Source organism: Cavia porcellus, unplaced genomic scaffold (genome assembly GCF_034190915.1).
Source record: "Cavia porcellus strain 051 isolate PalLab524CR breed Dunkin Hartley unplaced genomic scaffold, mCavPor4.1 scaffold_10, whole genome shotgun sequence".
NCBI lineage: Eukaryota > Metazoa > Chordata > Mammalia > Rodentia > Caviidae > Cavia > Cavia porcellus.
In genome coordinates, this window is record NW_026947493.1 from 75725256 (window position 1) to 75797344 (window position 72089).

Below are 72089 nucleotides of genomic sequence, written 5' to 3' on the forward strand. Positions count from 1 at the left end.
CCTTTTAAATAAAATATTTTTTTAAAAAAAAGAATAACATGACTCTTCAGGAGTTAAATAACTAGGGCACCATAAGGTAAGCAGGTATTTTCCATGCTGGTGATTGCATAATAGTAGAAAGACTGAACCTGTTCTCGAAAGAAGGAATTCTACATTTGGACAGCACTTTCACTTGACTCTGGGCTTCTGGCTGGCTCTTCTACCGTGAAGATTTCGGCATTGTACCTTCACAACTATGTAAACCAGTTCCTTAAACCTTAACTCTTTACTACCTTCCCAGCATTCTCTGTCTCTCTGTATCTTTCTGTCTCTGTCTGTCTCTCTTTCTCTCTCCAAATTATTGACATATAACAAGCTTAACTATTGTGCTACATATTTCTGAGATCTGTAGGACATTTTGTAAAGAAGAGAAACAGTGAACACCATGCTGCTTTTAAATATATAAAACGTATTTTCAAAATATTGGATATTTAAAACACAGATTCTGAATTAAAACTACTATACATTAACAAGCAGAATTAAATATCCATGTAAGGCTGTCACAAAACTATGAATTAAATTTAAAAATCGATGGTAAATAAGCATGTAATACTATACTACAAGCAACATTTTAGATCTTGTCTGAGAGGATTATTTGTGTGTAACACTCTGATGGGAGGTGAAATTGTCCCCTCTAATTTACTAGTAAAAATCTGAAGCAAGAAATTAATCACTTCTAAATGAGTATACGATACCCAGATTTTATGTTAGTATTCTGATGCAAAATAATAAAAAAGGAAGAAGGAAAAGTGGCTTAACCTGGGGTACAAAGCAAAAATGGGGCAAATAAACAATATTAGACAAATTGTGGCTATTGGAAGCCATGAGGTGAGATGTACTCAAGGGTACTTTTGCAAACTCTTGCTAGTCTAAAACAGTTTAAACATAAAGAGTAGAAGTAACGATGATGTCCAAATAGCTTTGATTGTTCTTTTCATGTATTTGCAAAAAATCAAGCCAATTTTAGTGGAACATAAATATGTTCCATAAGATTACTCAAATATGTGATTTTTAGTCTTTCCAAAAATAATAAAATAATTAAAAAAGAAGCCAAATAATAAAAAGGAACTAGAAAATAAAATATGAACCGTTCACAAAGGCAAATTTTAAAATACAATATTTCTTTTAAACAACTTTCTAAGACATGGGAAAATATATGTGCTTGTCATATAAAGATTCCATTTATAAAGTTTTATATTATTAAAATAAAAATGATTTAAAACATCAAAGTACACTTTTTTTTTTTTTTTTTATACCGGGGATCAAACTCACAACCTAAAACTTGCCAGGCAAGTGTTTATGATACTGAGCTAAATCCCTGGCTCATGCATCTTAATTTGAAATTTGTTGATAATAGTAAGTGTCGGGCGCAGGCGCTCAACACACCCCGCCCGGGACGATAAGACCTCGTCAGCTTCCGCAATGCGTTATGTCCCTCTCTAAATTAGCCAACCCAGGCGCACCTCGTGCTCACTCCGTATTCACCCCTGATTGGCCACAGCTGGATATATTAGCCAGAGCCTGCTTCCCATTCCCACCCTGCTTCCTCGTGGCAGCCTGTGATTGGTCACGGCCAAATATATAAACCAGAGCCTGCGTAAATAAAGCGGCAGTTCCTGTTACCACCTGAAGCGTCTCCTGTCTCATTGGGGGGCTGCGCCGGTCAAGTAAGTGTTCAAGCACCCACTAAACTTCCAACATCAAGAATTGTTCAAAGTATTTATGGAGCAGTCACAAAACAAAGCTATGTAGACATTAAATGAAGAGGATAATATACTTTTGTTGACATGAAGAGTATTCAGAAAACTAAGCAAAATATTTGCAGTAGTTTTGAACATGATATATGTCAATGTGCTGTGTATATTTTAATTAGAAGTACATTTAAATACAGATCTGTCATCTAAATTATAAATGTTTCTCATGGCGTAGAGTGAAGGATATCTTTCTTTAATTGCACATTCTTGCTTGCATTTAATAAGCACTTTACACTAAGATATATAATTTAAAAAGTAGAGTGTACAATTATGAATTCACTTGAGCGATCCCAGTAAAGAAATGAAAACGCAATTTTGTCGTGTACTTTAAATTGCAGAGAGATAAAAGATAATAAACAAATATTACAATTGAACTATTGTATAAAACCATATTTTAATCCTTGACAAAGAAAATGGGAAGGAAGAAAGGAGGGAATAAAAGACACTTTTCAAATATAATTATTACCATAATACATACAGCAATATAAAATTTAAATGGGCATCTTCAGACTCTCCACAGAGGTATAATATTAGATCTCAGTTGCTGTACTTCTATGTGATTTAAGATACCCAGATTTCTCATGGCATCTTCCCATGCAGAGGAAATGAAATAGAAGCATCTGTTTGAGAGGAAGATAGCTATACCACATAGTATTTATTAAAATATCATAGTAGACACATTTATATTGTGATTTAGTGAGTTGAAGGTATATAAATAGAGAGTTTAAATAATTTTGAATACCTTGGTAAAGAGTTTTAAGGAAGGAAGAAATAAATGCTTTTGATAAAATATATAAAAACCTTAAATATACAGACTGTATTAGTTATCCTGGAAATAATTTGTAGTGCAGTATATCCTTCATTAAATCATTAAATAATATAAAAATATATCTTTATATTTGAAAATGTCACCTAATATAAGTAAAATGGCTTTTAAAACTAAGTCGCCTCCATATGCCCTTCACGGAGCTGCGTAACATTTTTATTTGACTTTTATGTCAATCTGCTCAACCTCAAGCTGTCACTATCACAGCTGCATGTGTATTTTAGTGGATCTTGCAGAAAGCGACATGCAGAAAGCAGTATACATTTAAGGCACAGAAATGTTCCAAGTAAATGTTGAATTATGTTTAAGCCAATCCCTATGTGACAGTTATGTAGCACATTTTCTACTGCCAACGAACTTTGCTTTTCTTAGCAGTTAGTTCCTCGCGCAGGGCTATTCCTCCAACGCGCCTTAAACTACTCTCCATAAACTCTTGCCTTAGCAGCACACACACTGTGCTCCACAAAACTGAAGTGCAGAAGAGAAAAAAGAATGGAGAAAGCTCACCTCAGAGTAGGCATAGGAGCATGTTTAATAAAATTAGAGCACACTGACACAAAAATGAGAGGGGCCTTGGTGACAATATTCCACATGCAATGATTTAAAGGAAAAGGCTGAGGTCTTGCATATTTAAAGAAATTTTACTTGTAAGGCAGGTAAATAAAATTCATGCAACATTTAATGATTCTGGTGCAATTGTGCTTTAATTCAAGAAATTGTTGTCTGGGTTATGCCTGTGATGTAAGAGTTTTACTTTTTTTTCCATCAGATTCAGTATTTTTGCTTTTATATATAGGCCTTTGATTCACTCTGAATGTATTTTAGCACAGAATGGGAAATAAGGATCAAGATTCATTCTTCCATGGATGGGGACCAGCTTTCCAAGGACCATTTATTTCTTTAATAAAGTCTTTATTTCAGTATATAATGATTAGACCCTTTGCTAAAAAATCACCTCGTCCAAGGTCCATAGGGTTATTTCATCTTCCATTCTATTCTGTTGGTGAATATCTGTTTCATGTCTGTGCCATGCTGTTTTTACTTCTGTGACATTACAATATAACCTGAATTCTGGAATCATCATGCTGCAAGCCTTGGTCTTGTTGACCAGGATTGCTTTAGCTATTCTGAATCTCTTCCTTCTCCAAATAAATTTTAGAACTACTGATATCTCATTCTATGAAAAAAGCCATTGGTATTTTTATTTTGGTTATATTAAATTTATATATACATATATATATGTATATATATAATATTTGTAATCTATTTTGATGCTGTTGGCTTTGCTTACTCAAGATTAGGCAAGATATTTTCATTTTCTGATATTCTCTTCAGTTTTTTTTATAGCAATGTAATTTTCATTATAGAGGTCTGTCACTTCCTTGGTCAAGTTAATTCCAATGAACAGTAATATTTTGAGGGTATTTTGAGTGTGATTGTTTTACCAATTTCTTTCTTAGTGGTTAACTTTTGGTGTATAGAAATACTATTGTTCTGTGCATTTATTTCATGCTCTGACACTTTGCTGAACTCAGTAGTTTTAAGAACATTTAGATGAAGACTGTTGCTGCTTATACCACTTTTTTATTTATTTTTTCTTGCCTAATTGTCCTGGGTAAATTTTTGAGTATTATATTTAGTAAAAGTGGTAAAAGTGAAAACTTTCTCTTGTTCTTGATTTTAGTGAAAATGTATTCAGGTAGGATTCTGGGAGGGCTGATTGAACTTTTTTTGTGTCATTTAGTATAATGCTAGCAGTGGATTTGTCAAAGATGTTGGTTAAGTTTTCATACTCCACAAATGAGTCTAATACACTTGTGGGATTGGACATTACTACATCCAATAGCACCCAATTATTTCTTGATGCATTCTGATTATTTTTGATCCATTTGTCTTAAAGTAAGTTGGCGAAGGGTGATGACTTCCTCCTATTCTTTCTATATATAAGAGAATATAAACATACACACAGGGAAATATACAAACTTTATTATTGTATATGTTATATATTCATGCTGTGGTATTTTATATAAATGTTTTCCAAGTAAAAAGCAATATTAAAACGTAATCAGCTCTTTGCATATCTAGGAAAGACAGCCCAATAGATACTGACAGCTGTCAAGTGACTCAATGCTAACATTGTGGTAAGCGTCTCATTTGTCATAGAAACTATTTAACAGTGTGTTGTCAATGAGCTGATTCATATCTTTCATGATTTTTCACAATGTACTTGAGTAAATCCTACCAGATTACAAATTAATGTGTTATATTTTAGTTTTCTTCTCATTAGCCTCTGGATATATTGTGAAATATTTTGATATTTCTCAAAACAGCATCAAGTAAATATATTAATATTCTGGTCATGGTCTTCTTCAAGTTAAGCATATTTTTAAACTTCTCTTGAAGAAATTTTGTGTTTTTTTCAACTTCTTATTCTATGTATTCCTTAGGTTTGAATTAATCGATTCACTTATAATTATCTACTAATGACTCATTATTTTTATGCTGTACATTGTTCTTTTCCTGGTGTGTCTTATGTCAGTTGTGACACACCAAAGCTCAATTTTAGTGAAAAATTTCAAAAATAATAGGCTGAGATTCTAACAAACAAAATCTTTTTGCTTTGTTTGGTACTGGGAATCGAACTCAGGACCTCACACTTGCCAGGCAGGCACTTGTCCTGCTGCGCTGTATCCCTCACCCTGAATAGTCAAAATCTGGATCTGTTACATGACAAAACAATCAGCTACAGTGAAATTTCTTTCCCAAACTTCAAATGAGAAACAGTTTTCTAATTTTTAATAAAAGTGTTTTGCATATAAAAGTAAAACAAATTAAAAATATCCAGAAGTCAATTTATTCCCAAAATAATATAAAGATATTAATGATTTATACATATTCTGACAAAAGATTTGTAAGTCTGTCTTTCAGGTTCCTGGTGATTCAGTTTTCTATTCAATTTTTTTGTGTGTTTTCAGGACTGAGTTTTAAAATTTACATCAGTCAGCATATAATACTAGGGAGATAATGTGAAGTGAAACAAGGCATTACAATTTTTCTTTTTAGAGAATTATGTGTAAAGTATATGAAAGAAGGAAACCTGATGAAAACGGTGATCTTCATTTTTATGGTGGCAAAGGAGTCTGTGCATAATCTTTGAGACTATTCTTTTTCACTACTCTTTTCATGTGTAACTGTCTTTGCATTGTATTTGAGCAGTTCAAGATTCTTTTCTCCATAAGCAAACTAAATTACTATTCATAATATATACAAGCACTCCATCTTCCTGTAAAACAATGCCTTTTGGAAATGGATATAAGACTTTTTAAAATCATTAGTATAAGATGGTAGAATCCGTCAGGCTCCGGCTGGGTACTCTTTCCTGTACAACACAGGTTCAGCGAATCTTTAAAATGGATCCAACATGCGTTGTTCTCAGAACTTTGGCTGCCATGCATGAGACCCTTTTTACCGGAGATAACTTTGTGATTCCTCTTCCAGATATGGATGGCTAGTTGAACAACAATTCAGTAGTATCAATCCTTTCCTTTAAAGTCTTAGGAGTCTGCAAGTGGATATTTGAAAAGCACTAATTTACCCTGTATCAAGTCAAATTTGCAGGATACTCAAGACTACATTCTTGCAAAAATTTTTTGGTTTTCTACTGTGTTTCTCTTAAGGTGGTTTTCTTAATAAATTAGCGATGTTCCACCCCTGTCTCATGCTTTGAGTCTAGAACATTAGCCTATGGCATTTCTCAGCATACAGGAAGCAATGTTACTGAGCAGGTATAAGAATATTAGATGCATTTCAGTGTAACTTAGAGTGATGATGATATCATTAGTAATTTTAGGACAGTAACAAACGTTAATGGGCAGTAAATCTAACAGCCTATTTAAAGTTGGAGTCTGAAGTCTAAACAGAAGAAACAAACATAATTAACAACAAAGGTCTAAACTGGGAAGTACACAAATGAAAGTGCAGTGGAAGGACAGAAAATAATAGTTAACTTAGTAAACTGGAGCATCCATGGAGATCAAATTTATTCATGCTAGCATTAGGTAAACAATAGACTACCTATAACAAATATATTTCTTTTTTTTTTTCATTCTGTAATCATTTTCTAGAGTCCTAATTGAAACGTCTTAATTGCAAAGCTAGTGAGCCAGGACTATAGTACTTCCATAGCTTATGAAGCAATGAGAAAAGGCATGAGTTGAATTTCAGTGAAGTCAAACCATGGAAAGACTGATCCACATATATTTTGAAATAAGGAATATTTTAAGCAGTAGTATCATAGGAAATGATGATAAGAATAACACTGAGGTTGTTGTGTTGTACTGGCTTCCAGCACACTAGGCAAATGCTAACTACCAGCTCAATGGGGATCTCAACAGTTTATATAACAAGAATGATAATGGGAGAAAGACATAAAACATGACATAATAAGAAGCAATTCTTTCAATAGATGAATTTAGGAAAATCTAATAACAATAAATTGTATAATTAGTTTAGAGACTGAGATAGCTTGGACCCCAGAATAAAATCCAAGGAATCAAGAAATTAAGAAAATTCAGAGCAGAGGCTTTATTTCAGGCCTGGCGATGCAGCCCTCTTTGGGTCAACCCAGAGACTGCACACCTAACAGACTAAGGGAGGGATATTTAAAGCTAAAAACTGCAAAGCTATAAAGCTGTGGACTTGGTTGACTTAGTTCTGCTATCATCTGGAGCTCTTGGTGCATTCCACCACTCCTACCCTGTGGTTAAACATTATCTAGGAATAGGACACCTGCAATAACATGCGGAAAGAGGGTTGGGGAGTTACAAGAAACTGAAACTTAAGCTTTTACAAGGATTAGAAACTTAACCCTCTTGAGATGGTGCATACAGAACAAGACGGAGGCACATTGGTTAGAGTTAAGCCATAACAAGACACTTACTAACCTGTTGTTGATGACATTAGAGGAAGAATGAAGAATAACACAGTGAGATTTTGTATTTACAGGAAGTTGTTAGGAGCAGTCCAAATTTCATTAACAGCGAGAAAGTTATGATTGACTTTGAAATTATTTGCACATTTTGGAAAATTATTACAAATTAAGGATTTAACAGGAGATAAGATTATGTTACTATAATTATTTTCTTTGAAACTGTAACTTATTAAATGAAATTTAATAAGTGAGTCTAAATGAAATTGTTTAAATCATTATGATCTGACCATAGTCATAGTCACTGTTTAAATGATTATGATCACTGAATTGATTCAGTGAAAACACATCAGAAAATAAAACTCAGGGAGAAATGTAAAATATATGTGTATATATGAACAATTGAAAGCAAAACTTGTAGCACTTGTTAATTGTACATATAAAATGTGGATCGTGGAAAATATAAAAATGATATTTTTTTGCATTTTGTAATTGACTTTATCATTTTCTAGAATCCTGATAACAATTCTGAAAGTTACTTGATTTTACCATTTAAAATTAGAAGACATTTTACTCTCAGTAGGACTAGAATAGTTACTTTAATATTATTGCTGAGAAAAAATTATACAGTTGACTTCATAGGACATTTCCAAAACATGGAGAGTGGAGAACCATATTTCAGAGCCAGAAGGTGTAGGGAGGGATAATATTGGTACTGACTTTTTCTTCCAGAAGACATTCATACACATTAGAGCCAAGCAAAGCTTCAGAACATGGCTACTGCACCTACATAAGATGCTCATGGAGGAAACATATGCTAGAAAAAAGAATGATAGTCTCAAGAACACTAGTGCTTTTGCCTGAGGACATTGCATAGATTTCAGAGGCTTTGTAGAACAGAAGACTAAATAACCACAAGGAGAACAGTAATTTGTGTAGCAGTAGCTATTTTAAATTAAATTATAACCAGGAAATGCAATGAAAAGATTATGGTCATTAAAGCTCAATTAAATCACTCTAACATGAGGAGTAAGCCTACTAAATATGACTCCCAAACACACATTATGAAGAAGTCCACAGTCAAACCAAGGTTTTCCCTAAGGCATTTGATAATTCACTTTCTGGAGTCCCAGCAAGAACTATCCTCCACCTGTGTCTAGAGTTCTAGCAGGAGGCTGAACTTTGACATACAGTTTCAATTTGAGGGTCAGCATATTGGAACAGAAGAACCTGAAAAGACATGTTCTTTACAGAAATGCCTGAAAATAGGTATATTGAAAATTTTTTATTAAATTCTAGGTTAAAATCCAAAAGGGAAGACTTCATCAGTAAATGTCCAACACTGGAAAACTACTGTCTAGACAGACAATTCATTGACTATGTCTCACTGAGATAACAGAAGTTCAAACTCAAGTTCTACCAAGACAGAAAGTCCCTAATAATCTTTTGAGGTTTTTAGATGGATATTACAGAAGCCTAGAGTTTACCAAATTTAAAAAGTCCATCACAATAGATATAAAAGTATTAGAATGGTTATTGTATGCTTACAAGAAAATGTAAACATATATTATTAAAATATTCTCCAAATCTTTAAAAGTATAGCATAAAATATTTTCCACCGGAGCAAAAGCAGTTTCAGTTTTAAAATCCCATTGTCCCACAGAAAAACTGAGAGCAAACAAAAGCTGTCAGAACTCTTTTTCAATAACTATATGAGAGGTCAAAAGTGTTCAGCAAAAGTCAATAATAAAGCAAGGAAAAGACAAATTTAAAGTACTCCTGACATTTAAGAGTATCTCTGTGAAGACTGTATATGAATAAAAGTTATGAAGCATAAGAAGATTCAGTGACAACATATGACAAGAAATACATCTTTGAAAAATGTGTTAGCTAAAGCAAATAGACATGATTGTAACATTCAAACCTCAGCACCAATGTACCATAACCACTGTCAACATTATATACTACCCACATATAGTAATAACATACATTTTTAAACTATAAAAATTACGAAGAATGACAAATTGTAAGAAAATGGAGAATATAATTTTTATAGTTACTACATAATGATATTCAATTTCTTTCAGTGACAAAAAATTTATAAAGATAGAGAACATTATAGCACATTAATAGAGAAAATATACAGTAAATAAAATTCTTCACTACAAAAAGCAGACGTTGGACTAACTAAATAGACATTAAGCAAATATTGTTGAACAGCTAAATGAAACCTGAAATAAGAAACATTAGAATACAAGGAAAATAATACATAAATGAAAATATTATTATGGAGAGATTAATTAAAAAAAAGAATGTCTCAGATCTAATCAACTTCAAATCTTCCTACAAATATACTAAAAGAAAAATATAACACAGGCATAAGAGACATGTTGCTTGATAAAATGCAATTTATTCCACTTATCCACCTATCTAAGTCCTGTTGATTGTCCAACGGTGCCCAGGTGACTCAAAGGGGAAGAGAAAAGTTTTTACAGTAAATAGTGTAAGTATGGACTTCTCCATACATAAAAATTAAGTTGGACCTCTGCTTTTCCTCATATTCAAAAATTAACTCAAAGCTTATGATCAACAAAAATATAAGAACTGGAATCATGAAAGTTTTATGACAGTACCTAAGAATAAATCTTCACAAAGTTAAACTCAGCAATTGCTTCCTATACATGACACCAAAAACAGAAGCAACACAAATGAAAAATTGCATTTGATAAACAGTAGGCATTTTTACCCATAAGAAGTCACAATCAAATTAAGTTAATGATAGATGAGAAATATATTTAGAAATCATACATTTAATAAGGATCTCACACCTGAAATACAGGCAGCATTGCTACAGTTTAACAGGAAGACAAACTAGGAAATGAGTAAAAATCTTGGATAGACATGTACCCAAAGGTGTACAAATGATTGAAATGTGCAAAAAAGTAACCCTGAATGTCAGTAGTCACTTCTTACTGCAACACAAATTATGAGATACTCTTCACTCTTAACAGAAAGGTCACAACCAAAAAAGGAATAATAATAGAATGAAATGAACCAATGTTGTTAAAAGTAACACCCTGCCAATGGTGAAAATATAACATGGTACAGGCACTGAGGGAGAGTTTAATAATTACTGAAAGGGGTAGTTAATCAAAACTATCATTTGATCTAATTAATGTTACTTTACCATATGTATTAAATCATAATTCAGAAATCTTAATTCAAATCTTTCTCTGTATACCATTGTACATAAAATGTACTTAATAATGCTTATTTTAAAATATAATACCTGAAACACAATAGAAAATATGTTTAACCCCCTGGCCAAAAAAAATAATACAGAAAATATCCAGAAAGAAGTACAGGATGCCAAAATGTTATAATACAGAAAAAAAAACCTTAAGTAATAATTTATGAGTAGTAAATTATCCAAATACAGATGGTTACAGAGAAAGAGGGAATGGCTCAGCCATGCAGAGCCTGCCTGGCAATTGCAAGGTCCTGAGTTCATTTCCTGGTACCCTCTCAAATTATATATATATATATATATATATATATATATATATATATATGATTATATGTGGTTACAGTCATATACATTCATATATAAATTATAATCATATACATGTAATTATAAACTATATAGTAGTGAAAAAGAATGCTACAAAAACATTTGAATAAAAGACTTCCAGATATTTTCTATAACTGATGAGAAATATAAAATCACATTTACTAGATGGAAAAGTACATCAGACAAAATGTTTATTTCGTATTATAAATGCCAAATAATTAGTAAACATTCCCTATTAAAGTGGTTTTAAAACATAAGAATACTAGCCAAATTCAACACAGAAACCGTTGAAAAGCATTCATCATGCTTTATTATGAAAAAGTACTTCCCAAGGTCCACAGAATTGAGCTGACATTTCATAAAGCAGATTGTCAAAATGGTCAATAAGTATATTAAAATGACCTCAATTTTGTTAGCCATCAGGCAAATGCAAAAAAAAAGCACAGTGAAATACCAAGAGGCCTCCACTGGAATGCACTTAATTAAAGGGACTGACAACTTCAGGAGAGGACGTGGCGCTCCTGGAGCCTTGAACACTGTTGGTCGCGTTTTCAATTAGTGTGACCTCTTTGGAACGCGTTCACAGTGTCTATTAAAGTTAGAATCACATGGAACGTAATATCCAGTAAGTTCACATCCGAGGAGTTTGCTAAGGAAAACACAGTCTATGTCAATCAAAACCCAAAAGTGCTAACAACAATCATAATTATAATACCCCAGAAATAAAACAAAGATCCTGCTCCATAACAATAGAATAGATACATAAATTAGTACACTGTAGATGATTCTCCCAGTGGAAATAAACATTACCCAGGAATGGAAATGTATGCCACACCACAAGGGTGTTTCTCACAGATGAGACGGAATAAAAGAAGTCACTAACAAGCAATGTATGCTTTTTAATTTCATTTATATTTAGGCTAAGTCAGACAAAATTATTTCATGGTGATGAAGCTTGAAGTTGTCTTTTTTCAGGTTTATTGGTGTAGAAAGGGAAGCTGAAAATGGTTGGTTGTGCTCTGCATGTTGGCCTGCCACATATTTCACGGTTTGTATACAGTATTAAAATCCATTTATCTGCATAATTTGCTATCTGTGAATGTTATGTAATAAAATACACAATTTATTATATATGGAATTTATGTATTTCCAAATATTTGTATTTCCAAAACCCTTTTCAAATAGTTTATGAATCAATTTTTGTATATGCATATTAGATAAGACATAGGTCTTTATATCAGAAAATACATTTTCCAATGAAAAACGAAATAATCTATTTCTACTATTCACTTGAAATACAGCAGATCTGTTGTTTTATCTGAACAGTAAAAATCTTTTTTAACTGTTTCACTATTTATCACACATGTGCTTAAAAGAAAAAATTATGTAAATAATCCACAGATTCATAAACACCTTCTTGGATTTAAAATAAAGGGATTCCATTGTATAAAAACACCATATCTTTTTTGTCCAGTCTGTAGTTGAAAAAAAGATGATCATGAGGCCTTCATAGGTAAATGGAGACACTTGAGACTATCCTCATTAGTGAAATAAGTAAGAATCATGTTATAAATATAACATTGTGTCTCTAGTGTAAAAAGTAATGAGAACTGTAGGAGTGATAAAACCCTAAATGTGTAATTGCTATTATAAAAAAGAGAGGAAAAGAACGTGCTCTAAAGGATATTACGGCATGTATGTTGAAGTGGGTAGCATTGATAATCACATTACTAGGTTTTTATTGTATCTTTGAAAAAAATGGTTTGCAGTCTCGCTGTTTGAATGTCCACTTTGTATTCTTTGCTTTTGTGACTTGAACAACTATTGAAAGAGGACAATATGTAATTCATCAACTAGTGATTTCTTACTGTTTATTTTTTGAAATTATGTATTATTTCTAACCTTTTTCTGTTTTTTTTCTCTTTAAATAAAGTTTAAAAAAATAAAGGGATTACTTCAATAGCAGGTGTTAGAACTTAAAGCTGAGACATAGAAAAAGTAAATGAATATAAACTGAGAGATTAGCTTTGCTGGGTAATTTTTTAGTTTCCTTCTTGACAAATAAATCCCATCTGGCCTTTGAATCTAGGAAGCATACATTCTAGAAAGGCAATAATTTTATATCGTGAGTTAAATATAATATAGTTGATCTAATAATTCTTGAAGCAACCCAGACACTGTTACCAAGGATAAAAATGTAACTATCTCAAATTCCCTGAAGTGATTTGAGAAGGTCTCTGAGTGTTGTCATGAATATATAGAGAACATCAACACAATTTTTAAAGGTAACAATGCCAAACTTAGTACCTAGCTTCTTATCTCTGATCATGGAAGTCCCTTTCCTCACCAATACATCTGTGAGATTATTTTCCAGGTTTGCTAGGTAAATATCTATGGTTTATATATATCATCACAGCACACCTATACTCACAAGATACTTAATTTGAGAATAACACTGTAAAAAACTACATTCTTATATATTTTTTACATTCTTATCCAGATTTCCTTTCATGTCACAGAATATTAACTGTTTATTTCAATTCACTCACTAATGCAAAAGTATTTGTCAACTTCTGTGATCTTCCATATCTTTTATAACATGCTCAGAAAAAATGTTTAAATGAAATAAAGGAAATTAAACCTTCAGTGAGTTACAAAATGTTTTATGTTCTAGTAGATGCTTGCAATTAAAAGACAGATATAATCATAGCCTTATTATTCACGAGAAAAAAAAGGCTTCTTGCGTCTCCACACATCTCCAAAATTTCTAAAGCTTTATATTGAAATGTACATTTTTCTAAATATGCTGCATCAAGAAAATAATACATTGCACATTACAAATTAAAAATGCATATATTTGTCATTGTCATCAATCTTTTAGTTCTTTTTCCTCTTTTGGAAAGATTACTCATTCATAATCTTCATAATTAACTGAAATTTTCTTGTGATTGTTACTTATAAAAAGTTGGTTGCTGCAGAAAAGACACATTAACTCATCCTTAAATGTCACTTAAAAGTTTCACCTTCCAATCCAAAGATTCTAAAAATATTAACCTAGAATACAGGGTACCATGTTGTATGTTGTGTATTGTGTAATGCAAAATGGAGAATTAGCTTTTCTTTTCATAAGAAAATAGAATATTTTTCATATTACTATACTGTTTGATTTTTAATCATTTTAATAGTATGCAGGTATATTTAATTTTTTGATGCAAACCCAAATTGTAAAACAATTGGTTCAAAGATGAAATGTTTACCTTATTTTCATTTGTATTGTAAAAGACTTTGTATCACTATTAATAATGCAACATAGGGGCTAGGGATTTAGCTCAGCGGCACAAGCGCCTGCCTTGCAAGCAGGCAGTCGTGAGTTCGATCCCTGGTACTGATAAAAATGAAAAAGACAAAAAAAAAAAAAAGTAATGGAACATTTTCGGTAGGTATTCTTATATAGTCAAGGGTTTTATGCCATTATTTACTGCAGTGTTTTTACAAGGCATTTTTGTGTCAATTATTATGACTGCATAATTTTTCTATATTCTTTTGAAATGGTGAACTACACAAACCCATTTCCACACATTAAATCAGTCTAGCATTTGTATCAGCTACTTGTTCATGATAAATAATATGTTTTTAATAAGTTGAATTCGTTTTGCTCAATTTTCTTGAAGACAAGTCAAGGCATATTTTGGGAAGTATAAATCTATAATTTCCCTGTACTATAATGCCTTTATATCTCACAGGAAGAAGAAAGAAGTGCTTTGATTTATTTGCTGGAAGATATTGTGAATATTTTAATTCTTTTCAAAAAATTATAAAAATATATGAAACTATTTTTGGAAGGGTATTACTTATTCAGCTTCTTTAGTAGAAATGAATTAGTTCAGATTATATGTCTCCCCGTGTAAGTCCTTTTATATTCTTTTAAAAGAATAATATATTTCACCTAATACGTCAAATTTGTAGGCTGAGTGTTAATCAATACATTCTTCAAATACTCTTTGTACACTAGCAATCATCTTTAAATTTCTGGTGATTTGTATTAGCTCTCTTTTTTACAGTTAATCTGATAGACAACATCAATTTCATTGAGCTCTTTAAAGGAAAACAACTTTATTGATATTTTCTGTTCTCATTTTTATATTTAATGGATTGTTGCACTAATTTCTATTACTTGTTTTTATCAGCCTAGCTTAACCTTAATTTTTTTTTCCTTCACTAGTTTTCTGAGAGCACAGATTTTAGATTTTTCTTTATTAACATTTTAATTTTTTGCTATAAATTTTTAAGAGCAAGTTTTGCTGGACAGTATAAGGTCTGGTAAGTTAATTTTTATTTTATTTAAAATATTTTAAAATGTTCTCAAGTTTTTTTTTTAGTTCACTTTCATTGAGAAATGCCTTAGAATGTCTAACTTACATATATCTTTGGTTGTGTTTTCTTTCATGTTTATCTTGTTGGTATTCTCTGAATCTTTTTAAAATTTAAGTTAAATTAATTTAATTTACTAATTTAATTTAATCTTAGCCATTGCTAACCTACATTTTTCTTTTTTATTTTTATTTCTTATTTTTCTGAACTAATTATATGCTTGTTGTTCCTTTTGTAAATATCCCAGCATTCTTAAATTTTCCCCTGTTTTTTTTTCCTTTGCACTTTACAATTTCTGCTCTCTTTATCACCAACGATGTCGCCCCAGAACATATTCACTCTACCACTTAGATCATAAGAGAATCTTTCACTTCTTTTACTGTGCATATAATATCTAACATTTCCTTTTTTATCTTTTCTTGACCTTTCATTTCCTCTGTGTGCACTATGCACTTGTTCTTGAATATTTTTAAATGTTTCCTATTTGAAGTTTTCAGATATTTCTTATATTACATTCCTTGTCTTACGATCCCAACGTCTGTGTCCAACGCATGATTCTGGATTTCATGCTTGCTTTGTCTCCGCTGAGGATACATTTTTTTTTTTTTTAATTTGGAACGCTTCATATTAGCTCTTGAAAACTGAACATGTTGTATCTGGCAAAAGCAACCGACAAGTGGACTTTCAGCATGAGGATTTCAGTTAATCTGCCTAGGCGAAGATTATGTTTAATTTCTTCTGTAACCTACCAATAACATAAACTTTATAGCATTTCTTTATTTTCCTTGCCCCCCCCCACAATCTTGGTTTTGGCACAGAACACCAGCATCGTATGAAAACCCTGTAGCTATCATGGCAGAGCATAAACTTATTTTAATATTTCAGGCATTCAGTGATTCCGTGTGATAAGTATTCATCCCTCCATCCAGCGCTACATCTTCACCTCTCAGATAAACCAGGAAAAGCAGCTTCATCTGCAGTTGAAGGAAAGGCACAGCCCCCATTTGGATAGAGGCTGCAGGGTCCTTTGCCCTGGACAGTCACTGTCTGTCACGGTCATTGAGTAGGAGGGGTCTATGGGGGAGCTCTCCCCACTTATACATTCAGAGTTTTGCTGGGATTTCTAGAGGTAAAACTGGAAAACCTGTGATGACATTTCCCTACAAGCAACGCCAGCTGAGTTGCCTACTCCCATGTAGTCTCAGATCCATAAATGAAACACAGTACTGTTTAAAAATGATTCCCAGTTTAAAAAGTAGCTTATTGTTCAAGTAGCTGCATCTTGACTGTGATGCCCTGAATGTTTCTGTCCCTCCACATTCCAACGTGGTTCTCTTCCAGCCTCATGTCTCTAATGAGACGGAGAAGTCGTTGATCACAGGTCCATTCAGTGTTTTTGTGTACAGATGGACAAAACAACTTCAAAGCAGTTCACATGTCGGAGATGTTACTGGAAGTGGCAGACTTTTTAATATTCAAATCATTATCAAGACTTTTATATGAACTCTAATGTAACAAAACTATATAAACAAGTAGTACTTTTAAGTATTTCCATTTTTATTTTATTCTTGACTTTGAATATGAAAGAAGAATCAGAGTGAGGACCACTATTCTTTGAGGAGAGCCATGTGCCAAGGAAATTGGTTGGCCTCTAAACACCAGACCAGGCAAGGAAACAGACTCTTCTCTGAACTCTGAAAAGAACACCTTCACCCTACACCTTGCTTTAGCCCAGTGACATGGTAGAGGGCTTCTGATCTGCAGAAGTATTTAACAAAACAAGCCACAAGAAGTGTGGCAGTTTCATTTCAGTAGAAATGAAGGCCTAATATATAGGCTATTAGGTTGTATCATAAACATGTTAGCAAATATTGCACTTAAGTGTTTTGGATGCTATAGGGTATTGTTGATCAAATGAGTATTAAAGCAGTACATGAGACATTAGTAGTGCTTAGGATATATGTGTAGACGTTGATTCCTATTAGTACTTGTATAGTGATGGAGTAAAGCATCAATTCAATGCTCAATAAAGCCATGGATATTGCAGTTTTCTGCAGTGTCTTTTTTTTGAAAAATGAAAGCCTTATGTATTTAATATGTCCATATCAGCCACTATCCACTTATACAGACAGATGGACTTAGTATTAATCACCCAACGTGTGATTTCTAATGACATGTATTATTTTTCAAAGATAAAAACATAGAGTCAGTACTTACTGAACAATAGCTATGCATTTAATCAAAGATATTCACCAGATTTTATCTTGGGATCAATGATTAATTATATTTGGAAAAGGGAATATTTCTTAACATTTAAATTAATAAAAATGTTTAAATAGCATAAATACTAATACTGAAAAATGAAAAAATTCATTATATTTAGAGCATTTCTAGTATGATTAATATACACACAGATATTCCTCTTTGTATTAACCCAAAACTGTGCTCTTTACTCAAAAACGTATCTTCTGTTCATTTTAACATCCTTGTAATACATGCATTTCCTATTTGGGTTTTATAATATTTTAATTGTAGTTTTATATGCTCATTTTTGGCTGTTTTATTGAAATTTATGATTTGCTTATGAATACTTAGTCAATTCAAAGAGTACTGCAAATAGTTGAGTAATTATATTTTCAGAAAAAAGTACATTAAAATCTCCAAAAGCATGCACGAATGTAAAGCTTTTATTTGTCTTTACAAAGAAAAAAAACATCTGAGTATCAAGCAGCCTTAATTGCTTGGCACTTTATGCAATACTTTGGAATGTATAATAATTGTAGCAAATGAAAATTTTAGTTGCATGCCACTTTCATTAGTTGAGATACGTGCATTTTAATTATTTCTATAATAGTAATTATGTCTTACCTCACCGATGTATTGTTCTCACTGGGTGTTCTTTCTGAGTAAGTCCACCGAGATACTCATTCCTGTTCCTTCACAGTGGGAGGTACTCAAATGTGTACCGGCACTAAGAATACAGTCTTTAAAAAGTGGATGTTTATTCACTTAATGATTTTAAGAAAGTTCTTTCATTTTTGAACATACCCCAGAAAGCTAAAATATGCAAATTTTCTCTTTTGATACAGTTGTAAGAATGCAAAATATTTTTTTAAATCCCTTAGACAATGAATATTTACCAAATAGTTTAAAGTTATTTTATGGAAATTCTTCCAAATCAGTTATTATAATGCACAGACAGTACTACATATGCTTATATAATCATAATAGAAGAATGTGTATTTATAAGAATTCACTGTCTGGTTAAACTGTATTTATATATTATTTGCAGGAATATCCAGGAATATCAAAAATATACCATCTTATTAGCACTGCACAGAGTAAGGATGCTTAGTTTCAATATCTTCCTGGAAGTTCTTGCCAGAGCAACGCGACAAGACAGAGAAATAAAGCGCATTTTACTGTGGAAGAAAACAAAGTTAAGCTATCAGTTTGCAGATACCATGTAAAAATCCCTAAAGACCACCACAAGAAAACAACTATTTCAAAAGTTATTTCAGGATATGAAATCTACATGCAAAACTCAATAGGGTTTCTATGCAATAATGAAAAAAGTTTGAAAAGGAAATCAAGAAACAATGCCACACATAGCAGCAACAGATAACTGCTTAGAAATAAATTAAATCAAAGATGAAAGATATACTGAAAACTATTGATGAAAAAAAAAATTACAGAAAAAGGTAACTCATCCCATTGGGTAAAAAAAAATGCATATAATGTTAACTGTGTTAAAATATCAATGATTAAATCTCATCTTAATTCTAATCATTAAACTATTGTTATGGCTGATAATAAAAAGCTATTACACTGCTTCTTTGTGATAAAAATATTGATAATACCTTTAAAGCAGTTTTCAGATTCAAAGCAGTCCGTGCCAACGTTCTGATGTAATTTATTTCACAGAAATACTAAAAGCATTTTGAAAACTCATATGGACACACATTAGAGCTCAAATACCCAAAACTATGTTGCACAAAAGAAACAAAGCTGGAAGCATTACCCTGCTTGGCTTCAAAAATATCCACTAATCAAGTGTAAATAGAACAGAATACTGCTGAAATAAAAGCAGACACATCAACAACAGAACAGGCTAGAAAGCTCAGATAGAAACCAATGAAGTCAGGGTCAATTAACTTTAGACTAAGTTTCCAAAAACACACATTAAGATTAGGACTACTCTACTATAAATTATGTTGGGCCAACTGGCTATCTGTATGCAAAAGGAAATTGTAATCATATCTCAGCATACAAAAACCAACTCAAATGAATTCAAGATTTAAATATTAGCCTGCAGCTATAAAGGTACTAAAGAAAAGAGAGGAAAATTTACAATTGTATTTTTATCAAACCAAAATCACACAACCAAGTTGTGAGTAAAATAAAGAGAAACCCTAAAGAATTGCAGAAAATATTTTAAAACAGTACAATTGATTAGGAATTAATAGTCAAAATGTATAATTACATATACACACATATAGTAAGAGAAAAATAATCCAACTAAAAATGTACATAGTATATGACCAACATTTCCTCAAAGGAAAACAAACTGACATAGATTTATAAGGAGAAAAAGTTCAGCATCACTAATCATCAGAGAAATGCAAAGTAAAGCTTCAGTGATTTTGTCATATGGATTGATTCGAATGCCCATTGTCAAAAGCATCAAAGATAATTATTGTAGAGGACATGAAGATGAGGAAACTATGGTATACTGCTTAGATATGTCCGTAAGGCCAGCCACTATATAAAAAATTAAAAATAGAACAATCATATCATCCTGCAATTCCATTTGTGGATATAAAACCAAAATAAGAAACTGCACTTTCACATTAAGTACAGCAGTATTTACAGTAGTGTAATGATACAGAAGACAAATGTTCTATGCAAGTTCATATTGATTAACAAAGTACATTTTTGTGTATTAATGTCTTGATCTACTTTTACAAAATTGAAACCATATAGCGATAAATTGTTTGTAACAATATTGAAAACAGGTTTATCTATCAACTAGTATTCTAATCAAGCCTAGTTTTAGAAAATGATCAAATGTAAATTCAAAACATAAGTGAACTCTAATATCATATAAAAATCATATTTAAAAATCTTTTGTAGCTAAATGTGGTGCTGATACATGCCTGTGAGTCCACACTTGGGAAGCTGAAGTCAGAGGATCACCAAGAGTCTGAGGCCAACCTAGATTAAATACTGAGACCTCATTTAAAAGAAAATTTTAACATGTGTTTGTATGTATTTATTTTAATTTTCAATTATAAGATTATTTTTTGATTTGTTACTAAAGTTGCGTAAAGAAAAATGATAGCCAAAAAATAAGACAATTGTAAAACCTGCAGAAATTTATGCATCTTGCCTCATTGTTTGAACTACAAAGATTTGACTTTACAATGACAATATCATGGTTGCATCAACATTAAGTAAAAATACTCAACTAATTTAATCATAGTGTAGAAAATTTTAATCACCAGTACATAGCAATGAAATTGTGAAAATGAAATAAACCACTGACAATTGTTTCAAATTCCAAATCATTGGCAAAGAATCATCACCAACCAAAAGTAGCAAATAAGATTTTCCAAGTATTCTCTGATGTATCAATGAACAATTTTCAATTAATTTTTCTAGATTTTAGAACAAATTTGATAATCCTCATTAATTTTCTACCAAATATAAACTTTATGTTTAAAAATAGATTTATAATATTCCATAAATTATTTGCAACTACATTTGTAAAGTCTTTGTTACAAATAACTGCCTCCCTTTAAATTACATTCATTTATTCACCAAAAAATTAATTTCTTAGTAGATTATGTGCTTTGCATATAATGGTGTGACTTCCAAGTAATTTATGGCAGAGCCTCCTGCACTCACAAGTAGGCCTTTCGGAAGTTGACTAAGCCACAGGGTGCTATCCCTAATGTGATGTTAGGGTGCACTATGGTTGGAAGCAGAAGAGCATTATGGGAGTGACCCCGAAGTGTTTGTCTCAGTCCTCTGCTCATCCCTCTCCCTCTGTTTCCCAGATGTCACAGGGTGACCAGCTTTGCTCCTTTGTATCAAGTCCTTTCCCACATCAATTCTGCCCTGGAGCCAGCAGACTATGGATCAAAATTTCTACAAAATGGAGCAAAAATTAAACATCTCCCCCGTTAATTGGTTGGTGACAGGTACTCAGCCCCAGTAACAAGACAGTTACTCGGACACAGTGTCTCACACCCTGATAAAAGAACTGGAAACATGCAATAGGAGAAAGTGCTAAACAGCCCGCCATCACAAAGTCTAATAATTGGATACAATGACTAAGGTCTCCTGGTGAATGAGGCTTGTATAATCTCACCATTTTTTCAAAGTTGTCTTCCAAAGTCTGCAGGCAGGGTCATTTATGGGTACTGAGGTCAAGGTTTGAAGTAAGTGCATTAAAAAAAAACCATCAGAAATATTATAGTAAGATGGAAGAATTTAAAATTAATAAAGACTAGAATAGTATTCACTAAATTTAAGAACAGCAATAGACCTGTCCAAGTAAGTTAAGAAATCATTGCAAGTGATCTAGGGAAAAAAAAATCACCTGATTATTTGTGCAATTAGTACTAATTGAAGAAAGAATATTCTACAGACAAAGTCAGTAAAATACTGGCACAATGGAAACCAAATCAGTGATTGCTCAAATAAATTTGGAGTAATTGCCCCAACTGTGAAACAGGGAACAAAGAATTGGAAGAACCAGAAATCTGTAATGGCTGACCATTCATAAATCACAATGTACAATCAAAATTTAATAGCCTGTGAAGACAATGCTAAGCTACCAATCTGTAAATATATTAATGCCTAGAATATTCCAATTGTAAAACTTAAGAAAAAGATCAAAGCTCTACAGAATGTTCCAAGGAAGCTAATCTTGAATCACACACACACACACATTTGTACACACACTTTATACCATAAATCTGAATATAACTAAAGAGAAAACTTTATTTTAAAAAATGGCAAAATAAATTAGCCAGTACATATCAATCACTATAAACCACAGTTCTAATGAGTTATTGCTTGCCTGTTGTACTTTACTATATTGTACTATTACTGTGTATTTGGGGAAAGCTCCCTAATGTGTATGTTCCTTCATAATTAAATTTATTGTTCATAGCAGTAGAATATGCTATTCCTCATTTTTAAAAGGATTTATTTTTTTATAGTAGACTACTTACTAATCAGTAATTCCCACCACCTGATGGTCACTGTAACCTTTTTGTAACTTATACTCACTAAAAAAAAAGGTCAATAAATTTGACTTTCCATAGCAGAAATATGAACAGAAGACACGTTGAAAGGAAAACAATATTTCACTCTTTGCTTGTGTTTATTGCTTATTCCGATTCCGTCTTCTCCCTCAAAGCTTCATATTATTCCAGTTAAGCACAGTGCTTTACACTGGGGGAAAATGTCGATTGTCACAGTGTTAGGAGCACTGAGATTTGCCTACCTTTGAATGTTACTGCTTTCCTATCAAATGAATGGAAATAAATTCAACATTGATGTATGGCATAGGTCTACTATTTAACACTTTTAATCAGAATGCTAAGTAGTGATATAGCTGAGCTATCTGTTTTTCCCAATTGCAATGACAAAGCAAACTCCCAAGACTCTTTTATTATTTATAATGTATAATACCTATTTCATTTTACTTACTGATAACAGAAAATGTTCCCTAAGGTTCTTATTATTTTGGAAAGTACTCCAGGATCTACTACAGCACTACACAATGTTAGCTTATTCAAATATAGGTTTAGGTTTATAGGAGAAAACAATTTCAATTCTGAAATTTTGTTTCAATTCAGATATTATGCTTTATTTATTTCATAGCATCTACAAAGATAATATAGTTTTCCTTTCTTGCTTGCTATTATTTTTCCCGAGACTTTCTTAATGCCAATGCAGGTGTGAAATTTTGTGACAAAGTTGACAATGATATGGAAAATATTAAATTGCAAAAATTTTCTATTTTCCTTTAGTTTATCTTTTTAAGCAACAACTAGATTCATTATAACATTAATAGAAAAGCATAATTGTCCATTTTTACCCATTTTCAATAGAATCTAGGTAAAAATTAAGATACTTTTCTCAAAAACGAGTATTTCTCATTAGTTTAACCCATAACACAGTAATGTTGAAGAAATGTGACAAAGTAAAAACATAGATTATATCAGTTTCTTCTCTTGTGACCTTCAGAAAAGCAGACCTCTACTTTTCCCGGGTTCTAAGGACTCTAATACAGTGATATATACATATCACTTTCCCACATCATTTCTGCCTTGGAGCCAGCAGACTATGGCTCAAAATTTCTGCAAAATGGAGCAAAAATTAAACATCTCCCCCGTTTTGTAGCTAAATGTGCTGCTGATACATGCCTGTGAGTCCAGACTTGGGACATATATATATATATATAATTTATATATATTATTCCCTCCTTTCCTTCCTTTCTTCTTTCTCCCATTAGAGTCTTTTTGAAAAGAGTTTTTCCCTTAGTTGCAATATCTATTGCACATTTTAGATCTTGTTTACTCTTTAGATTCTCATACTAGTGAGACAATAAAATACAATATGTACTTAAAATGTTTTATAGTAAGGTAAATTACATATTGATGATCAGAGATTGTGCCTTAAATTTCTTGGATTATTATCACTTTATCTTACAATTTATCAAATAGAAACATTTAGTAGTTCTTTTATATCTTTTCTGAAAACGAAGAAACGTAGAAGATTTATGCCAAACACTATGTCAGCATCTCTCAAAGCTCAAGTTTAATTTTCAGTCTCACCAAAGTATAGTAACTATTTCTCTGCAGTGTTTGATCAGCTATAGGCTGACATTAACTTCACTGCTATTTAACATGAAATAGTCTGCAGGTAAATCTTTTACAGTCTTAACATTGCACAAACCTTAATGCTGATCCTGCATATTTTTATATTATTCTAATTAGATTTATAAAGAAGTGGCGAGTTTTCCAATATTCCAGTAGGATATATTCAGGCCTCACAATAGTATATAAACCACATGCCCTCGTAAGAAAAAGATTCTGTGGCCCATTTTGCTGGGGAAATTTGCAGACATTTTATGGTCTGGAGAGTTTTGAGAAATGGTCTGTGAAAAGGAAACCTTGTGTTCTAAATTCCCTACTGCTAAAATCGAGACTTTAGTGTTGCTTTGGGGTAACTCATGGATTAAGTAACCTAACACACTCAGAAACAGTACACTTACTCCTTGACTGGTTATTTAGTTTTCCTGGAGGCTGCCAACATTTGATTCAGGTGTAGAGTGAGATTTATTCTGTGAGATAAGCTGCTGTGAAAGAAGGCTTGACAGTTAGGAAATACAACAAAAAGATCTCATAATGCTGGACATATTTGTGATGATGGTGATACATGGTATGCCTTAAACCCAAGATCATTAAAAGTTGAACAGTTTGATGGGGAAAATTATGTGACTGTGTAATAAGAACTCTCCAGTGAAAGATAGGTAGATTCAGATAAATCGAATCACTAATTTGAGTGACCAGAACATGAAACCATTTAAAAATGAACTTGGTTCATTAGGATCAGTTCTTCCAAGTTCAGAAGATAAAAATTAATCTATTACAGTGAACTCCTTTTCTCTTAGCTCACATCTGCTTCCTCTCTTCCCCAGTGTTCCTCCTAGTGAATTACTGAATGGAAGCCTCAGGTCTTACATACAATGCCCTGTAAGTGGGTCGTGCTAGTGGAGTTTGGCAAAGACTGACATAATACACTCCTCAGTTCAAGCAAACTGAGTCAGGCCTCACTTGGACACTATTCCCCTTACCTCTTTTTGTGCTGCCACATTTACTTAAGAAAACTTGTACACAATTGCAAATTACTTCCCTGTAATTTTGACTGGCAAATCCTCTGCCATTCTCTTGCCAGTTTTATCATTCAAGAAATTCTTCCTCCAAGTACTGAGGTTTAGTCCATTGAAATGTAGTCATCTAAGAGCATTCATTTGCTATGGGAAGGTAGGGACTGGACATGAATAACTATTAATTAACAAACACAGATGGCCTAATTGCATTGATAGACATCCCTGAAAGGTCTCCCAGTGGTTTCTCTTGGCTTTCTTCAACATTTGAAGATATTCTTGTGTTTGTTTCAGTAGAGCTGAGCTCAATTTCAGTGCTTTACACTAAGGCTTAACTGAAGTCTTCTTTGTCTACTTAACTCTGTATGATATATTGTTTCTTTAGCAACAATATAGTGTAAAGGATATAGTGTAAAGGATGACATCCAAGTGGCATCAGAGAACTCTGATGAGAGCAAAGAGATGCTAGATGCTTCAGTTGTTCATTTTACTTGCAAGAAACAATAGCCAAGAACTCGACTACACATTATACCTGTGGCAAATAGGATATTGGCAACGTCTTGGCTGTACAACAAAGAAAAAAACAATTTTGGAATATAAGATAAATAGGCCTGGGAACAGAGAAGGCAGCTGGAGCAACTGGTATAGACATTAAGTATATGGATCTGGTGAATCACGATGACCTTTTGAACACATTCAGCACAGAGTTAATGTTTGGAAATGAAGTCAAGTTAGCAGGAACTGTGTGCCCCTTTGCTTTCTTCCTAGCCCTATAAACAGGGCCAGGTCTTTGCATGAGATTAAGAACATGGGCTTTCTCCCAGCAATGCTAAGCTATCTGCTCTTCCTGATAGACACCAAAACTGCCTTCAGTGGAAGCGACCTTCAGCATGTTGAGCTGGGCATCCTGAATCACTGAGAGCACAACAAGATATCTGGTGACACGGAGCCGGGGCTGAGTCAGGAAAGCGGTGACCAGAATTCCCAACGTGGTATTTTTCCTCAAAGACTCGTGCCCAAACCTGATTAATAGAGCATTCGATTGGTTTTTCCTTTTCTTTACTGCAGTGAGCTGTCACATGTGCACTGGAGGTAACTACATTTGTGGCTCTTTCTCTAGGAGCTGAAGTTCTTTGTTCTTCAGAGTGGACCAGTCCAGGAAGATGTGTGTGTCTGTTTTACAATCATGTGACTCACCAGCTCCAGCTCCATCCCTCTAATAGCAAACAAGGTTTTAGCTGGATTCTTCTTGCCTTCCTTCTTTTTCCTGAGATCTCATGTAAAGAACATGCATCCCGTGTGTTCAGATTCCCCTAAGAGTTCCATGTGTCCCTGCTCAAATTCTCTGGGCCTTCAGCAATTCTGTAAACCTCTCAGCAGCTGCTTCCTGTCTGCCTGGAGGCCTCCTCCTCCTGCTGCCCCAGGATTTCTGGCCTCAGTTAAGGTCCTGACTTCATCTAGCTTTAAAGCTGCTTATCTTATGAACTTGAGTCTCTGCTCAGTTCAGACAATTATTCTTTTATAGTTCATCCAACCCTTTGTTGTCATAGTGAGGGTCATGCGCTCTCTACCTATTCAGCAGAAGATAGATGTGCTCATTTCTGGTAAATTTTTATTATTATTTTTTTTTAATCCACATTTGCAGTGAGTGCATAATGTCTCCTTTCCTTGTGTGGAGTCGGCACTCGTACATAATACATTTTAATTCCCTTTTCATCCCCCAGCTCTCCCTTCTGTAGCCCTCCCTCTATTTCTTCCCATTTGAGAAGAATCTATATTCTCACTTGTTGTTTGTGTTTTAATTCACTATATTTTTATATTTTGGGTTTGTTATATAAGAGAAACTATGCAATATATAAGTGTGTGTTTCTGATTTATTTCACTTAAAATTATTATCTCAAGATGCATCCATTTTCCTACAAATGACTCAAGTGTATCTGTCTTAGTTCTCTGGAGTGCATGTTTTCTGAAATCTCATTTTGGTCTTTTTGGTTGCTTCTGTTCCTTTGACTACATAATTGTGACATTTTGTATCAGTGCTTATTTTTGTTGATCTGTTAATAGATGTTTATTTCAAACTTTGAAAATTTTAGAAAATTATTTCTTCTCCTTTAGAGAATTAAAATAACATTAACATCCTATAAATCAGAATGTTCGTGTTCATATTTTAGTTTGTTTTAAAAATCCTGTGATTCTAGTAGGTTCCAGCTGTGTCACATTTGTCAAGTTCAGGGACTTTTTAAATTTTCTTTAGTCTCTCATATGGTTTTAATCCCAGTGAGGAGAATTTCACTTAAGCTGCTTTACTGTCTGTTTCTAGTTATTCCATTTGTTTCGTTTCATTTTCTTGTAATAATCTTGAGTTGTTGAATTATGGAACATATTTAAATAACTATCCCTCCATTAGGTCCTTGTATGCTACTCTCACCTTCATTGTTTTAATTCATCTTAATTAAATCATGATTTTTTTTCATATTATAGCTCAAATTTTGCTGCTTTTATAATTATACACTACAATACGATTAAGCAGCAAACACTGTGCTCAGTACATCATTGTAGACTGGATTTGCTCTTCTTCCTGTAAACAAGTGTCTCATTACTAGCAGGTCAGATCGATCTTTTAGACGCTTTCTCCCTGTTTTTCTAGAGAGGTCTGTTGTAGCCTTACAACCAAAGCAGTCCCCTTGCTGCCACACCACTGATGACCTCAGCTGTTCCAGAAGGTCTGGGTCCTGCTGAAACAGCTAAAATGTCTACCTCGCCTAAGGTCTAGGAATCCTCATCACTGGCAAAGGGTTTTTGTTTGCTCGCTCATTTTCTTTTTTTTTTTTTCTAAACTAGTGGTGATTTATTCGTGATCAAAATATCATCATCTAAAAAAAATGCAGGAGATTTCTCTGCAGCTTTATCAACTATGCAATGCTCCAAGGTCACATGTCATCCTCACCCTCCCCAGTAGCTCCCACAGTTTCAAGCTCCAAGCTCTTGCCTTCTTAGCTCGGAGGCCACCGTTGTCTACATGCGCTTCTTTCTGAACTGTGGAGTGAAACGTGTACCCAGAAAACACCCAGGGAGATGCTTCTTCTCTTCTTACGAGGATCGCAGTCACTGCTATTTTTGTACCATGGCTTCTTAACTTCTCTGCTGTTTATGCTGCATGGCACAATCGATCTCCGTTATCATTTCCTCTTTAAATTGAAGAAACCTAGGAAAGAAAATTTAAGTAAGCTGTTCGAGGTCAATGCTTGAGAGTTTTACAAAGGAATTTCTTTTTCCTTGACCTGTTCAGAATCTAGATCTTAGAAAAATAAAGGATACCATGGAGATTAGACATTTTTTCTAGGTTAGTGAGGTGAAAATGGCACACAAAATTGTCCTATAATTTCTGTTTTGTAATTTAGGCATGTGGTCTATCTCTTCTGCCATTTACCAATCACTATATAACAAAGTGGGGATGCAGGAGGCAATAAATCAGTATGTAAGAAGCAAGGCCTGTCTGTGCTTAGGAGCCAGAGAATCAGCCAATGGATTCCCCACCTCTGTTTCAGGGAAGAGTATGGTGTCTTGTGGGACGCTGGCAGATCACCTGCTGATGTACAGGAATAAGGAATCAATGAGTGAATACATAAAGAAAGAATGAGCTGGCTTTCCGCAGAGATCTCTGAGCTATAGGACAATCAAAATCATGGCACCACCTATGCCAAGACCTGCTCCTCACCTGGGAGAAAGAAGTGGACATCTGAGAAAATGATTCCCATCCTAAGGAGATTAAAATTTATTCTGTAAGAGAATGAGAACATGCCATCATAAACCTAGTAAAAAGTGGCTGTGAAGCCTCAGAGCGCCAAGGGAGGCAAGGTAGGGAGCGGGCATCACAATTAGGAGTACGTCACAGCGGCTCGTGAAGCAGGGAATCTTTCATTCTTTCACTCATTCATTCCTTGCAGGTGAATGAAAATGCCTGCTGTGTACTGTCCTAGACGCAGCACAGGGACAGAATGGTGACGAGGCCCAAGAGCCACGAAAGGAACACGCTAGAGTAGGAGATACAGCTCAGCAGTGTTAGAGCAGTACAATGATGTGAGTGCTAAAGGGGCACTACCAAAGGTGAAGATTCTTGACTCCACTGCTGGGAAAACGATCTGATTGCTTTCACGTTACCAACCATAAAAGGGGGGGCCTCAGCCAGAGCACCAACAAAGAGAAAGTGACAGTGAGTTTTACGTCTCAAAAATTCTGCAAGCAGTGTGTCTGGAAAGAAGCTCTTGAATTTGATATGTGTATGGTTCGTGAATAATAATTCAGAATTATTTTCATTTTAAATCACATCTCAGGGAGCTGCAGTCCTTTCCACTTCTTCAATGGCTGCTGAAGCCCTCTGAGTATGTGGGGCTTTGCTCTTTGCCCTGGAGTGAAAAGAATTAGGATCAGGTTTCTTTCAGAAAATTCCCAAAGTGTTCTTAGAGCTCTTACACCGTCCATACTTTAAAATGTGTAAATGTGTGTGCACAAGTGTGTGTGGCAGACCCTCATTGGTGTGAACTTGTGTTTGGGCCCCTTTGGGAATCCCTTTACCAGCTTTTCATTTTATAAACTACTCCTGTCCCCACCCCACCTCCTCCTCTATAGGGAATCTCTAAGGTAGATCTAACAATCCCAGATGGCAATAATTACCAAGTACAGTAAGCTCAGACTCTCTTTTTTGAGGATGGAATGAGGAACATAATTTTCTTTTTACCACAAAAAAATCTCGCTAAAATAATTTAGCTGTGTCTACATCAATCAGTAATGTGTGCCTCACTGGCCCATTGCTTTAGCCTGAGCGAGGTATGAACACAAGCAGCAGGCAGAAAAGGCAAACCAGGTTCTTCATAGTTCCACTGCTTTGCAGTTGTCCTGACTTTTGGGGAATCCCTAGCCTGAGCTTTCCCCTCTCAATCTTGTAATCGACAGTGGTAACTCTAACTTTACACACTAATATGTTGATGTATGTTGGTATCCTCCACTTTCTTTCCCCCATCTACGGAAGAAATTCTGTGCCTAACACATTTTTATTCATCCTCAATTCTTTTTAAATAGTAGGGTTTAAAATTCATGCTGGCTGGCTGCTCCTCTTCAGGCCTCCCGGAGGGCTGCTTCTGCACGGTGAAGGGAAGGTCTCAGGCGCTTTTCCGCTGCTGCTGGGAGCCTGTGCTCTTCACTGATGCCTCTCAGCCTGGCACTCTCCAGCCTCCTCCCTCTCAGAAGTGCAGGACAGGGATGAAATTTTCAGACAAACTGTGCCTTGACAAATGTTCTCTCTGTCTGTGTCTCTGTCTCTGCACCCCTCCCCATTCCTCTTGGCTTTCTGCAGGCCCCATACCAGGCATCCAGTGAAGACTGCCAAACAGAATCAGTGAGTTCTAGGAACATCTCAGCTTCCGCACACATGGAAAGAGCCTGTGTCCTGTTACTCTGCTGGATGAATGAGAACCACAGCACTAAGAGAGTAGGGCTTGGCTGAAGTCATGAAGCAGTAATGTCACAGCTGAGACCTGGACTGGTGCTCATGGCCAGCTTCTTCTTCCCTTCCCGTTTCTACCAGGGGTTGATCCTGAAACCAAAAACTAAACATTTTAAGAAGCACTGTCTTAAGTGCTAGTGGTCCACCTATATTACTAGTGGAATCAGGTCAAACAAATTGCTAGGAGTAAAAAGGTTTGCAACTTAGAGGCACAAGGAGCAGCTGTGCGTGTGTTGAAAGGACAGGCTGACCTGACCACTTGCCTGGTGCAGCACAAGTTAGACTGGGAGGCGGGAATGGGGCAGATTACAGGAGGAAATCTGAGCGTGATAAAGAGATGAGCTGCTTTCTTTTCTGCCAGGCACAGTACAGAATCGATCTTCTGATCCCCAAGGAGACACACAAACCTGAATCTCCCAAAGGGCTCAATATGAGGAAGCTGTGAACTATGGTAGATTCAGGGGGGCATAAACATTGCAGATATGTTATCCGACTGGGCAAATTTCACAGCTATAAGCCAAGAATCTCACCTAGGTCTGTCAGTGGTGTTAAGACTGAGCCCTAGCTGATGACAAGACTGTGAAAGGCTTTCTAGCACTGTAATCACACTAAACACAGTGTCCTCACCACTTAGCGTTAGCTCTGACCAGCCTTTTCTCTTCACCAGGGCTGATGAACACCTGTGCAGCACCTGCCCAAGATTGTGAACCTACCCAAGCTGGCATGTCCACGAACCAGTGCGCCATCTGACTCTGGGAGGCAGAACCCACAGGAAAGTGTGTGTGGTGGGTGTTACTCTTTTGGCTTCTTCTCCAGCCAACAGAATTTGTCTCCATATTAAGGGTCTTGAAAATCATCATCATGGTAGAAAAGAGAAATATAAAATGGAATTTTGTTCATCATGGATTTGAAGTTTTCATTGCTGTACAATGTAGGTAGAATCAACGGTATAGTTCATATGCATATTTTAAAATGTAAGGTTATAGACTACATTTTGCATGATGTATAGTGTATCTTTTCAATGGACACAGTTACATGTCTCTTACATTCAAATGAAGCTGCTTATTTCTTCAACAGTGGTAATCTTCAAGGTGTCTCTTCAACTCAGTACAAATTCCGCTACCCCATCAGAAAAAAAGTTATATTTTATAAAAGATAATTGTGGTCATTGTAGCTGACTTTTAAATTATCGTAATAAGACCGAATCCCAGAAAAGGAGAGTAGGAAGATAATTAAAATGTTTGATTAGTTATAATTTCTAATACCAACACATTAAACAACATAAATATTTCAACACCACTAATCCTTTTTATTTTTAAATTTTATTAATTGAGCTATCCTCTACTTTTTAATATATATGTCCATTAATTAACTTGCCAGTATAGATGTTGGATAAATGCTTATAATTTATTCAGAAAGTTTGAGAGTGCATTGGCTTGGCAGGTTATTTCTTGCTTCTCCCCTTTGGAGTATGAAAGCTGAGTCCTTGAGTTACCTCAGGTCACATATGACACCTCTGTATTGGAACGTACATGTTGTCAGTGCCTTGTGTACAGAAATTATGTGTCTATTTCTCAAGGGTATCTGAATGACACCCAGAAATGACTTTCTGAAGTTTGTATTTGTTGTATGGGAATGACATAAAATTGGGCAAAATATTGCAGTCATTATATGTTTTGATATAAAATCAAATATGCATTTGAAATTTAAAAAATCCAATTCTTAGATAGTGTTCTATGCATTTAAACTACCCTCCACCTTAGAAGAAAACATATTTAACTAGTTCTTTGCTTTGTTATTCTTGTATTATTTCTAATTTCTAATTCATGACACTAAATAATAAGTGTGTGGATATATAAATATATACATGTGTATATAGATACATATATTGACTTAGAAACTACAATAATGTATTTTTTTATTTTATAGTGAGAAAAACAATAAAAACAAACATACAGTATCAAAAACTGTAATAGAAAATTAAGAATGGTTAATATATTGCTTATTGTTATCTTCAGAATAGTTTCTCAGGAGTAACTAATAATTAGGTTTAAAATGACTTTTTTTATTAATGGTTTGTATATATACCACAAAAAGTATTTTTAATCTTAAAATAAAACTATAAACATCTTAAATATCAGACAAAATGATTTCATCATACATTTCAAAATATGTAAAAAAATAAAAGCCAATAAACCAAAGAATTGAGCACTGTGAATTTAAGCCTCAGGGACATAGCACTACACACACTTCAGATAAGCAAAACTTTGAATATCTAATTATCCCAAATATCACTAAGAATGGAAATCAAAGAGAATGTTTACATATTCTGGTTAGAATCAAAATCTTAAAAGTTTGAGAAACTTAAATACAACATATTGGTGATGATACAGGAGAAACTATATGCAATATTTTTTGTGTTCATAAAGCAAAAACTGGAATAAAAACTGTGTGTCTATCACCAGAAAAATGACAAATTATGGCATATTTATGCAGTTAAACATTTCTAAGCAACAAAAGCAAAGTACTGATACAAAATTTTGCTGATCATGACACTATCTACTGAGTATGAACATCAGATACAAACATATATTTGATGTTAAACCCTTTCATCTGAAAATTGATGAAAGCAAATTTATTGTTCTAATAAAGGAAATCCTACTGTTATGGTAGTGAAATTTATCAGGAAGTGATTCACAGAAAGTTTGAAGATGACAAAAATCACCTCTGTTGTGCTCTGGTGTTTGCATAAGTGTCTGCATTTATCAAAACACATCATTAAGTCTGCACAGTGATGTGTACCTGTAATTCCAGCAGTATGGAGGCTGAAGCAGGAGAGTCTTATGTTTGAGTCCTAACTGCATTGTAGTAACTTAGTCTTAAAGTAACAAAAATTTTGTTTGTTAAATAAAATTCATATACAGAAGAATAATCCTTAAAAATAATTTACATTACCAATATTTAAGTGATTAAAAAATTTAAAGACCTTTATAAAGACATTTTGTCAGATAGTTTTTAAATTAAATGAACAATGATTTATTAGAAATGACACCCAATACTCTGTGTCTGGTTAGCAAAATTAAAATGTGTAATCACATCATTCACTGTGTGATTTTTTTTTCTGCACAGTATTATAATTTAGTTTATGGCTTCTGAGTGCAGATCTCGATGCTGAATGAGAACATCAGAGGTCAAAGTACATCATCATATGAAAATAGTAATGAATCCCACATAATATTCACAATTAATATGGAAACTACGGCATATGTTCTGCTGCCTTCACTTATGACCTAGGTTTAACATCCATCCTGCCCTAAATGAGTTACATGGGTAACAGGCTCAACCACGCTAAGCCTTGGGGAATTATAATCATAGTACTGAGTGCATAGGTTGGTTGTTAAAATAAATGAGCTAAGAATTGTAAAGCTCTTGGGTCATAATTTGGCCCTGAAAGTGCTATACAAATATTAGCTATTATTATATGTCATCATTTCTTAAATAGCTTCTTGAAAAGAGTGCTTGTAAAATGTGTTGCAAAATTGGACAAATGGCAATACTTTCTCTCTTTTACAATCATGTTTCATTCTGCAAAGATGAAAAGCTCAGTACTCTTAGTGTAGATAATTATAAATGCATAATTTTAATAATAATATCTTTGAGGAATTTTAATTATTTACCAAATAACCAATGATTGATGCACAAAAATAATGTAAGTATAAACCTGGCTGAAATGTCTTCTTGGGTGACCAAGCAGTGACACTATAACCAAATGTTTTCTTGAAACATATGGTAGAGTTAATCAAATATGCCATAAATAATATAACAATAGTCACACACAACCAATAACACTCAATCAAAAATAAATAAATAAATCCATCAGAAGTAAATTCAAAGCTTAAAATGTGAAATCAATACTCTTTGGATGGGAATTAATGGTAACTTTGATGTGCATTGTTAACCTATTGGTTTTTGGTTAAGTCTGTTTAATTCCATACAGTCATCAAAAGACATAGGACACATTGTGAATGCTAAAATGCGTAGATGCTCAAGTGTTTTGTACAAAATAACATAGTATTAGCATGTGACCCATGCAAATAGTACACATTGCAGTCACATATGCTCAGCTTTTTGTCTGTGAGTTGCACAGATAATTATGTACTCCAAAATATTTGAAAAACATAAGCTGCATCTGTATTGATTATATAGTATTTTCTCCTACACATCACAGGATAGCAGTTAATTTGCCTCATATTAGGTATTATAAGTAATCTAAACTTAATGCAAAAAGGAATATGTGTACAAACTGTATGCAAGTGTTTCTCCCTTTTACGTAAGGAAATTGATCAGCCATTTTGCAGAAACCAGTAGGTGTCTTCAAGGAGAAACCGATCCCCTGTTTGTACTGAATCACAATTATATATCAAATAAGTGTATTAAGTATTAAATAGCATTAGAGAGCTGGCCTATTGACATCTTAATCCAATTTTCCTGGAAAGCAGTGCCTGATATGAAATGATGAAAATTAACCACGAAGAATGTAAATAGTAGCAAAAGGGATGTTTTAACAGCTGCCTACGCCCTGTGATGAGCTAGGCGGAGTCACACGTGGTATTTGACAGTTGCATATCTGAGCAGCAGAGATTCATCAAAAGAAAGAAGGGCGAATTTGCCGGTTTCTTTGTGGTTCCTGTACCCCATGGCTCAGAGTTTATCTGAGAGTTAGCTGCTCATACTTCTCTGTCCCGCTCATCAACATTTGTTAGAGAAATCACAGTCATTGCACTGTATCAGGCTGCTTCACCCACTGCCAGGAGAAGTCCGACGTGGAGCTGATCAATCATAAGCTTAAAACAACCTCACAAACAACAAAACGACCGCAGAATCTCTATTCATAAGAGAACCAGGTGTCACTCATGAGTGATTCATTTGAACATTTCAGTTTCTTTGAGCCATTATACATTTTTTTTCAAGCTACTGAAAAAAATTGTAGAACTTCGACTTCATTTACTATAGACTTGCTTTGGGTCAATGTGTTTATCAACTGATAAAGAATTAAAGTCACTTTGAACTCCTCAATATAAGACATCATATGTGGAATTAAATAATCATGTATATGTCAATGAATTCAGCCTCATCAAATTTTGTATTTTTTTAGTGATTTCATGTAGTATTAAAATCATTTCATACACAAAATGCCCAGCTTTTTCATTCAAAAGAAATAAAACCACACAAATGTTTTGTACTTCCTTGTGAGTCTTTGTAGTTCCCCTCTGGGGTTGTTTAAGCCTTGAGTTCTGTTATGTTTCAAAGAAATGAGTGTGACAATCACAGATGATAAGCAGCATATCCATTATTTTTGAGCTGACTCACTCAAATATTAACAATTGCTTTCACATTCATCAATATAGGGAAAAGGAGACTCTTGCACAGGAGACTAAAATCCTCCTGTTATGGAAAAGACAATCACTTACTCTCCCATTTGTTTGTTCAAATGTCATTAAAATTTTGTGGACAGAAAAGTTAAATGTCTTACTGCACTGAAAGGTGAGGGGAAAAATCCATAATTAACAATAGTAATGTCTACCATTGCAGAAAGAGTAATTTTTTGGTCATACATTTTTGGACAAGAAAAATTTGAGTTAACACCTTGGCCTATTCAGGTGATTCATGTTATTAAAAATAGAAAGTTAAGACACTTTAATATACTTCAAATGTTGCTTTTCTAACATGATGTATTTTCACTGTTTAAACACTGAACCATAGAGATATTTTTGCCTAGACAACTATGCAAATTCCACTACCATCCACTACAAATGAATTATAACTGTGAGGTTGCAGATGATACTAAAACTATTGAGGTAATTTTTTATTATGATGCTTGGTAAATTTAAAAATGTTAATATCCAGTATGATTCCATGAAATTAAATGTCCTTGCAGTAAGTTATTAAGAGAAAAGTGCACTTCTTATATAACCTTCTGCAGGTATTAACCTTATGCTAAATTTTCCCTGCTAGGAACAAAAGTTTATCTTCTTCCTCTAATGACTATAACGAGAGATCCAGTCTATTTGCTTCAAATCTCCCAGCTAACTCTGTAATAGAGATGTTATCCATCTTAAGAACATCCAAATCTCATTCAGCTTGACGCACCTGGATACTATCAGCATTTGTACAAACACTACTTATTTAAAACATTTGTTAAGGCAGCTCATATGTGGAGAGTTTCTAAGTGTATGTAGACTTACTCTGCAGGAGGAGGAAGTATGAGGAAAATGAAGTAATCTGAATATAAAATGAAGCATTAACAAAAGCACTGAAATAGTAAAAAAAATACAAATGAGTTTATTATTTATTCATGTGTTTGAAAACACTGTATGTCACATACCTAAAAATGTGCTGGGATTCATTTATGAAAAAAATAGTGACAAATATTCATATCCCAAAATTTTGCTGGAAAATGTTCCAGCATCTGTTTCTGTAATTGTGTTGGTCCTCTCCCATCCCTGACACTTGTGACTTTAAGAATACGATGTTCATTTTTTCTTAGGTTCAGAGGGTTCAGTCCATGGTTTGCGGGATCCAGGGCAGAAATGCCAAGGTGGGAGACAGTGGTACAGGGAAGCTGCTCAACCCACGGGAGCCAGGGAACACAGAGACAGGGAGGAGATGTGAACAGGACGGTGCCCTGCCGGGTCATCTACCCAGTGGCCAACTTTCCAAACATCCTCTGCATGAACAGCACAGTGAACTATGAACTCCTCAATGGCTTAACCCACTGAAGAGCTGAGCATCACTGGGATTGAAACACCCTCTGAAGTTTCCATCTTGGAACATACAAGACTTCTGGGAGACATTTTAAGAATACAATGTAAGGAATCCTTTCAAGATATCTCCTGTCTCTCAGGAGCTACTCCTAGTTCCCATTCCTTTTCTCCAATAAATTGGCATAGCTATAACCTCTGTTGTTTCTTAGAATTGGTTCTTAGAATTGGGGAATATGAACTTGACCTATCTGACATCTGGTATTTCCCCTCTATCATCTTGGAGGCCCAGGTGCTATCTCTGGAAGCAGATATGCATTTGCTTTTAATTCATGGTTCCCCTAAAATATTTAATCTTGTTGATTGATCATAATTTTGACCCACATTTTTCTTACCTTGTGATTCTGCTCTGTAAAACTCTGTTTGATAAGTGAGCCTGTTTGCAACCCACTCAGGACACTTCCTGTCTCTTAGGAGCTCTTCTTGTTTCTTATTCATATTCTCCAATAAATTTTCCTATTCTTAAAAGAAAAATATCTACATTATATAACAGTAATATTGTATCCGGGACACACTTTCTATCACTCTATAAAGTTTTGGTGACTTATAAACTAACCAATAAAGTGAATTACTTATATTTGCAGAATATATTTAGCAGGGATAATATCATTTCTTCCAGCACACAGGTAATTAAATTTATTGACTAGATAAAAATTAAGAAGTTATATTAAAGAAATAGCATCCAACGTGTTTTAGAAATGAAAATCTAGAACTGAAAGATGTTACAAAAATAATGTTGAGTCCTGTGAACAGACTACTTGCACTTGGTTGGGTTTTTCTTCAGCCCCAATTATTCCACAAAGTAAAGAAGCATGAGAGTTTCCTTATTTTTTAAAATAAATGACTGATTTAAATATCATTTCCAATGAAGCTATAGACATTTGTTAATGGCATAAATATACAGATATTTATCAATTATCTTTCCTACAAAGATGTAGAAATATTAAGTATGTATAATCAATTTATACATATAGATTGATTTTTTAGTTTCTGCCTTAAAGCTTTTGCATTCAAGATAAAGAATTCTCATATTTTCTTTCTGTTTGATTTATATCTTTTTTCATTAAAAATGAGGTTACTTGAGAATAATAGGATTTGTGGGTCTGAAAAAATAACCATAACAATGAAACTTTAAAAAGTATACATACCCAGAATCAATACTCTCTTACAATGGTCATATTTAAGATAAAATTATTCTTCCACATTCAAAAAAGTGAAATAAACCTAGTATGTAATCTAGCTAAAGTGAATCTAAGAGAGGAGAATGCCCAATTCCAGATCAGTTTGAATAACTTAGTCCAACACTAGCATGAAATTAAAAAGTAAATACAAAGTCAAAGGATGTAACTCAGTGGTAGGGCACCCCTGGGATCTATTGGCAGTTCCAAAGGAGTCTCCATTTTTCCACTCACACATGAAATATAGATTTTATTCTAGTCAACAAAGGCATAAAATTGAATTCAAAAGCATTATTTTTATTTATAAGAGAAAAATAACTTCATCTTAAATTATCCCCCTATGATGTAAAAAGTGGGTCCACAAAATACAGTGAGTGTTCAGATTTTTAAAATTTACTATAGTAAAACACAGAGCACCATTAATTCTTCCCAAAATATTCCTCCTTCTGTAGACATGAGGAATCCCATCTTTCTTGTCAGTTTGTGAGACAATTCAGCAAGCACTCTTCCGTATTTTTAGTGGTCCTGTGAATCCATTCAAAACATTTACCTATTGTGATCACTAACCAACTTGACTTGAGTAAGAACCACCCAGCAGACTAGTAAAGCTGTGGATGTGACTGGATGATGGACAGGTAATATCCAACCCCAGGATGGAAGTTGGTGGTGCCAACTAGTAGGTGTATATGACCGACTGAATGGAAAGGAAACGTGCCTTCCCTTTTTCTGCTTTGGAGGTGCTCAACTCTCTGCTATGGTCTTTCAGTTTTGGACTCCAGTTCTTTCAGGCTTCCAGAACAGACTCTTCTTCAGATTTCACCTTGGCCTCACACTAGACTCTGCAGTGGACCTTGGACTTTCAGCTGTCCTGTCCGGCCCTCCAGATCCCATTTCATATTCTCGCTCTTCTGAATCTGCAGGAAGGCATTGAAGGCCAGCCCTAAATTCTTCATATAATCACACTATATACATACATATATTTAAATTTATATTATATTTATATTTATATATAATAATGATATATACTACATTGTATTTACATTATAATAATACTATGTATTACACGCATGCAACATAAAGTAGATATAGAGACACAAAGGTAAAGAGATATATTGTTCCTGTAGTGAACCACAACTACTGATAATAACCTTTCATTTCCTATTTGACTGGAGGAACAGCCAGAAGGCACAAGCTTCTAGGCCAGTGGATAGATGGAAGAGGGCCTACCATAATGGTCTCACAAGTTTACCTTTCCACGGGGTGGTGCACAACAGCACCATCAACTGTATTTTTCTTACTCGTGTCTCATAAATACCTCTAGAGCTATTTCAGAAAATATGGGTTAAAATTGATTAGGGTCAGCACAGTGACAAAATTGCTTGTTTTCTTATTAATTGGCCTTAAACCTATTAAACAACAACAAAAAAAAATACAAGGCCCATGTATTTAAGGTCTCCTGGATCAAATGAGATGTTAAAATATTTAATTTATTGTAAATAAAAATCCAGTGTATTAAAATAGCTAGTGTTTAAAGACTAAAATATTCAGTCAATTTATTTATTTATTTATTTATCCGTAAATTATATGAATGAACTGTAATTTAGTATGTTTTCTTGAGCACAATAAGAGATTGGCAATCTGTGACACTCTTTAGAGATAAGAGGTATGTTGCCTGTGTAACATTTCCATATATTATTTTCATTTGAGTCCTTGAGTGTTGATCCTTGCACCTGTGCCTTAGGATTAGCTTGATTCTACTCACAATACACTGCTGCATGGTTGCATTTCTAATACTCCTGAATTCTGTCAACTTTGTAAAACATTTTTATGAATCTATTCTCAGCAAAATGATGACTTCACATAAATGCCGTGAAAATTTTAATGCATATGATCTAGGTCAGATAAAGAAGATATTAACAACTCATGCATTGTTTCCAGGAAAATGATATGAATAACCTTTGCTTCTCCCCCTAAAAATATAAGTAGGTCTACAACTTCATGAAAAAATGTTCAGCCTCACTAATCATCATCAAAATGCAAATGAAAAGCACCGTAAAATTGCACCTCACTCCAACCAGAATAGCTATGATAAAAACAATAACAATGTTAGCAAGGATACAGGGGATGAGGAACTCCACACCTGTTGGGGAATGTAAACTAGCACAACCATTGTGAAAAACAGCATGCAGACTTTTTAGAAAATTAAGTTAGAGCTACCATATAATTCAGTGATCACACTAATGGGTATATATTCAAAGAAAATTAAATCAGTATGCAGAAGTGGCATCTGTACCCCATGTTTATGACAGCACAATTCACAATAGCCAAGAAATTGAAAGAAACTATTTCCATCCACCTACAGACAGGTAAAGAAAATGTGGTACAAACACAGTGGAATCAATGCAGCGTTTAGAAGGCTCCTGATTCTGATTAACGAAAGATCAGAAGTAATGGCTACAATCTTGTTAGAAATAATGAGAGAAGTCAGCATGAAAGTCAGTATGAACCCACTATTTCCCATAAGAGGTTAAGTATATTCCATAATTACACATATTGACTGTACTCAGTAAGCTGCATCCCGCTTAATTTACAATAACTCACTTCATTTTAGAAAGACCTCTTTGTCACATCTTTCTAAAACCATTGTTTACTCTGAGATCATAGGATGTGAAATGGGAGAAGGAAGGAAAGACTATTCAAACACAATATTTCTAGTCATAATGCACCTAAGAAGCTCATAACCTTTTTAATTTTGCCACTATAAAATACAAATTTTAGAAATGTTTTAAATAACTATGAGTTAGATATAAAAGAAGCATAATAGTTGAGAGCTGCAGACTTTTCTATCCCATTCTTCATCCTTGACTGCTTTTTGTCAAGTGACTTACAAGAATAGCACCAAATTTTATATCAAAGATAATGCTTGATAAATCTACTTTATAGAATGCCTTATATATTGTTTCTGAGACATTGAGACCATACCCTAGCTGTGTAAATTTTAGAATTATTCAACCTAATATACTTTCTACTCTCTGATCTGTTCTGTCTTGCATGCCAAACAGAAAGAACTGGCCTGGAATCCAAATTTCCAAATCTGTTGTCCACAGATTGTGAGGCAAATAACAAATAATTAAATGCATCCATTTTGACAAGAATTCACTATTTGTAAATATGTAGGCATTTCAAATACATTGAAGTACAGATTTATTAGGTTGACTCTCTTCCACAGAATAACAGTGGGTATATATTTTAAAAATTCTGCATATGAGGGCTTAGTGACCTGCCGGCAAGCATGAAGTCCTTAGCTAGGTTCCTGGTCCCAAACCAAAAAGAAAAAAAAAAGAAAATGCGTATGTTTTAATGTGACTAGTTAACATAATGACAAAATTCCTTCCAAACAGTGACACAGGCAGATTAGGAAATGACAGCTTGAACACAATCAGTTCTCCAAGGTCACAACAGAATGATACTTAGAGAGTTTATACGTGAACTTACTCAATTTCAATTGTGTTACTACCTTGACCAAAACAACACATCTTATGCTTATTTTGAAGGGAGAAGCCCTTTCTGATGTTCATCAAACAATACTCTTATTTACAGGCATTGTTACTTTGTCATAGATCTGAAGAATTCAAAAACACATTTGAAAAACCTTAAATAACGGACTCTGCTTTTATTATTACAGATACACATAACAGGTCAAATGAGTTGCTTTCGAATAATTGTAAAAATAATATTATGGGGGCTGGGGATTTAGCTCAGCGGCATAAGTGCCTGCCTTGCAAGCAGGCAGTCGTGGGTTCGATCCCCGGTACCGGTAAAAATGAAAAAGACAAATAAATAAATAAATAAATAAATAAATAAAAATAATATTATATAACGTTATCTAATCTGTGGATGACTTTGCATGAAACACATTGTTTGAACTGTATAATTATTCGGTACGTTAATTGTTATTTTTCCTCAGTGACAGATTAACAGGTTTTTTTCATCTTTACTTAGTTTATTAGGAAAGAAATCAAGCATTATGATTTTAACAGTATGAATTTCAAAATGATTGAAGAATATAATCTTATAAGAAAACTGATGGGAAGGAGATGTAGTAAATGTCTTCCTGGATACGTTGAATACATGTAAGGTTGTTTTTTCTAGAAATGTTCCTGCTAAATAAAACACCCTGGTCAATGGTGGTATACCACAGGAAAAAACTCATTACCAAGCTCTGTTTATGCAAATGGACGTCAAAGTTATCTTGCAACTCTAAAATACAGTACAGCAAAAAAAAACAAATCTCAGTTTTATGAGAGGAAGACACACGCATTTGAGAGGATGGCACCATTATTACAGACTGAAGAGTAATTCTGTATGTTAAATCAGTCAGCATGATCTGGGCACGGAATTATAATGTAATCTAGATAAGGTATCAAAATGACATCCCTAATGCATTTCCTGATGTCTACAAGACTTCCATAATATCAACAGAAAAAATTATGGAGACAGAGAATATAAGAATATAGGAAGAAATTTTATAAGTCAAGACATATTAAATGAATGAAAGTGTATTTCATTCCACACTTCAAGTTAGTTAGTGGTTACTGTGGTAAGCAGTACGGAACATTTTATTAAATCCATTACATCAAAAATTTGTTCGCTAGCATATGTGTCAATCTAGGAAGATAAATGGCATTTGGCATCATAATCTTATGCAATAATAGAGAGGACTTGTGGCAGAGAATTGCTAAATTTGGCAACAGCTATTATCCCTATCTCTTATCTCTCATCATCCACCATCCTCTAGAAGTTAACTTTAAAGGGGAAAAATCAAGGTATCACACTTAATTCTCTCCCAGAGTTTCTGGGAAGAGTTCAATTTCAAGACCATTCTTATTTTCTGTTGAAATTTGATCCCTTGTAGGTATAAGGAAAAGGCAGCTGTCTCCTCAGGGTCCATCAGCTACAGATTGTGTTGGCTCCTCGAATCTGCCCACATTTCTTTGCGACATAGACCCAAAAGGCAGTTTACAACAGGAATACTTGTTTTCTACAAGGTCATCTAGAAAGCAGTGTCTCAGCATCACTTCTGAATTCAGCTGGAGAAAAGTCCATGCCACTGAAAGGTTTCTGTCATTACGTTAAGATTTCCCAGATAAAACTTTTTTTCTTATAGTTAAAGGCTCCATGTATCGTAACCTGATCATAGCAGGGGTGTCACTAGTGGTGCAGATTAGAGGATCTTGCTAGACAAGTAGGAAAGAGCTTGTAAAGCCTTTGGAGGACATTGTACAATTCTGTCTGTCACAACTTACATCACATTTTTCATATGCTGCAATTCATCTTGAAGGCTTATAAGCTATTGTAGTGATTAAATTATTTCTTTCTTCATATTCATTTTAATTACATTGTTGTTTATTCATAGTCATTTTTCTGGAATGCCACCTTTTGTAAAATAAAAAAAAAAAACTGTACTGGGACTACATGTGTGTTTGTGTGTGTTGATGAATCCTTCTCATTTAAATTGCACATTATTTTGCCTTTAGGAAACCACCGATGTTCCATGTTTATTTGTTTGGTTCTGAGGAAAGCACTCAATGATACTGTTGTGAATCATACCAGCTTGGTTAATCCTCTCCAGTTATTGTGATTTGTTTAGACCCAGATCACTGAATGAGCTAAATTGTTTTCCTGAATGAAACCTAGATATAAAGATGTTATTTGATACCACAAACCAACCCATGATGAGAATATAACTGAAGATGAGCATAGTATTGAAGAAAGTAATCACATGCTAGAAAAGGAAAGGATGAGATTATCAAAGTCTTGTTATCCAGTCTGAGCTCTTGTATACAAGTAGTGTGTGCTTGCCTGGAATTTAGGCAAAATGGTACCTCTATGTATAATTTATATTAATTTATTGAAATTTTAACCGAGAATACTAGAGCATTGCCAAACCAGGCACTGTTTCATTGCCCGCCAAACATTGCTGACTCTGTGTGAGCTCCCTCCAAACATCCCCAAATGCCACTGAAACCCACTCTGGTTTCTTCCATCAGGCAGTAAAAGCTACTGATTCACAGCCTGGAAAAAGACCTGCCGTAAAGCTGCACAAGTGGGACACAGGATCACTGGGAGTGGAACAAAACCAACACAAATCAGCTCTATTTCCTGCTGGCTCCCGTAAACAACCAAAATCTCAGCTCAGATTCAAACTCAGCAAGCAGGTGCATTTCTTTGACCTGAAAGTAGAAGAGGCCAAGAAAAGCCTTCGGACACTGCACAAGTGCAGGGTTAGCACCGCCCACCTCAGGTGACTGACTCAGCAAGGCTGGAAGACCGGACAGGACTGCACAGAGCACAAAGCTGAAGGAGGAAACTGAGTGCAGCCAACAGCAGCGCCCCTGGTGGGCTCTCATTGTGAACCGCAGGTTGGTACAGCTCAGTCCAAGGCGGGAAGGGGACCCACCATTATTCTGGGACCACCAGAGGCTTTGCATGTTTAAGCGCCTTTGTTTGCTTTTTTGTGTTTGTATATCTTCTATTTCCTTTTCTTCTATTTTTAAAAAAATTTGTGTGTGTGTGTGTGTGTGTGTGTGTGACAGGTCTTGTGTTTCCGGTTTTGTGGTCATGACTGTGTGTATGAATTTTGTACTGTTGCTTGTAAGGTAGTCCATGCTGCTAAGTTACACATGCCCACTTCCCAGGTGTTTTCAGATGTTTCCTAGACTCCTTTCTCTCGACAGATCAACAGTTGGCCACAGCCGCCCTCTCTCCTCTAATTGGTCATCCTCCACCTCATTGTCTTCCCCCTCATGCATTCCATGTCCTGGCTTCTCCCCCTTATATTTTTTCTTTTTCCTTTTTCCTCTACCATTCTATCTACTCTTGTATACATAAACTATGAAGACCAACCTAAATACAACACACATCTCACATTATATTTCTGCTCACCACAGGTTATTGTGCAGGATTGCTAAAACTAGTCTATCTGCTAGCTTATTGACCAGCTTTTTTCTGCTTGTATGATTTCTCACTGACTATCTACACTCCCTCCTCTGTTCTCTCCCTCAATTTCCTGCTCAGGTACTTCCCCGTGTCACTACCTTCCCCATATTATCTGTCATACAGAAACTATCATAAAATCGTATTTTTTTTCTATTCTGGGGTGTAGGTGAGGGGCATATGTCAATGAGCACCTGTATATGAGTGTTAAGAAAGGGTTAGTGTGCCCACAGTGTTTTACATTGATGTGTCATGTTTTCACTCATTAAACATCATTGCTTAGGTCTTCAGACCTAGAGTCTCTGCTAATTTATAAATTGTGTATAGTCTGCATAAAGATATTCTTACTTTCTACTTATAAACCCCTCTCATACTTTTTTCACCCCCATATACATTAATTCCTTGTATTCTGTTCTTTATGATTATAAAATATCATTAAAAATTGCATTCTTTTTTTCACATGTTTATTATTCTTTTTTAATCTTTCTGTTTTCTCAACTTCTCTTATATCTAAAATTACTTCTTTCTTCTTCGGCCTCATAGTCGTTTCTTTTATCATTACTAATTCTTTGCATTCTTGGGTTACTTTAAGAGTACATTTTCCAAACAAGATTTAAATTTATATTAATGCATGGCTTTTACTTTGCGTGTTGATGTCAGCAGCAGTTGTGTAATTCTTAAAATTTAGTTCTGTGGATCTCTACTAGGCAGAATTCACTAGTTCAGTTGATCTGTAAGCTTCAACACAAAAGCATTACCAAAAAAGTCGTACAATTAAAATTAATAGATGCTTGTCAAAAGAAGAATAAATAACTTGCACGTACATGTACAAATAATATCTGGGACCTTAGGAAAATTCAAATTGAAAACAACACTGATATGCCATTTTACTCTAGAATGAAAGGGAGTCCTCAAGGATCCAAAAAAAAAAAAAAATACTGACAAGGTTTAGGGGTAAAGAGACCCTTTTATGTCGTTGGTGGAAATCTAAACCAGCAAAACCACTATGGAAATAAATATTAAAATTCTTCAATATAATTAAAAATAGAAATTCCATTTCACCCAGCTGTACCTTTCCTGGGCATCATACATGCATGTCATTTTTATAACAGTGTGATTTAAGGTAACTAAGTCATAGAAACAGCCTTCATGCTCATTAAAAGATGAATGAATAAAGAAAAATAGAAAATGTGGTGTATATACACAACAGAATATTACCCATAATCAGACAAGAATAGATTCAAGTCCTTTGTCGCAAAATAGATAGGTTTTGAGACTATGACATGAAGTGAAACAAATCCAGATGCAGACAATTAAATATTGTATAGTTTTTCTTACTTTCTACTTATAAACCTCTCTCGTACTTTTTTTACCCCCTTTATGCATGGAAGGAGACCAAATTGTATATATTTTAAAGAGCAAAATTAAGGAGAGATAATAAGAAACAGGGAGAAGAAGGGAACAATGGGAAATGCAGAGGCAAAAATTTAGAGAGAAAATAGTATCAAAATGATTTTAATTCCCCAAAATGAATGTATTATGCATCACAAAGAAATGCTAGTAACTTCTTTCTAAAAAATAAACTTTCTCTGAAATGTAAATCTTCATTAATTTATTGGCTAAGTGATGAATTTTACATTTTAAGATGAAATTAAGTACTGGAAAAATAAAGTGAATAGATTAAAAATGACATAAAAGAATAAATTTTAAAATTTCAACAAAATTTAATTTAATGGAATGAAAAAACAGCACCTATTTCTATGATGCTTATATGTGGAACATAAAGCACAGCCATTACACTCACAATTACCATTTGCCTTAGTTACTTTCTCGTGAAAGTAACTATGTGGCAAATAACTGACCCTCACAGGTTATGGGAGGAGAGGCTTATTTTGCCTCATGGTTTGCAGAGGCTTCCATATGTAGCTGGTTCAAAGGCAAGGTGGTAAGGCAACAGGGCAAACAGAGGAGAAACAGCTCATGGCCTGGGAGGGCAGAACTAGAGGGACAAATGAAGGGATGAGGGAGCCAGATCCCTGCAGGACACACTCCAGTGACCACTTCCTCCCATCAGGCTTCATTTCCCAAATCACATTTGGTTAGAGGCTCATCAATGGTCTGATTCCCTGGTGAATAGCATGCCTGTGGGATCCAATCACCTACAAAAATCCTACCTATGATCTCAAGAGGCTTTGGGAGAACATCTAGATATAAACCAGAACACCATTTTAAGTCAATATGTGGAAACTAATGACAAACTAGGAAACTATTTCTATTTATATACAAGTCAAAGAGCAATATAAGAAGACCTCAAAACTCTTTAAATAGCTCAGCATTCTACTAAAAAAGATAAAGGAAAAATGGATTCCAGACAAAAACTATAGTAAACAACTAATAAATTGTTTTTCCATTCTTGAGTGACGCTGCTTAAATTTTTAAGCTCTCCTGATATGCTTGTGTTTTTGAGTTCTCTACCTAAGAGAGGGATTATATTACCATAAGCTCACTAAGACATGTCAGAATAATTCCCAGATGATGATATAATGTTCAAAAGTAGAATTGTGTTTCTGGTTATGTTTGTTTTCAATTTCTATCAATGATGCCTGAGTGGGAATTTTGCATAGTGGCAAAAGGTCTCCTTCCATGCTTAATCCAATACGTGCGTCCTTAGAATGCAGAAATAAACAGCTACCGACACTGTTATCAGGGAAGTAGTGTTGGGCTGAACATATGTTCATAGTTCTATTAAGCATAACATTTCCAAAGAAGCTAAAGAAGCAAAGATATTCAGGAGAAACACGCTTATATAGAAATGTATTTTATTTTCTATAGATTTGATGCACTACAGCAAAATTGCCTTCTTAGACTTAGCTTAAATAGATAAACTTCTCTCTCATTTTCCTTTTCTATTTTTCCCCTTAGAAATATATTTATGATATGAGTAAATATTTTAAAGATACACTGTCTTTTCTAGACTAGATATATAATAGTGATACAATTAAATCCTATATGCTTCTCATGTCTTTCTTAGATTTTTAAGTTTTTTTCTCAGATATTTTCATTTTGAAGTAAATGTTAATTTACTTAACAAAGTCACTTCAGATACCTTTTACTGAATGACAGTATTCAAAAACTTTCACAACTCACAGTTTATGAACTGTCAAAAAATTGTTCAAGTCTATTAAAGAAAATGTACTTCAATATGACATTGAAATCTTAATTAATATTTTTGATAAAATATTGACTAAAATCCTTTGATACTTATTTTCAATAAGTAGATATAAATCTAGTTTTTAAATTATTTGTGGATGTGAATTTTAAATATATAGAAAGTTCTTGCTGATAAATTACCTCACAATTAATTTAAATGTCATTTTTTTGTTATTGAAATACTCATGTGGAAAATCAAGAGATAAGAATCTCATTGCCAAGGAATTTTTTTTTAATTTAAGGAGAATAAGGGAAAAAAAAACAGAAAAAGGGTACAAGTAATACAATATTTAAAAAATAAAAAGTAAGAAATCACTAGTTAATGGATTACGTATTCTCATCTTAGCAATAGTTGTTCAAGTTACAAATTTGAAGCAAATAAAGTGGACTTTCAAACAGTGAGAGTGCAAACAGTTTTGTTCAGTGATCCAAGAAACACTCAGTAATATGGTTATCTATCTTACACACTTAAACATATATGCAGTTATAACCTTTAAAACACTTTCTTTTCTTTTCTTTTGTACAGTGACAATTACACATTTTGGGTTTTATTACTCCCACAGTTCTTATTACTTTTTTTTGAAGAGAGTAAAACCAAATGCAACATATCAGAACAGAGTCAATCAAATCAAAAGAATGGACATAATAGATAATGTAAAAACAAAATATAAGGTGATCAACAATGGTTACCATTCTGCCTCTTGCTATTTTAAGAAGAATTGACAGTTATAATAAAATTGAACAAAACAGTAAAGAATAAAACCAAAGCATTGGAGACATTACAGGATTTTAAAAGAAAATAATAGTCAACCGGGATGGGCGTCATAATGATTCTTATTGTCTTCACAGTTACAACTATACTTTCGAACTTGGTACTATCAAGCAAAGCAGAATAGAGGAAAATCAGTCAAAACAAGATGGTGAGGGCAATACAGGATTTCAAATCAAGTTAATAGGAAATCAAAGTAGGTTACTATAATGTATCCTGTCATTTTTTATTTATTTTTCCCTTAATTAAAAAAATAAAAAGAAAAAAGTAAATAATTTTATAAAGGGGGGGATTGAGACGAAAGAGGGCATAATAACAGAACAGCACAGGTCAAATCATAACCATTTAAGCAAAATAGTGTTTCACCACAAGTTATCATGACATAGAAATAGTTACCATAGTGTCTCTTTCCTTGAAATCTTTGAGTATAACTTCTTATACTGTAGCACCAAACATATCAAGACACTATAAAACCATTCAAGAGGATGACATTATCACAGGGTATTTAGAACTAATTGACAGAAAATGAACAATGGTTTCTATATGAACTCCTTGTCTATAAAAGTTTTTGATTATATTATCATATATAATAAAATCCAATAAGATACAACCTTTTAAGACCAATGGAGACAGAAAAATACACATTTGATGGGACTTCTAAACAAGATGATACTAAATCAGCACTAGCTATTATGATGTTGTTTTCTCCAAAATTGCTGTTCCTACCTTCCGATCTTCTCTGCCTCATTTCTGTTGAGCTCTTTTTCTGTCGTTTGTTGTCAGTTTGTCTTCTCCATTTCATTTTCTGCTCCATTCATTGTGGCCTCTCTGCCACTATTTCTGGCATCTTGGTATTTTCCTTTTTTAGACCATCCTGTAGTATTCTCTGTAGAGTTGAATTAGTGATTGCAGATCCCCCTAGTGCCTCTTTATCCTGGAAGCACCTTGTTTTTCCATCAGTTTCTAGGGAAAGTTGTGCAGGATATATCAATCTTGGCTGGAGGTTATTATCTTTCAAAGCTTGAATTATTTCCCCCCACGCTCTTCGTGATTTGATGGTTTGTGCCAAGAAGTCTGCTGTAATTCTGATGGGTGTTTCCTTGTAAGTGATCTGTTTCTTGTCTCTGACGGCTTTTAATATTCTGTTCTTATATTGGATTTCTGCAATTTTGATTATTATATGCTTGGGTGTTGCTCTGTTTGGGTTGTAGGTGGCTGGGATCCTGTATGCCTCATATATCTGAGTATCTTTACCATTTGCCAAATTAGGGAAATTTTCTTGGATTATTTCTGTGAATAGCTTTTGTAGTCCATTTGTTTGTGTCCCTACTTCTCTTATGTTCTTAATTCTTAAGTTATAGATCCTCTTATCATCTTCTAGTTTTTGTATTGTTGCTGTTTGGTTTTTTTTTGTTGTTATTTTTAAGAAGTTTTTCATTTCATGCTCCCATATTACAATTCTGATTGTATCCAGTTCAGATAATCTATCCTTAGTTTCATTCAAGCCGTTATGCCAGTTTTTGATAGAATTTCTAGTTTCTGGTAATCTCTTTGAAACTGCTTTATGTATTCTATGTTTTCTCTATCTTCTCCATGAAACAATTCTCCCCCTTTTTTTTTGTTCTTCCATTCCACCATCTGTTTTTTCTTGGGTGGTGCTTAACATTTCTCTAACTATTCTGCTTATGTCTTGCTTCAGGTCATTAATAACTTCATTCCTGAACTTGTCTATGAGGCTCTGGAGATAGCACTTTATGTTTATTGGTGCATGTCTACTATTGCATGTTTCTCAGGATTGGGTGCTGAGGACCCTTTCTTGTTGCTCCCTCTTCCCTTATTCTTTGTTCCTTATATTTAAGCATGTATAGGAGGCCCAGCTTCCTTCCCTGTTGGCCACAGTCTGTTTGAATTGCACCAATTAGGTGTTCCTGCCCACCGCAGTTGCACCAGGGAGACACAGACTTAGGTAGCCTATGGTGGGCCCGCTCCTCCAGGTCAACCGACTGCAGGCTTTGCTGCTAGGATGCACCCTCTAGGAGCTGGGACCTGGGTTGAGCCAGCCCATTGGGTCTCAGCCAGCAGCATCCGCAGGCCAGGCACTCCGGCTTGAGAGGGGGATATGTGACTGAAGTCACTGCAGCATCTCATTCAGGGTAGTCTGCCAGGTCTGAGTATGTCCTCCACTGAAGCCTCCTTCTCTATGGAAGGGTCCCAGTTGGCTCACTCACCGTGGGTTGATGCAGGGCACTGGCCAGTCCTGCTCCAAACTCCTTTCAACACTTTCCACTCTCCGAGCTTTCGTGCTTCTCTCCCCATGTGCCAACCAGGATGCAACAGCAGCTGCAGGTAATTCAAATAGCAGTTTCCAGTAGCGCGAGTCCTGCTTCCATTCTGAGACCTTATCTGTTCCTGCTGTATCACCAGGATTGCATTTCCAGATGGTTTCTCTTAATTTAGTTCGTTCCTGGGTCAGCAAAGAATATCCCACCTTGCCTAGGACTTCCTGCCCTGCACCATTCCTAGATTTCAAATGTGGTTTCTCGGAGAGCCTCAGAGGCTTCTGCTATCTATCCAACATGTTCTTCTGGTTCCAGTCAAGGAATTTTTCTATGCTATTTAAAATTTACTTTTGTACTATATTAGATGAATTAAAAACCAGCATATAAAATTTTGGAAGTATTCAAGCATAGTCTGCAAAAAAGAAATCAAGAAACTTCTAATTAAAAACTCAGTAAGTGGTCAATGAAGAGCTTAAAATTATAGTTGATTGATGGTACATTTTGACGTATTTATTCTCTCTAATAAAAGGAATTGAAGAAATAAAATTAAATACTGGGAACGTAAAGGCAAAATTCATTGAGAAAATATAAGGGAACTAAAATTTTAAAGTTATTGTGCTTGCTTTTTAAATTTTGTTTTGTTTTCTTTAATACATTTTTTATTTTTCATTAATGATATTTTGTTAAATAATTTTATGTACTGTAGATGAGATTATGATAATGAGAAAATATAAAATACATTTACAATGACATGATTTTCAATATTATATAAAGCTAAGAAGAGAAAAACAATGATAAATATAAGTTACTGTAAGAAGGCTAGGATTATTTTATCCTTGAATAAAAAAAATTGAGATATTGCTTGTACTTTAGTGAAGAATCTGTTTATGAACAATTTGCAATGAGCAGTGCAAATCATATGACCATGAAGCATGAAGACTGAAAACGAGTAAAGGTGGATAGAATTGTCTCACTTAAAGAGAAACCAAGTTATAATTTCCAATAACAATAAGACTGTCATGCACGGCTCAGTGCATGCCTGGAGCAGCTATTTTTGTAAAGTGATAAAGCATTTGTGTACAGTCATGGGCAAAGGTAAAGGATCAATGGTTTCCTTGATCTGCACTGTGTTTTTTTATACACATGGGCAGTGTACTGAGGCCCACTGTACCTGATTAATTCTCACACTGAGAGTTTTCTGAAAATACATTACAAAGCTCACCTATATAAGTATCGCTGATTTGAAATGTTGACTGTAAGACACATTTTTTATGATGGGTCCATGAAAGAAGGTAAGGGATGATTTGGCATTGGGATATGAGTGAAATGAGTAAGTAAAAATGTTAGGTAGAAAAACATTTTCAGATGTTTATTGTATTTTGTAGTTAAATTAGGGAAAGTGTAATAGTCAAGGTCATGGTAAATGTTGGGTCTTGTTAAAAATGGGTAATAGAAGAATTTAAAGGAGGGATGATTACAAATCTGGATAGGGTGAGGAAAAATGATGAATACATAGTAAAGAATCCTTGATTCCCCCTCCTTGCTCCATGGACCTAGGGGATTGGTAGGAAAGTTGGCCTTGCCCCTCCACGTTTCTGGGACCAAGGGGCCAGCAGAGTCATTGGTCAATCTTCCCCTGACCTTTAGACCACAGCATCCCACAGACAACTAATGGCTCCTTCCACCACCTGCAGAACCTTGGTGGGCTAGTAGAAGCCTCAGCAAGCCCTCAAGCCCTCACCCATACAAAGGGCCTCAATAGACTTGTAACAGTGTGGTGAATTTCTCCCTCAAATAGAGCACCTCAGTGGGTAAATAGCAGTAACAATGAACTCCTCCCCAGCAGCAGGACCTTGGCGAATCTGACAAAAGTGTGGGTGAGACCTTCCTCCATACAGAGAACACAAGGGCGTTTGAGGAGAGTGCCTCCCTCAAGCTAGAGTCAATCAAAAGGGTCTGTGAGACACACAGTGACACAGTAGGATCCCAGTTGGGATGCAGACTATAGTCAGGTATATCTGGTGGCCTGGAAAACCTGAAGCATAGTAAAAATAGGAACTAAGGATTGAGTTACATCAGTACTCCTAGGATAGTCAGTCTAGGGAAAAAATATAACACTGCAGGAGAAATTCAGGTGACTGGCCCCTCCCTTCATTGAGGCATCCAGCAATTGGACAAATATCAACCACACAGTAGGACCCTAAGACACACACAATGAACAGTTGAGACAAGTGGAACTGAAAGACCAACTATTAGCCCAAGAGGAGAAAATGACAAAATGAAAAATCACAATGCAATCTCAAATACCCAGTACATCAGGAACAAGTACACGAGATTTAGAAATAGAGGACATTAGAAGTAATACACCTGAAAATTCTGAAAAGATAGCAAGTGAAAAAAGAAACAAACCCATGAGGCTATAGAGGAAATCAGATCAGAAATAATCTCTCATGTAAATAAAGAAATGGCAAACTTAGTAAAGGAGTTGCTCAGCATAGCTAGAGAAGATATAGATAAAAAAGTACAAGAACATTGGGAAGATGATGTAAACATTGAATTAACAATACAGAAAAGAAGTAGAATGCCTGAAACAAATTTAAAGAGATATGCAAGAATAAAAATTTGCACTAAAAGCTGGTGAAACGATTTGAATGAAGTTGAGGATAGAATTTCAGATTTTGAGATAGGATCACAGGTAGTGATCACAAAAGGAAAGAACTTTTAAAAATAACTAGCCAGCATGAAATGACAATTCAACAGCTTCAACATGATGCAAAGAGAAACAATATAAGACAAATAGCCATCACTGAAGATGCAGAGGTCAATGTAAATGAAATTGGTAAACTATTCACAGAAGAAAAAGCAGAAAATTCCCAAAGCATGGAAAAAATATTCAGATAATTGAGCTATATAGAATACCAAACAGTCAAAACTAGAATAAATCTACACCCAGACATGTAATACTTCAAATCCCAGAAATTCACCATAAAAACAGAATACTAAAAGCTGTTAGAGAAAAGACATAACTCACCTATCAAAGAAAGTGAATTAGAATCTTGGTAGACTTCTCAGCACAAACCCTCAAGTCAAGGTGAGCTTGGAGGGGAGTGTTTCAAGTCCTGAAAGAAAATTCTTTTCAACCTAGATTGATGTACTCAGAAAAACTTTCTTTGAAAATTAATGGAGAAATAAGATACTTCCATGACAAGGAACAACTGAAGAAACACATGCCCACCAAACCAACCCTAGAAAAATTACTGAAAGACATACTTGAGAGAAATAAAAATGACTACAATTCTCAGAAGAACAACATAAAGAAACCACCAGCCAGAGCAAGCAATTAAATAAGGGAGAGTACAGGAAACCAACAGCAGAAAAATAATGTGACAAACTTGAGTCAGTGCAATCAATTACCAATATCAATGTAAATGGCCTCAGTTTACCCATTGAAAAATATAGGTTGAAAAAATGGACTAAGACACAAGATCCAACAATATGCTGTATACAGGAACACATCTGACTCAAGAGGAAACTCATAGACTAAAATTCAAAGGATGGAAAACAATAGTTCATGCAACAAGAAACCAGAAAAAAAAAGAGATAGCTGTTTTGTTTGCAGACAGCATACACTTTAAACCAAAACTGATCAGAAGAGATAAAGAAGTTCACAACATACTTGTTAAGGAAATAATTCAAGAGGAAGAGTTAACAATCATAAATATATATGCACCAAATATAGCAGCACTCAACTATATATGACAAAGACTAATAGACATGAAAAAGTAAATGTGCCATAACACAATTGTAGTAGGGGAACTTAATATTCCATTGTCATGAAAAGATAGGTAACTAAACCAAACATCAACAAATAAATAACAGAACTGAATCAAACTTCTTCTCAGTTGTGCATGGAACATTCCTTAAAATAGACCATATGTTAGCCCAAAGAACAGTCTTAAGTAAATGCGGAGAGATTGAAATTATCCCTTGCATATTAGCTGACAATGATATACTAAAATAGGAAATTAATGGAAAAAATGTAAAACTTAAATGAACACATAGAAATTAAATAACAATCTCTTGATTGTAAATGGGTTACAGATAAAATTAAAGAAGAAATTAAACAATACCTGCAATTCAATGAAATGCAGATACAACATATTGAAACATGTGGGACGCAGTGAAAGCAGTCCTAAGGAGGAAATATATAGTAATGAATTGTCACATCAGGAAAACAGAATGGCACAAATAACTTAATGTTATACCTCAAGCTTGTAGAAAAAGAAGAACAAGTCAAGCCCAAAACTCACAGAAAAGAAGAAACTATAAAGATCAGAGCAGAAATTAATGCAATTGAGACTAAGAAAACAATACAAAGAATTAATGAATCAAAGAGCTTGTTATTTGAGAGAATAAGCAAAATTGATAATCCTCTAGACAACTTTATTGGTAAAAAGAAAAAAAAATCAAATTCATGCAATAAGGAAACAAAAAGATGAACTTGCCACAGTTCCAATGGAAATTCAGAAGATCATGAATACTCACAGTGAAAATATTTCCTCACATAATGTGGAAAACACAGAAGAAATGGACAAATTTTTAAAACATATGAGTTAACAAAGCTGAATCATGAAAATATAACAATTTTGAATAGCCCAATGTTAGTTAATAAAATTGAAAATGTGATTTAAAAATTACCAACAAAGAAAGGCCCAGGTCCTGATGGATTTACAGCTAAGTTCTTGCAGAAATTTAGAGATTTAATGCCGATACTCCTCAAACTTTTCAAAGAAACTGAATGGGAAGCAATTTTTCCTAACTCATTAATGGAGGCAAGTATTACTCTGATATCAAGAGTAGAGAAAGATACAACTAAAGTCGAGAACTATAGGCCAATTTCCCTAATGAATCAATTCAAAATTTCTCAATAAAATGCTGCCAAATAGTATCTAGCAAATCATCAAAAAGATTATATATCATGACCAAGTGGGATTTATCCCAGGAATGCAGGGATGGCTTAACATACACGAATGAATAAATGTAATATACCACATCAATAGAGCCAAAGAAAAAATCATATGATCATTTCAATAAACACAGGAAAAACTTCTGAAAAGGCCAACACTTGTTCATGATAAGCACCCTACAGAAACTTGGAATAGTTGATATCTCCTCAATCTGATAAAGGCTACCCATGACAAATCAATAGTCAACATTATATTAAATGGACAAAATATGGAAGTTTTCATGTTAAAACAGGAACAAGACAAAGAGGTGCACTATTACTACTCCTTTTCTATATAGTTCTGGAATCATTAGGCAGAACAATTAGACAAGAGAGAAAAATAAAAGGAATAAGTTTAGGAAAGGAAGAAGTTAAATTATCACTATTTGCAAATGATATGACACTCTACACTGAAGACCCAATCTAATAAAGGATGTAAAAGACCTACGTGCTAACAACTATAGTACTCTAAAAAAAAGAAGATTGAAGAAGATGTCAGCAAATGGAGAGATATCCCTTGTTCTTGGTTGGGAAAAGTGAACATTGTGAAACTGACCATACTCCCAAACTGTTATATAGATTTAATGAAATTCTGATCAAAACACCAATAACATGCCTTACAGATCTAGAGAAAACACTTTTAAAATTCATTTGGACATAGAATAGAAAAGACCTAGAATATCAAAAACAATCCTGGGCAACAAAGACAAACAGGAGCATCCCAATCCCTGACCTGAAATTATGCTACAAAGCCACAGTGATAAAGTCAGCATGGTACTGTCAAAAAATAAAAGCAGGGGAGGAACAAATATGATGGATATATAACAACTGACTAATGAGGTTCCCTGAGATAGTCAACTTAGAATTCAACATAATACAGAGTGGGGAGCCCCAGAGAGAGATGAATTCTCTCATCCCAAGAAGAAATTAAGCAGGTGACTTGCTGAGCTCCTGCCCTGACTTGCTGAGATCCCACTGTGAATTGCCAAAGTCCCACCACAACTTGCCTAGCCGTCCAAGGTCCCACCAGGACTCACTGGAGGCACAGTTACACTGAGTTCAGGGGTTGGCGAGCCAAAAGGACAGCTGAGTTGGCAGATTGCTTACATCGGCCTCTGGTGAGTGACAGGAGTGGAGCCATTCCATAGAAAGGGGGGCTCTGGCACACAAAATTCAGGGACTGGGCAGCCCTGAAGTACAAAGGGCAGCAGTGACTTCAGTCAATTGTTCCCTTCCCAAAAGGGATTGGTGCAGTGAGCTGGCCTGGGTCATGTGAACTGGCTGAGACCCAATAGGTTATCTGAAATCAAGTCCCTACAGTGGTAGTGCACACTATCCACACTATCCCAGTGAAGCCTCAGAAGTTTGACTGATCTGGAAGGGAGGCAGTGCAAAGTAATACAGTACATGCCACAGCAACTTGACTGAACCAGAGGGGAAGGGCCAGCATACACTGTCCCTGTCTGCAGCTCACTAGCACATGGCAGTGGGAAGGGTCTTCTAGCCAGTATGCTTCAGAAGAATTATAACCAACAAAGAAAGAAACTGGGGACTCCTGGAAGAAGCAAAAAAGATGGGAAGAGGAAGCAACAACAAAAAGTCCCTAGGTCCCAACCCTGAGAACCTTGACCCAGGACAGGTAAATACAAAGGAGAATGAGAACAGCAAACATGCAATATCAGACATAGCACCAGTGGACATAAATAGATACATTCAGAACCTCATAGATGAGTTTAAAAGTGAAATATTTATCCAAGTAAAACAAGATATAAGAAGATTAATAAAAGAGATAATAAGCACTCCTCAAGCAGACATAGACAGAAGAAGGGAGGAACTCAAACAAAGAACTATTTGATGAAGAATATAAAAAAATAGAATACATGAAGCAGATTCAAAGAGATCACCAGGAAATTAAAAACTCTATGGAAAGATGGCAAATCAGCTTGAAAGAAACTAGGGATATATTATCCAAACCGGAGGACAATTTTGCAATGTGGGAGTATGAAAGGGAAATCTTTTTTAAAATAACAAGGAAACAAGCAGCAACAATACAAAGGCTAGAGGATGAAAAAAGAATCTGTAACTTGAGAATAAAGAATGTGAATGAAGAAGCTGGGATACAAACAAAGGAACTACAAAGGTTATTCACAGAAATAATTAAGGAAAACTTCCCAAACATAGGAAAAGGAAATTATATTCTGATATATGAGGCATACAGAACTCCAGCCACCTACAACCAAAACAAAGCTATATCCAGACATACAATAATCAAGATCCCAGAAATTCAATATAAGAACAAAATATTAAAAGCTGTTAGAGACAAGAAACAGATAACCGATAAAGGAAGGCCCATCAGAATAATGGCAGACTCTTCGACACAAACCATCAAGTCAAGAAGAGCCTGGAGCGAAATATTCCAAGCCCTGAAAGAAAATAACCTCCATCCCAGATTGATATACCCTGATAAACTGTCCCTAGAAATCAATGAGAAACAAGATGCTTCCAAGACAAAGAGGAACTTGGGAAATTTGAAACCACCAATCCAACTCTACAGAGAATACTGCAGGGCATTCTAGAGACAGAGAAAAGTACTTAGGAGTCCAGGAACAGTGGCAGAGAGGCCTCAATGAATGGAGGACAAAACAGAATGAAGAAGATAAGAAGACAACTTATGGCAAAAAAAGAGCATAATAGAAATGAGGCAGAGAAGATTTTATTCAAAACTGGTATGATTGATAGTATCAAGTCTGAGAGTATAGGCAACTACACTGAAGATGACAAGACTCTACGATACATATTCTGGTTTGATAACTGCCAGTTTTTGAAGTTCTATACTATATACAGAGTTGTGATTTTTGAATGTTATGTACTGATATATTCAATTATACTATGTCTAATGATATAGCTAATTCTATTGAAGACAACAAGAGATAATACAGGAACCATGGTAGAATTCTTTGTACAACAGTCTTATATGTTTATTTAATTTCATGTGTTTATAGGAATATGTTTTGTTTTACCTTGCTTTGTTTTGTTTTTCCCTCTAATATAGAAAGGATAGAAATACATGTTAAAATTCCTGCATGTGTAGAATCTATAAACAGTTTTTGAGAACTGATCTTATGACACATGATAAAATCAACAGATACTTTGAAGAAAAAGAGACACTAAAGTACCCAGTGCTTATCCTGGAGTGTTATAATGTGAAACCCAGCAATAGTATTATTCTTTGTTCAGAATGATATTAACCTGCTTGGGTTTATTCAGTCTCAAAAAATTGAAGATATGCAAAACTACATGTATGTTTAAGTGTATAGGATTGATAACTGTATTTCTAAGTTTTTGTTGGATAGTTGAATAGAACTGGTTACAATCTCACTGTTTGAATCCCTAGTTTATATGTTCCACTTTAGTGTCTTGAATAACTATTTGTAAGAGGACAATCTGTAATCATCAACTAGTGATTTTATACTGTTTATTTTTTTTGAAATTATGTATTATTTCTACCCATTTTCTGTTTTGTTTAGTCTTTCTTTAAATTAAATTTTTTTAAAAAAGATAGTATAATACCCAGTGATGATCACAGAGTGTCATGATGTGAAATCCAGCAATGCTATTATTCTTTGCTCAGAATGATTTTAACCTGCTTATTTTGTATAATCTAAACATAAATGAAAATATGGATAACTGCATGTATGTTTAAGTGTATAGGATTGACAATCATGTTACTAAGTTTTTGTTGGACAGTTGAACAGAAGTGTTTGCAATCTCTCTGTTTTAATTCCCACTTTACATGTTCCATTTTTGTATCTTAAACAACTATTTGTAAAACGACAATATGTAAACATCAACTAGTGATTTCTTACTGTTTATTTTTTTCTCTGAATGTATGTATTATTTCTACCTATTTTCTGTTTTGTTTAGTCTTTCTTTAAATAAAATTTTAAAAATGTAGGCTTGCAAATCAACCTAACAGATTAGAAGATGCAAACACAACTACAAAGACACTTAGCCACTTTATCTTTGACAAGGGGGCTAAACATGTTCACCAGAAGAAAGGTAGTTTATTTAATAAATGGCACTGGAAAAAATTGGCTTTCCACATGCTGAGACTTGAAACTAGACCCATGTTTATTCACCATGCACTAAGCTAAAATCAAAATGGATTAAAGATCTAAATACTAAAACAGAAACACTAAATCTACTGAAAGACAAGGTAGATAGAAATATTGAAGACATTTGGATAGGCAAAGAGTTCATAAACAAAATACATACTGGACAAGAAGTACTTCGCAAAATCAAAAACTGGGATCTCTTTTTATTAAAAAATTTTGTACTTTAAAAGAAATTGCCAAAAGAATGAAGAGAAAACCCACAGAAAGGGAAAGACTCTTAGCCAGCTGTGCCTCAGACAGAGGATTTATATCTACAATATATAAACAACTGAAAGAAACCAAACTTCCCAAATTCAAAGGTTCAGTCCAAAAATGGACATCTTAAATGAATATGCATTTCTCAGATGAAGAAATACAAATGCAAATAAATACATGAAGACAAGTTCAACATCACTGACCATTAGAGAAATGCAAATTAGAACAACAGTTAGATTCCATCTCACTCCAGAGAGAGTGACTACCATCAAGAAATGAACTGATACCAAATGTTGACAGGGTTGTGGGGAAAAAGGAACACTTCTCTACTGCTGGTGGGAGTGTAGACTGGTGCAACCACTGGGTATCAGTGTGGAAATTCCTCAAAAAACTAAAATTAGAAATCCCATTTAATCCAGCTATTTCCCTTCTGGGTGTTTTCCCAGAAAAATTGAAAATGTCATTCCACAGCAATATGTTTGCACCTATGTTTATAGCAGTACAATTTGTAATAGCTAAATCTTGAATACAACGAAAATATTCATCAAGAACAGAATGGATAAAAGGCTGTGACATTTATATACATTGTAATATTACTCAAACACAAAAAAGGATAATCTTGAGGCTATTATAAGTAAATGGAGGCCACTAGAGACCATACTTATAATTGAAATAAATCAAACTCACATTTATAAATATCATATTGTCTCCCTAGTATAAAAATATCTGAAAAATAACAAGATCCAAAATATATAATAGATATTGTAATAATGAAATTAGGAAAAAAGTGCTCAAAAGAACAGAGCTCCTGGGATAGGAGAAAGGAAAAGTTTGTATGTATGTTGGTAAACTTATATAAATGTATGTATGTAAATGTATGCAAAATAGATAACTATACTACTAATCTCTCTTAGTTCATCAAAAAGAACAGTTTTGCTGTAATTGTTTCATTGATCACTTTTGTGTCTAGATTTTGTAACCTGAACAACTAGTTCTGAGATAACAATATGCAATATATTTTAACTAGTGTTAATTCCACACATTTTTTTCTTCTTTGAAATTTTGCATCATTTCTATACCTTTTTTCTGTTTTACTTTTTAAAATAAAAAAGAAGAACCCTTGATCAAGCATCAGTAGAAAATATCAACGCTTTCAGAACTGAAGGGGATGCAGAGAAAGCTGTTAGACTAAAGCAGGAATTATACCTGGACAATACACCTCTGGCTTGCTTGTAAACATTTGTAAAACCTGAGGCCCTAGCATGTAGGAATAAAGGTAATCAGTAATTTAACTTACTTTCTTATCCTTGTAAATTTTGCCACCACTTGCTTCTACTAGAAATGAGCTACCAGGCAGAGGGCATGTAGTTTATAGATAATGCTGTTATAATAAAGTTCAAACATCAAAGACAAAGAGACATGCAGAGAACTGATTTTGGAAAAACAAAAATGAAACTCAAACATCCATTAGTCTCATGGACATACTCTTGCTTTCTGTAAAATGACAACCGATTCCTTGGAATCAAAAAGACAACTAATCCTATCAGACACTACAGCATCATGCTATGATATCAGCCCACAGGTGTTTGTATCATGTATTAAGTTGTGTCTGTAGCACCTCAAAATACTGAATTCTTAGGCCCTGGTATCCATAAATATAGCCTCATTTGGAAATAGGTCTTTGTAGCAAAAATCAAATTGATATGAGATCATTCGCTTCTTAATCAAATATAACTTATATTCTTCTAATAAAGAGGGAAATATAAGCACAAATAAACGGAGTAGCTGTGTAAAGCCACAGAGGAAAGATAGTCACCTAAGGGTCCAAAATCCTCTCCAAAAACAGGGTGGAGAAAGTAAACATGTTCGTTACCACATAAATATGACATTTGAATGTGATGCATATCTGAGGCAATCTGCTATGACATGCAAAGACAAAAAGAAATCCAACCCTTTAATAGAGGCAAGCAGATAAAAATCTGTCAGATATATGATGTCAAGATAAATAATAATATTCCTAAGGTAAGAAGACTTGACAGTACCATTTTTCACACATAGTTCATCCGGAACTTTGCTTGGCAATTTAAGTGACTTCTGGTTAGTGAAGTGACTTTACCCAGAGGGAAAACTAACTTTCCATGCCTTTATGACAGGAGACAGTTTTGCAGTATGGAGAAAGGCTACCACTGATTTTAGGATTTAAACCCTCCACACAGACTGCAAGATAAGGATGTAGTTTTCTTGGATGGTGAAATTTCATAGAAATGATATGACACCTGGTTTTTGATAATATTCTTAGGTCTTGCAGCTGAGAGAAAAGCTTATTTTTCCAAAAATCTATTCAAATTTACAAGAGAAGAGATATTATTTATGTTTTTTCCAAGCGAGATCCTCTTAGGAAAAAAAATGGGAATCTTCTCATTATATCAGAAGGCAACATGAGCCTTTTAATTTTTCTTTAACTTTTTCTTTGTCCTTACAAGGCTAAGGCGTACATTGGCGAGATGACTGGCAAGCAGGTTGGCAAACTGAGGAGACCCCTGATTGTGTGTGGCATCGTCAAATAGGCTTATGACCCAGATGGAATAAAATTGAAAAAGGAAAGAATTCAGCCTGAGTTTAAATTTTCCTTCAGGTTAAGCAAGTGCATTTTTCACTATTGCCATTAGCTCTGGATTTTAGACTCTTTGCTTCTTAATGCAGATTCATAGTAATGACTCTCCAAGGAGCTCTCAGGCATTTAGTATCCATTTTGCCACACACATGATCTTGTTCTATGGCTCCCAGGCTCTAAGCATTCTTGGTCTTCTGGCTGTTCAACAAACAGATGTCCACTGTGACTTATCTCACTCACCTAAGACGCTGCAAGTTTAGTCACTCTCCTTGGATAACGCTCCTATTTATGTTCATCTAGAGAATATGAAAAAAAAATGTCGGATAACTTTAGACAGATTAATATCTAAACTACAAAAAGAACACACACAAAAAAATTAGACTCCCTTAAAGTAAAAGACTCAATCACAAAATGAGTGACTAAATTGAATAGACACTTCTCAGAAGAATATGAATAACAATAAATACATGAAAAAATTCACCATCATGGACCACTAGGGAAATGTAGATTAAAATAACACTGAGATTGTATCTCACTTTAGAGAGAATTATTAACATCAACAAATTAAATGATAGCAAATACTAGTGAGCCCTTTGTGTGGGAGGAATGGAACACTTTTACATAATTGGCGGAAATATAAACTAAAGCACCTACTATAAAATCAGTACGGAGGTTCCGAAAAAAATAAAGAGTAATACCATTCTACCCACTAGTCTCCTTTTTGGTAAGCTTCTTCAAGAGTTTAAGAACATCATATTAGAGTGATACTTGAATATCTATATTATTGGAAGCTCAAATCACAACAACTACATCTCAGAAATGACCTATATGTCCACTGCAAGTTAAATGGTTAAAGAAATGCAGTATCTATACACAATGGGGCACTGCTCTCCTGTAGAGAAGATAAATTTGACTCACTTATAAGAAAATGGATATATCTTGAATCAATAATGTTAAATGCAGCAAAACAGACCCATGAGCTTAACTATCATGACTTTTCTTGTGTGAGAAATCCAAAATACATGTAAATTAAAGAGCAAACTAAAAAATAGACAACAGGAAGCCATGAAGCAGATCTTTGGTAAATGGGAAGGGAGGAAGAGATATCAGATGAATAGATGCACAAGAATTAAGTTGTGTCACATATATGATTCAGCTGTCCACAATAATGTGTTAAAGACATTTACTAATAAAAAAGGGAGAGAGGGAAAGCTATCTGGCATTGAAAAGAGATCATAAGAGTATTCTATCCAAAGTAGCACACTTCTTTCAGTACTTACTACAACCAATAGAAAGTGGAAGATTTTTCAAAAGACACACCCCAAAATACTCAGAGTAACATTACTTACAACAGTTCAAAACTAGAGTAAAACTTATCAATTGACTTTAGGTTCACCAACTTTCTTATGCTATGTTCAGACAACTTAATCAACAAAATAATAAAAATAAACTTCTGCTATTAGCAAAAACATGGGTTAGTTCACCAAAATAAAATTGTATAAACTGAGTCAGGCCTACAATAGTATATGCTACATTATCCCCTTTTAAAGGAAAAGGTAAATTATGGTATTAGAAGTCCAAATAATGGTGATTTTGATGGGACAATAGGCTGAAAAAGAATGCCAATGAGATTGCAGTAATTCAGCAAATGTTTTATATCTGAATTCTGGGTGGTTTTCTGGATTTTAGTAAAAGTTCACTTAAATTAATTGTATTTATGATGTGTATACTTATAAAGTATACTTCTAAAATATAGTTGTTTATTATATAACTATAAAAGTGAATAAATCTTTCTGAAACTTAGTACAATATAGTTTCATGATAAACTTGTTGAAATTTAATTATATTTAAAAAAGTAATGTAAGCACTTGGAATATTATACATTTCTATTCAAATTATCATATACAATACATATAGCAGTAAAGCAATATTTTAAAACTGAAATCAACTATATACTAACAAATTATCATTAAAATGCTTCTTTCCTTATATTTTATTTATAAAGCAGTAAGCAAATGCTTCCTCATCTTAAAAAATGAGTTATAGAGTACCTCCACAGATGTACGAACTGTTATGTATGTTGAGCTTCACTTAACTTTGTGTTTTTGCATCTCATTATTAAAATGCAATTATTTCAGTTGTGCAACTGAAAGAATAAACCTAATTAATGGCATGGATTTCATCTCAATACAAATAGAAAAACGATCAAAATACAGTTGTTATACTTGGGCAATGAATATTGACAACAATTGTATGAAAAAAACTGCTCAAGTGGCTGTGGTATTTCAAGTTACATATGCAGGAGGCATAAAAATAAATCTAATTTTACTCAAAACTTTGCACTCGAATTATATGAAATGCATACATTCAAAAATAAGTAGAATTCTTTCAGAATTATATAGTTTGGAAAAACTATTAATTATAAAATGTTATCTCAAAATCATATTGCTAAATAATTATATTTACTAAGACAGTGTAAAGATACATTTGAAATTATTTACATGATTGATGATCAGCAAAATAAATTACATACTTTTTCCCAGTCTACTTGAAATAAAAAATCTGTTAATTACCTATAAAGTGTTCTTTCTTATAGTTTCCTATTGCTGCTAAAACACTGTGTTAATCTTAATGCAAACAGAAAAAGAATGATCATGATATATTATATAAGGAACAAATTCCCTGTTATAAATGTGATCCTTATGTGTATCGAAGTTTTACAAATAAGACTAATTTTTTAAAAATGTTATAAAGACCAAAGTTCAAAAGTAAGCTTATTTGGGTTGTTTACAGTTCTAACAGGGATTGCTCCTTCTGGAATATCAGGGGAAAATCTGCTTTCTTGGTTTCCAACTTCCAGAAGTCACTTGTACTACTTTGCTCATGGTCACATCCTTCATGTACAAAGCTGAAATAGCAATTTAAATATTTTCTTTATGTTCCATTATTCTAATATTCTTCTGTAAATAAATTTCCTCTGCCTTCCTCTTGTAAGGCATGTACTCACTTTGGATCCTTGTGAAGAATCCCAGACAATTTCCCTAAAGTTCCTAATTTGAACACACTTGCAAAGTCCCTTTTCCCATGAAGAAATATCTTCACAGATTCTAGATTAGTACTCACATAGCACTTTTGACACTTCTTTCCTATTTACTTGGTTCATTTTAATTCATAAAGTTGTTCTTAATAAAAGAAATTAAACAGAAAAATAAATAGAATTTTGGTAAAAATATTGTTCCTAAGAGAAACTAAAGTCTATACTTTTTGCTGATTTAGAAAAAGGGAAATCTGAACAATAAAATGTAGTTACTTTTATAAAAATACAAAATATTACTTTATCTCTGTAGGAACATAGAAGCATAATTTTTAATATGAAGACATGTTTGTAGGAAACTTTGATTAATACCTCATAAGATATTTAGACCACATAGCAAACATTACATATTATGTTGAAAATAACCAAAAGATTTTAAAGAAAGACAAAAGTAGTAATATATTAAATTTTCATAATAAATATAGGGTTAATCAATAATCATGCAACAATACATACTCTTACTTAGATTTCAACTGTGGTGTTACAACATAATTACAGATTCCATTATCCTCATACACTGTTACATACTATTCAACCATAACATATACTCACTGTAGTTTTTCTATACTGGATTTTTTTCTGTTCAGTCTTTTATTTCTTTATGTATTTAAAACATTAGTTTGTGGCAGAAGATTAGGGTGCAGCAAGCTGGCTGGATAAGGGGGTGTGCCTTTCCCATTGCAGAGTCCCAGGACTGATACCCAGAGTACAGAATCCAGGCCCTGCAGCTGGGACCAGTCAGGAAGTGCTATCTTCAATTCTTCCATCACAAAATTAAAAAAAAAAATTCCAACAAGACAGTCTGGGTCTTACGTCAAGGAGAAAAATGAGAGAAAAAAATTTCTTGCCTTTGACGTCATGATCACTCCAAGGTTCTCTCAGAGGACCACCTCACACAGCACAGTATACATCTTTTTTTAAATTTTAATTTAGCTTAGGTAAAAATGTAAGACTTCCCTGTATTTTCCATGTACTTTGTCCACTTCTTTTCTCAGGGCACCAAGAACCTAGAAACAGTCTATGGAAGCCCAACGATCCAGTAAAGATATTTTTTAACAAGTTGCTTGCAAATATTTTCTCCTATTTTTTAGCTTGTCTTTTTACCCACTTAGTAAACTTTTTAACTCAGCAAAACTTTAAAATTTTGATTTGCTACCATGGGTAAATTGAGGAACTTTTTACCTAGCCCTCTCTTCGGATGATTTGTGATTCTTTTACTTTACAAATCGGTTCACATTATCCTAGCTGAAAAAAGTTTTTATATCACCTCAAAATCATCACAGCTAGATATGCTTGGGTCTCTGTTAACTTTGGCCTAGAAGTCTTTTAATGTAATTAAACTATGGATGACTGTTTCCTATTTTTAAATGATGTTTCTAATATTTCTGTTATGGTACAAATTACCATAATATTACTAGATTAGGTGCTTGCATTCTTTATCCTACAACCTCTGTTCAGCTTTAGAGTTAATAATAATTGGTGAATATTTTTCTCTTCGTGCTAATGCTACTGACAATCCAGGGACATTCATTAAAGCAGTGTGACTGCATTACACCTAGCTAGGTAAAGTCACAGCTCTGTGACTACATTACACCTAGCTAGCTCATAAAGAATGACTTCCCAAATCCAATGGTAGCTAATAATCAGCTTCAATTTTTATGTGAAGCCTTATTTCCTCCCTTGTATGTAATACAACTCATGCAATTTCTGAGAAATAAACCATGGGCCTCTTTAGGGAGTTACATTCTACCTGCTACAGTATTGGCACATATAAATGAGCTGTTGGAAAGAAGCCCATGGCCTGAGCTAATCTCTTCACATTGTGTAGGCTAGGCACACAGAGAAAAGTCATGCAGTAGTTTACATTTTCAAAACATCATTGAGTTTTCCTTCACATGTGATCATATTATAGCATGGTTGCTGTGAAAAGATGTGCTTTAGAACTTGGTTGATGTGATTATCATCATCTAGGATTAAAAATAGAAGAAAAGCTTCATTTTTCCCCTTGTTTTTCTTTCATTACTTGTTCCATAACAAAGCAAGTTGTAAACAAGCAATGACGGAGCAAAGCATTTAAAAATATAACTTTCTAGTTCTAGAGTTTTTCTCCCAAGAACCTTAACTGCAGATCTGAAAGCAGTGTTAAAGAAATAGAGATTAGAAGGAGACAAGGAGAGTCCACTTCTCTTTACTTCCTTACCTCCTGTTATCACTCCTCCTTAATAAGCAATACTATTAACCTCAGGTGGAAACACACTTTAGTTTAAGTTGCTGGGAATCGAAGCTCTCCCTAATGAAAGGAGTTTACATTTTTACATCAAACCTAGTGATGTTAGCCATGTCAAATATTTCCCTCCATTGGGATAAATGGTAAATGAATCTGATTTAATTAGGAAAGAATAAGAAGGTCTCATTACACGTAAAACACGCAAAACAGAGTGCTTGCTTTAATTTACATACAGTTTGAGTAAAGGAAAATATGAAACAGATATGACTGGCCACACGTACTTCAGAAGATTTAGATGGAAATACCTCCACTGATATTTTTAAATTCTATCTGGACACACTCACTTCAAAACTGAGATTCTTTAATGTTTATCATCAGGGTGTGTATGCATTTGCTGAACACCTGGGATTGATATTTTAAATAAGTATCAATCACTGTGAGGAAGCCAGAGGAGCCACTAACCCAAATGCCTACAGGCAAAGGCGTTGTTCTGCATTCATGCCCCTTGTTAGGGGACTCACTTCTCTGGTGATCTTGATTTAATCAATTTTACCTGAGCAATTATAAATGTGAACTTATTGGCTATCATAGTTTTGCCGCACCTGATGTCCATCTTGGGATTTCCCATTTTTCCCCAACTTAGACCCACCTCACCTGGAGGTTTTGCTCCATAAAATACTCAGAAAAGGCAAAGCCTTTAACAACTCACTCAGGATTCCTTCTGTCTTTCTCTCTGTCAGACAGAAGCTTTCTTTCTCCCAGTAAATATATTCTACTCTTAAAAAATTGAGACTCATTTGACAAATTATTTCCATCTTGATATTTATAAGATAATGGAAAATTTTACTTAATAAATATCACCATAGAATTTTTAATTGTCCTACTTTTAGTTTAGTTTTCCGCATTGTTTAATTATATATTGTGGGGTTAGGAATTGAACTCAAGACCTTGCATAGACTAGGCAAGCACTCTACCAAAGAACTAATCCCCAACTCACATTAGAACTAATTTTAAATTATATTTTTAGAATAGTCTTTTTATGGTGTTTTTTATCACAAAAATATCACAAATATTAAATTAAATTAAAGTGTTTTGCCTATTTTCATTTTTGTTTAAATATGTATTTCTTCAAGAGAAACTATTGTCACGTTATATTTCAATGATTATTTTATATAAACAGTAGATATATTACTATTATAAATAGTTAACTTAGGTAGAAATATTACAGGCAGACAGGACCAGGTCCCACAGGGAATCAGTGATGGGGATGAGAACGCATTGAGATGAGGGTGTGCCTGTCATGGGCCAGATAAAATGAGCAGGTCACACACCTCCCCAAGTGAGAATCAATACATCCAGGATTATACTGCAATTGACATCACCTGGTCCAATAGAGTCTGGAGAAAAATCAGTCACCTAGGTGGGTAATCAAAGTCTATATTCTGTCCATGTACAATTACTATGCAATCAGCTTCCCTACTGACTCAGTACCACCTAAGTGGTTGCAAATTGCAATCATATTTGTTGCAAATAGTTTGATCCGTGTTATACCCTTGTCATGATTTTGTTCAGTCTTGTAATTTTGCTCCATGGAACTTCCTCCAAGAAGTGGGGTCCTTGACAACCTGCTTTTGGGTCCTCTCCTGTCTCTTAGGAGCTATCTCTATCAATACATTTTGCCTACTCTTAACCTCTGTTGATCCTTAAAATTTATTCTTTGATTTTGGGGATTGAACTTAGCATATCTGACACATGGATGGCTGGGAGTTGTATTATTTCCCTTACATCATTACCAGACAGGACACAAGGAGCTTCCCAGAGTGGCCTGGGGAAACTTACTGCTCCACACATGAGGCAGATTGCAAGTTCACTCCTCTCCACCAAAGAAACAGGGCTTTTAAGATTTCTTATTTTGAAGCAGAAAGGGATTTATTAGGTAAAACCTTTAAAGTACACAATGAAAGGAATAGAGTAGGCCCTCCAAAGAGGAGAGGCATTTCATGGCGTGGACTGGGTTTACGTGTATGGATTTGGGGATGTCCCCAAATGGACGTGCGTTCTGGGGTGTGTGAGTATTTGGCCCTTGATGGGCAATGCTAAAATGCATATATCTGCGGGTGTTTGAAAGTGACCTGTGCTCGGCTTCCTGAGGAGGCTTGGGAGAGTGTAACTGACAGATAAAAGGCACAAGCTCCGCGCTTAATCTACAGGCTTGGTGTCGCCAAGATTCTTAGGATTTTTTCCTGAAAGGGGGGAAAAACTTTAATAACTTTCATGTACTAAAGTCACATTTTTTTTTAAAAGCACAATTTTGACATTACAATCTTCCTTATCTCCTTTTTATCTATACTGCTTATATCCTATCTCACACAGAACAGGATAAAATAGAAGAGTTTTTTTTAAGGTTTACTTTCTTAAAAATTGTACTGTGTGACATACGAGACTTTAAATGAAGCACTTCACAGTCTGATAAAATAGAGACTGAAAGGTGAGTTGTACTTTAGTGATTAGCAAAGTTATTTTAACAGTAGTATTTTTATTGGCATCCTGACATAGAGGACTCACAGACAATGTGCTTTCTAAAACATTTTTAGTAACTAAGTAATAATAACCACAGCTCAAAAAATA

At 34.3% G+C, this 72089-nt stretch overlaps 1 long non-coding RNA gene across 2 annotated transcripts; it reads left to right on the plus strand.

The window, feature by feature from the left end:
* Window positions 1–1658: 1658 nt before the first annotated feature.
* On the plus strand, window positions 1659–45313 carry LOC134477787 (uncharacterized). Of its 2 annotated transcripts, none has more exons than XR_010049981.1 (3): window positions 1659–1706; window positions 31566–31683; window positions 44948–45313. It is a non-coding gene; the product is annotated as an uncharacterized LOC134477787 (long non-coding RNA). The 2 variants fall into 2 exon arrangements; XR_010049980.1 differs by lacking the exon at window positions 44948–45313 and adding an exon at window positions 37446–37731.
* Window positions 45314–72089: the final 26776 nt, after the last annotated feature.